The sequence below is a fragment of the Anoplopoma fimbria genome, chromosome 18, assembly GCF_027596085.1.
Source record: "Anoplopoma fimbria isolate UVic2021 breed Golden Eagle Sablefish chromosome 18, Afim_UVic_2022, whole genome shotgun sequence".
Classification (NCBI taxonomy): Eukaryota; Metazoa; Chordata; class Actinopteri; order Perciformes; family Anoplopomatidae; genus Anoplopoma; species Anoplopoma fimbria.
Window position 1 is genome coordinate 14244910 of NC_072466.1, and position 61165 is coordinate 14306074.

Below are 61165 nucleotides of genomic sequence, written 5' to 3' on the forward strand. Positions count from 1 at the left end.
AAGAGGCATTATGGAGACAGTGTGCTCTTAAAATAGACAGAATTTGATGCGCTTGTTTTTCGTAAGTGGAGACCGCGGTGCCTTGATTGGAGTGTGTGTGCAATTAGTGTTTTGTTGTACATCGTTATTGTGAGAATAAACTGGCAGGCTTTATTCGCTAGGCTGAGGGATTGGTAGACATTTTAGGATGGACAGGAGAACAGCAACTGATGTTCAGTCAAATCACTATAAAGTAAATGCTCAGAGATGGACAACTTTTGCATCCTGTTAAAGACTTTTTAGCAAAGGGGATACTCTATGCACCACGCATGCCTAAAAGATATCATCAAATGCTATATGCTAAATTTCCTATATCTTAGCATAGTGTGTTTTTATGCTAACAATTGTTAATTAGCACTACAAATAAAGGAAACGTCATTATTCTTTCAGGTTTTTCATCATAAACGTATTGGACGAGATTCAGATTTGACCTGATGATAGCACAAGATGAAACGATGGACGGATGATTGGTTGAAGGTGACTCATTATCATAACAACTATAGATGTTTTTTTTCTTACCCGTCTAATTGATTGGTCAGACGTACTCGGTTTGAAGCACTTAGAGCTCGACAAATAGACCACTTCATTGAACATGTCAGCCAAGATGAATGCAAGTTGCTAAAACAAACATAGCAAAGACAAGACTAAGGAACTGTAACTCATCAATTATTTACTATGTGTTTAGTTTATGGGTGCAGCTTCAACTGTATGCAAGAAGCCTATTGAATCTGTTGAATAGAATTCAGCAATTCATCAATAGAGAGGCAGACTTGTACCTTTATCCACAGTTGTTTTTTGTTTTTTATTTTTATTTTTTGTTAATGAAATGTAGCTGGTATATTTCCTATGCAGCTAAAGCAACTTTGTGGAAGTCTTTCTCCACAGTTCACATTTCCAGTTTTTCTTTGGCAACGACGACAGACAGGCCTGTCTCATGGGAATGTGAGTTATGTGCATGCTCCATGCAAACTCCATTACCATATATGTATTACTTATTAGGAGACTTATATATTAAAGAAAGTGCACTGCTAGAGATGACTATGTATATATATAGATACATTTCTATATACATTGTTATCCATCTCTGAATTTGGAAAAGACACAGGTGGTTTCTCAGAGGACTAACATCCAAGCTGCCTGTCAAAAGCTGCGCTGCACTATGATCCTCGCGATCCCAGGCTCCCTTTGTAGAGTGCAGGAACTCTTTTAAGATATGTTTGAAAAGGCAGAAGCATAGACAGAATTCAAATTCAAAATACCCCCCATTTGGCACTGTATGCGCACACACGCACACACACACACCTCCCCACGAAGAGCTCTGGAGCAATGTGACTCACGCTGGTGTGAAAACACAGCGGCGAGGTGGGTGGATGACATCACAGCACCCAGCACTGGAGTTGGACCCCGTTCAAGCATGCACATAAGGGCACGTACACACACACCTATCCGTATACATATATATATATATGTACACACACTCCTCATCTGCCGCCTCCCAATCGCACCATCCGCCCCCACTACACGTGGACACAAACGTTGAACATTTCTTCACCAGAAATAACGTTGGTTGTCCTGAGGAGACATTGGAGTTGTTATGTTTTTGATTGCAGACTTCATATGATAGAGTTGGGGGTGGAGGGTCGTGGGAAGGGCCTAGCCAATGGTTGGCCAGGATACGGACACGCTCTGATTGGATTTGGGGGCGTTTTTGAACAAAATAGATATTAGAAAGGAGAAGGTACCGTTCAACCCAGATTGCATAAATCTCCACCAATCTCTTCTTGTCTGTGTGTACGTGTGTGCATTCAGTATATGTTCACCCCCTGATGCTCGGGCCCGGCTCCAGCTTCAGTGATGATAGCACAAGTAGAAAGGAAGTGTGATTAATTGTCACACAGAAAACCCCCCTCATAAATACTGCATGCAAACGCACATGCTCAGTGTTTCTAACGCAATTGAAAGGAAGGAGGCAGGTTTCAAGCTTGATCTGTGAGACAACTTGCTGATGCAGTGATTCACCAACAAAACCACATTTCACCATGCTTCCGACGAGCTCTCTGTCTTCCTTGGCTGATTAAAAATAGATGAAAACACGCTGGAGTCATGCAAACATGGTCACTTTAGACCAGACAATCTCAGCTCAAGTCAATTTCGTAGCCGTTCTGAAGCTTTTGATCATATAGGACATGGTCCTCATAAGCTGATAGAAATTGCTATGTTATCATGGAATGTAGATATTCAAAATCCCATAAAACCAAAAACATTTATATAGAGGTTGCTCAAAAGCTCTTTGAAGAAAAGGGGAATCTCAAAGCTGACAGGGGTCTATTGCTCCTTGGAATCCCCTGATTCTTAGTTTGTAAATCTACATTGAAGTGCACAAATAATAAATAATAACGGGCATAAATAATAACTTCATGGACCCTGGGGATTTTTTCACTAGTTGTGTAGGTATCAATATCAAACAGAAAAGATTGATTTGGGGCTGCAGTAGAAAAATCAAAAGGAGGAAAATGTATCATGTGATTTCTATTTACAGCAATATCAATTAACGACTTGGCACCTTTGTGCACTGGCATATTATCACCATGTAAAGTTGATATGTCAAAATCTTGTCAAAACAGTCTCATCGGCTGTGGCGTAGTGGAGAGCAAGGTAGTTCTCCAATCAGAGGGTCGGTGGTTCGATACCCGGCTTCGGCAGTCGATGTGTCCTTGGACAAGACACTTAACCCCAAGTTGCTCCCGAAGGCTTGCCATCGGTGTGGACTGGATGTTGCATGAATGTTAGTTAGAGTCTGATGGGCAGGTGGCACCTTGCATGGTAGCCTGTCATCAGTGTGTGAATGGGTGAATGATATGTAATATACTACTGATTGTAAGTCGCTTTGGATAAAAGCGTCTGCTAAATGACTGTAATCTAATCTAATCTAATCATCCAGGAGACGGAGCATCATTGCATTGACTTCTTTCTCTGATTTGGTCTCCACCAACTCCTAAGAAAAATATCTGTCTATTCGGCTACTATATGCTCAACTATGTTCATCAGTTTGTCGCTAACATTGTGTGTCCAATACTTTGTCCTGGACAGGTAGTGTACAGTGGGGTACAGAGCTTTTTGTCTGATGAAAACAGCTGCCTGCTGAGTCTGGAAACAAGAATGACATAAAAACCAAAACAATTACTAATGGGACAGAAAGATGAAAGATGATAGATGATTTCCTAAAATGAGGAAATATAGAATGGTGTGATGATTGTTGGTACTTGACCATGTGCTTGAAAAAAAGAAAGAGGCTGCTCCAGGCATCAAAATCTCACCTATGTGTGAGATTTGGTTCAAACCACAACACTGGTGCCTCATTGGATGAGGTCCATGGGGAACCCAGGGAGTCCCTGTGACACGGCAATGATGTCACCAAGGCTAAATGAACCGGCGCTACCTTCACACTTCATCTTCCCATGTGACTTGTCTCGTATGTAAGGAGGCAGAAACAATGTTGGCGCCTTTAAAGAGAAACCCTAGGGGATATTCTTAACTTCACTGGACGAACATCAGACTCTTTTTGGCTCACAAAGGAGAGAAAGGTCATAGTGTGTTTTTAACCTTGTTGGTTTTTAAGTTTAATTGTACTGTTAACGTGTGAGCACTGGATATGAACTATGAATATGATGACAACAAGAAAGTCGGGCAGATGTCTGTTGATTTTGGAGGGAGATGTTTTTTAAGCAGACAACCCCTTCCTACTCCTTTTGTTTTTTAGATATAAAAAGGAGGATAGATGGAGGTGGTTCTCAAGAGCACAAGTAGCTTTAAAAAGCACAGTGCAACCACAGGTGGCATGAGAAGATGGAGAACAAAATGATTCAATGTAAGATCTGGCAGTACAAGAAACCTTCCACCTACACTGCTACATCTGAATGTGTGATTTAGAGTCTATTTTTCTCCACAGATTTTCTGGCTCGCTATGAACATAAAGCTACAGCTCCATTTGGAATGGAGGCATTGGCCAGGATACTGGGAAGTGGAGGGGGGGTGTCTGGGTCTAGCTTGGCAGGGTGATACAGCAGTTAATTAAAGCTGCCAGGCAGGTATTTCAAGATCAGGAGTGGGAGTGTAGAGAGGGCCTGGTGGCTTTCGCATGAAGTCGTCATCTTGTGTGAACACTTTATTGTGCTGATTGTGACTCGGAATGTACTCTGTTGTAGGCTCGATGGAAATAATTTAATGATTTGTTACAATCGGACACTGAGCATTGACAATGTGATCTCAAGAAGTACTACACTGTACTTTTGCTCTGGTTTATGCTCTTAGATGCTTGTTTAAGAAAGGAGATGCACTTATGACTTCTAGTTATCTTGAATACTTATGTTGAATACACTTATTGTAAGTTGCTTTGGATAAAAGCGTCTGCTAAATAACTGTAATGTAATGTAATGTCATCTTGCTGCCCAGCAAATCATAGCCTAAATATTCAGCTAACCATTACACTATACTAATGTGTGATTATTTTTCATGTTTCGTTTTTCCTGTGGTCACAGATAATGTTATTATTTAGACACAGCAGGATTATTAATTATCACAACAGAATTATTTCATGATCAAATATACATTTCATGAGCAAAATGTCTTGTCATTATTTTTCAAACAATTGTGATGACGGAATGATTTGTCATGTCATTACAAGATAACCATGAAGCCAAGAAAGCAACCTTATGAAAATAGAGGAAACAGATTTATCAGATCTTTAAAGCTGCACCAATCAACATGTTTATATTAACAATTAAATTATGTTTTTTAGTATCTTTTAGCTAATGCACTTATTGAATTCATATTCGTTTACTGCACTTATCCTATTCGTAGTGGTTTGTAGCACTTGTTATATTCGTATTAGTCTGTTGCAATTATTGTTTTCGTAGTAATTTGCCTCTGCACTATACTTTTGCTCTGGTTTATGCCTTAAGATGCTTGTTTAAGAAAGGAGATGCACTTATGACTTCTGGTGACTAGTAGTTCTCTTGAATACCTATGTTGAATACACTTCCTGTAAGTCGCTTTGGATAAAAGCGTCTGCTAAATGACTGTAATGTAATGTAATGTAATGTAATTATTTGGGCCTGCTGATTCCACTCTCATTAATTCTGCCTCCACTAGTTTTCAGCTGTTCTCGGCAGAGAAACAAACGGAAAACAGACTGTACACTCTGCCTGTCCCCCAGAGAAAATGTGTAACTTGCCATTGACGAAAGACAAGCATCTTGCAGCTATCCAGATGCAAACCTTATGGAGACCAAATGCTAAAAAGGGCAGCAGGAATTGGACGAAATGTTAGTCAGTTTACCTGAAACACAACTCCAAATGAGTGCTAAAGTTGCTCCATGTCTGCCTAGCTAGTGATTGCTAACCGGGCGAGTACCTCCGGTTCTGAAAATTGAAGCTGATGCAATGTGCCTTTAACTTTCATTCTTTCTACTTTAATGGATAGTAGTAGTTGATAATGGAGAAACAACTGCTTCAATTATGTTACTTTATTTAAATGATGAACGGTTACAATCCTGATACCAAGTGCAAGATTCATTCTTTCATTGGAAAGAAGCCTGGAGGCGATGTCTGAACTTGAAAGTTGCATTAAATGATCCTTACACAGGTATGTCTGATTAGTGTTGGTGCCAGCTGGCCAGTGGACCTCCTTGTTGACAGAACTGTACAAATTTAAGCTTGTATGGCGTTGAGGTCAAGGTTATCAAACTTGCTCTGTTGTGTGTACATAATTGAACGCTCCTCACTGTAGTGTGTACCTGTCCTTATCAGTAACTTGTCTGTCTTTCATCTTCTTTCCCACTTTCCCACACACAGACACTTATAACCCTGACTCCCGAACAAACATTCCCGTATACTCACATACACTGACACACACAAACACACACACCATATGGCCGAATGTCAGACAGCTGCAAAACCTGGAGTAATGTGGTGGGGGATTGTGTTGCAGAAAATGATGGTGATGATGATGATGATGATGTGTGTGGGTGCTACGTGTCAGTGTGCGTGTTGACTTGTTATTCTGTACGTGTGTCCGTGTGTCACTCAGCCGTGTGACAGATACTGAGCTGTCATATCTGACAACCAGACAACAGTTCAGCATGCATATTCATCATTATGGTAATTTCACCCAGAGAGATTTTAATGAGTTCACATCGTTAACAACTCAGCTGAGGTGATGAACAAAAGCTTGGCAGCTTTTTTTTCTGTAATTCTCACTGAGAAAACCCCAACACTGACGACTAATAACAAATGAATATAATGAAGTTTCTGTGTAAACATCATTATGTGTAGTGTACTAAAACACTCAGGTTTTAAAAGGGTTTAGGAATAGAGTGGACCTTAGTTTTACCTAAAGTATTGAAGTTATTTTAATAAAAGTGACCACCAGATGGCAATAGCATGATCTTGTGATAACTAGTGGTTATTGTTGTAACTGTTTACTTTGTAACACTATAAGTGACTAATAACTCTCTCACTATGCCACATTTTAGGTGCCATACACTCTAAAAGCAGGCTTTGACAAACAAAAAAGATAACTGATTGAATCTGTCATCTAGTGGTAAAATAAGAAAGTAACATTAAAGTTTCTGAAAAGCCCCTTTCTGTTTGTGAAGATGCAAATGTTACGGGTCCCAGGATTGGTACCACAGCAACAAAGTATGTCTGTAAAATACAGCATGAATGCAGCAGCAATAAAGACACGGAGCATTCAGTTCATCATCCAGACTGCATCTGGCATGTGGGCGGAAGTTACCCCCAAAGAGACAGTACGGGGTGCAACTGCTCCCGTGCCAACCGTTCCACCTGAGTGCTGCTGTCATTTACTGATCTCTCCATAATGCATATGAAACATTCACCCACGTGACTATCACGTATATTACAGTTGCAAAAATTACTATTAAAGTAATTAAATCAAATATTTTGGAGCATACCACACAAACATTCACAATATGATGATATTCATCCATAGATTGGGTGATATGACGAGAAATAGCCTAATGTTGGGTGATAAAAAAGGAATGTTAATATAATCAATTTAGGAGGTGTGTCTGTTGCAAATGCAGATTTCTGTCATCTATCACTTTCTACAGGAACAGACAGAAATGGAAAAAGAGGCCTGGCTATACACATTTCTCCAAAAGACTGGAAACCATGTTTGAGAAACATCAATACATGGGCACTAGGTTTATCCAACCTAAAATAATACACAGATGGCATCAGACAAAAGCACTTGGAATCAACACCATAAGACTGATGTACATATAATTTACCTCTCAGCACTCAAAGATTGTAGGAATAATATCCAACAAATTTTTAAAGGAGTAGTGTGTTGGATTTGGGATGATCTATTGGAAGACATAGATGTGATATTCAAAACTATATAGGGAGCAGGTCGTCTTCCATGGAGTGAACTATGTATGTTACACTTCCATGTTCCTACAGTGGCCTAGAAGGGACAAACCAAACACTCTCTCCAGTAGAGACGGTTCCGAAAGGAGGCGGTCCCCTTTAAGAGACCAGCAGCAGGTCCTCACTCTATTAACTCAAATGAGAGAGGTGAACATAGACACATATTTGACCAATTATTTCGCTCCGTAGTCATCAAAGTAAATATAGGACCCATTTTTCACAAGCCACGTCTTCCGAACACTCCGACATTAAAATGGCATTTTTTAGACCGATGAGGGCTTTCTGTTTCAGCAACACACTGGACTCAACGACCAAGATAACACATTTTCATAGTGCTAAATATTTCTGTTAGTTGTTTAAATATCTAATTATGCAAAATATATATATATATAAAGACATAATGCAAATAACGCATTCTGCTTCCATCCATCCACACAACGTTCGCAACACTTCCAAATAGGTGGAGGGATGGATGGTAGAGGTGCACACGCAATGACCACACTCACTTAGGAAACAGGAAGTGTATACCAATTAAAACCACTGGCAGAATTTCTAATATGTCATATTCATTATAGAGCATCTTTGACTCTAGAAAGGGCCTTTCCCGTTTTAAGGTCACCCTAAGGCCACCGCAGGATCTCTACACCCTTGAAAAATGGGGGGAGAGTGGAGGGGTACTCAACTGGTTGCAACCTGCAACCTCACTACAAGAGGCCACTGCATCTTATACATTAAGTTCCAAGAGTCGGTTTTGTAAGCATATGGATTATTTTGTCTTTTACAGCAGCTAAACGGATACTGCTGAGTCACTGGAGGTGAAAGCATCCCGCCAACCCCTGGTGAAGAATGGACTACAACAATGGCTCAGCTGGCTGCTTATATATACACACACACACACGAGAGAGTCACATGCTCTCCACTGAACAACCTCAATGAATACATGTTACATAACTTAAGAGATCACATCAGTAGTTTAGTCATCCAGTATATCAGTGTATATTCAGATATTGATTTCAGCCATACCACCCATTCCTACATTTTCTCTATTTTTTTTTAACTGCGTTATTATTGCTTCTTGTCCCTCCTTTTAGGGGATGAGTGAAGAATACGTTATATGCAGGACAAACACGCATGTGCTCTTACCTGCCTGGTTTTGCATCTCAATTATATAATTCCCTTTTGACTTGCAATCACATCTTATTACTTATTGCCTTCATTCTGCAAGGATCGATGTGCTCAACACACTTTACTTTCCTCAACAGCTGCAGTCAGAGTATAACATGATGTTCAAACACGTGTTCAATGTTAATGCGTTAATGTGGAGGATATGCACAGTCTACAGTCTTAGTATAATAGATCATGTGCTCATGTTACACAAGGACATTCAGTACTCATTATTTCCTACACATTGCAACAGTATGTACGGCATCTCCGTCTCATATCAAAGGGAGGCCTGGGTCTAGACATAACCATGACAACGAGTCGTAAATCTGCAAGTATTTACTCATAAACATCTGACATCTTTTCTCCAAGAATAACATGTTGCATTTTACATGTTGCATGTAATATATTTCCACAAATACAAGTTGAAGTAGTCTAAAAGAAAGAAAAATAGTTCTTCAAAACAACAGATACATTGTGTATCTATAGCTTAGTCCAGAACATCATACTGCAATTTCACACTGTGCACAGACTAACAACTGTTTTGAGTAGCATTTAGTATCACTAAGTTGCAAAAAAAAAAAAGAAAAAAAGAAAAAAAGAAAAGGAGCCAAATTTCTTCCAGTGATGGTCATTCTGTTTAAGTCTCAAACAGGCAACTCTGGTCAAATGCTATGCTTTTATGGTCAGTTGATGATTAACTTCATTGAAGTTGCAATAAAAGACAGGAAAGAAGGGTGGATCGCATGCAAAACCCTAACTTGTCCCTTTTTAAGTCTGAGGGGGGGTAAATGGCATCTCTACTGGACTGTACAAAACAGCGAGAAAAGGACAGAATGACCAAGACATTATTATCTTCACAGAGGGAATATTTCGGACCAGAATATCACTGTGGACTTTTTTACATTATACAGCCCTCTAATAATACATTAAATAAATGTTGTACCCTCATAAGTCCACCAATCTACAATGCTTTGAAAAACCTGGTATGTACAATGCAATGGGCAGTTATCAAACTATCTGTGTTATATGATATTTTCCGTAATAAACAAAGACTATAAAATGAAAAATATCTTCAATTTTGCTACAGGGAAATTGAATCATTCTGCTCTTAAAGTTTCCCTCAGTTAACGACTTGTACTGGTATCATTATCAGATGTGTATGTGGGGTCTTACATGGATGATATTGCAAGCTGCAAAACGTATTTACTCAGCCAATATTTGCATAAAAACAATAAAAGGAAATAATAAAACTGCTGCATATATTTAGAATCCTTTCATCGCTTTAAAAGGTAGTCATTGCACGTGCAATTACAACCAAAACAAACACGTAAGAAAAAAGGGGCAAAATAGCATAATTTAACATAGGCCAACTCTCCAGTGTTTGTGCCGTTTTCACAATGCACATAGCACCCTCTTGTGGTCAAATTCTCACACTACCTCTAATGCATTCAACAGTAGAAAGGCTATGAGTGCAGGGGGGTAGATTCCAACATAAAAAGGAAAACACTGAAGGGGTGGACGAAGGCCAAACGGAATCGATCACATTGTTGATTGGCGAGGCAACCGGCCCTGTGATCAATACAAGAGACAGCGCTTGGAAAACAATGCGAAATACAACATTGTGAAAAGTTTCAAGTCAGTGGTGGACAATTCCAAGTCATTCCCCATTTTCTACATCTGAACACTGTACAAATTCTGTAAGAAACGATGAATCAATCTTATATTTGTGTTAAGTCCTTTCAACTGTATGTCAATTGCAGAATTTGTAGAGGACATGGATGTGTAGTTGGTTACATCCAAGACACACTGAACTGAGCAGGAATTAGTTCTTTAGACAATGAACATTCTGTCCCACTGAGGGAAACCTTGACATTTGGACCTTCAGTTGGTTAATCCACCACACACTTGGCACTGTGAGGCAAAAATGTTTCCATCTTTGTCCTTGAAACTGCTTTCAAATGGCTCGTTAGCATTTCTGGCACGTGAAACAGAGGAACATAGTTAGGTTTTTAAAATTGCAGCTCAATGTTCCTCTTTGTTTCAACTAACGACAAAAAGAAACACATTTTGCCTAGAGGGTGCAAAGTGTCTGGTGATAACAGAGTATCTGATTTTAATTGTTTCTTTAACACCAGCAGCCTTTGCCTTGATCGCCCGCCGCACTGTCACAGAGTCCTTCCTCTTCCTCCAGAGCAGCGAGATTAATCTCGTCATTTCCAGACATCCGGAGAAGATCCAGGTCCTTTTTGTTGGCTGCCAGCACCTGTTCAGCCAATCGTGTGAAAGTCTTGGGAGGGAAACACAGACGCAGGTTGAGAGAGTTAAGATGCAGACGTTGTTGTTGTGTTTATTTCTGTTATGTCATCTCTCTGCCTTGTTTAGACCTTTTAAAGCGCTATACAAATAAAATGTATTATTATTATTATTATTATTATTATTATTCAAGGTAAGGCCTTATAGCTCAGTGGTTAGAACACTGACACAACGGTTGTGGGTTAAATTCTCACTGGGGTCTCTGTCCTTCAATTTCATTGTCTCTGTGCAATGACATTTAATTTATTTTAATCTGATCAAGTAATTTCCTCCTATTCTATAACCATGACTGCATGCACTGCATTGATCGTGTTACTACTCTACATGGACATAACATGTCATGAGTTCAGATCACCTCACCTCTGTGATATTTTGGTTGGTGAAGGCACTTGTCTCAAAGAAGTCCATTCCGTAAGCCTTGGCCAGCTGCAAGATAGACAACAGTGACATATTTCTGTTTTGGTCTTTTTTAATTAGAAGCAAAGACAACTGACACATTATTTCCTTCCGCACAGGTGCAGTGAGATCTGCTGGCTGTCAGCTTTGAATTGCCTTTACATCTTGTTTATGGAATAGACACAGACCTGATGACGTTGACAAATGATTACAAGCTTTTGGGGAACCCAGGATAAGTACCCTTTTAAAGAGAGAGTTCAACATTTTGGTAAATAAGCTTGTTTACTTTCCTCGATCGATACCACTCTCAGGTGCAATAATGATAGAGTTAGAGTCAGGAAGCAATCAGGCTAGCTTAGTTTAAGACTTGAATCAGGATGAGACAGATCTCCTGGCTCTGTCCGAAGTAGGCCCCGACAATACCGCTGCTCGTATTTTGAACAGCCAGGCGCAGTGATTTGCCAGAGTTTTGTGGTAACAGTAAGGTTACACAGAAGTGCTGGGATCTAACTAAAAGGGAAGAAGTCTCTGTGTGTCCTTCAATTTTCTCGACAAGCATTCATCCGAACGACTTCACATGTTCCGAGTGTACTTCTGAGGACCCAGGGAAGAGCACTGCAGAGTGTGAAGTTGTTTGGATGAGCGGTTCTTGAGAAAGCTGCAAGTTGCAATACCGGAGGCCAAGCAATCAGCCTGTTCCAAACAGGCAGGTTTGGATCGGGCACTGCACTAGCATGGATAAACTGTCCTTTGTAACAGCACATTGTCATTTTTTTCCATTTGCAGATTAAACAAACAAGCTGTAATATGTTAATTAGTGAGCTTTAGAGGTGCTGGAGGGCATCATTTTGAACTTTGGAGAGAGCTAAAGAAGCTGCTTCCAGTCTTTATGGTAAGCGTTCTGCCTCCAGCTCCATAATCAATGCGGACATCAAAACAACCTTTTTTTATTTTTTTTACCTAATTTCTTACAGAACCCAAACGGAGCCTAATGGCTACAAGCTTTTGGTGAACTAATTTAACTCAATGAAAACCAGCATCATATAAATGTAGTTTAAAACATTATTTTTCAAACCATGCCAAGGATCTAATAATCCATTATCTAACAGAGCCAGTGATGGACCCACCTTGATACCTTGCTCTGTGGCCACCTGCCTCTTGTCCACCTCATCTGACTTGTTCCCTACGAGGATCTTACGGACCTTCTCAGGAGCGTACTGCCGGGGTTTGTCATGAGAATATGAAGGAATAAAGAAAACAAAATTAGGGGATAGGGAAAGACATTTCAAATGTCAAGAGAATGCAGAGGGGAGAAAACACAGCGCTCAGGAAATGAGATCTAGATTAAAAGTAAGCTGGAAGTGTGCCTAGATCGACAGAGTGTATATTCGGACGGACCCATAGAGGAAATTAGGTCAATCATGACTAAATTAATAGAATGAAATCATCTGGGAAATGGCATAGGGAAGCAGGGAAGACAAGATCGTTTCCTGAAGGCTTTGAAGCTGATAGAAATATGTGACCGCGATAGGGGAAAAAAAATTCTCCTTCCAATATCTGACTTCACTTTAAAAAATATGACAACAGATATTTGAAAATGAATGGATGGAACATAATAAACACTGCAAAGCATCATCTGTCAGGCCAAAGCATTTGGTTTTTATCACACCGCGTCAGGCAGCTGTTCTTTGTCAACCTGAGGCCTCTGCACAGTAAGTAGTCGTGTCAGGCTTTAGCCTTTTCTGTTGCCTGTTGATCGTAAATCCCAAATCTCTGTGACTCACCTCATCCACATCACTGGCCCACTTCATGATGTGTTGGAAGGATCGCTCACTCGTGATATCATACACCAGGAAGATTCCCTGAAGAGAGATTTTCAGGGATTAAAAAAAAAAAAAAAAAAAAAAGGTTCTTGGGTTTCTTGATGCTTAAAAGCAGCATTTTAAAATCAATACATGTGGGAAAAAAAACTATTCTACTGTATAGAAACCAGACCACCACTTAAAAGGTTGGTATCTTCTACCAGCAATTTATTTAGTATTGTAAGCCACTGGCAGGGTGGGCATTTTTATAACACAAAACAGGAACCGGATATAATTTCATTACCAGTTTCTGGTAAATAGACAATTCGATTTCAGTCAGTTTGACCTATTTAATAGCCAAAAGCAAATGCGACATTCATACAACAATGTCAGAGTGCTGGTGGTTGTGTTTGGCCTTGAGAGATACTCCCAACACCACATTTTAAAGCTGCTACATGTAGCAACTCTGATCCACAAGAGATCCCTTTACAGGCATCTAAATGGTTCATTAAAGCTCCTGAAGTGATGCCAGGTATGAAGCATATATCAACATCTTGTAGCTCTAACAAATTTAATTTCAGAAATTAATTTGATTTCAATTTGTTTTGCTACCCTGTAGTAACAATGTTTCATTAAGGTCAGAGTAAATGGAGGAGAGTTGAGGTCAATTACCTGTGCTCGCCTGTAGTACTGCTTAGTGATGGTCTGGTATCTTTCTTGGCCTGCAGTGTCCCTGGAAAGACAACGAGCATATATGAACATGAAAATACACAGATATGTTTTATGAGATTTTAATGTCACAACATGATCAGGGAGGTAGGCAGGCTTATAAAGAAATCCCATCCCTAAAATTAACCTGCCACCTAAAATGTTTAATTATTTACATTTTATATTTTAGGCATTGTTGTAATCTTTGGTCCGCGCTGAAATATCTTGACAGTTAATGAATGGATTGCAGTGAAAGATGCCAGATATATTCAAGATCTCTCTGAATAAAGTCTCATAACTTTGATGACCACCTCAATTTTCATCTAGCAATTACTCAAACTTTACATATGTCCAATACTTTAGTTAATGACCAAATACCTGCAAAACTAATGACGTTCCCATCGGCCTCAGTACTGCGTTTTGGTTTTGATTAGCAAATGTTAGCACGCCAACAGGCTAAATTAAATGGTGAACCTGGTTAAGCTCTTCTGCTAAACATCAAAATGTAAGCATTGTCAGCGTGAGCATTTACCAAATCACCTCTTTGCCTATGTACAACCTCAGAGCGCCAGACCAATGCTATACAACAAAGGTTCTGAAAAAGGTATTTTTTTTTTATATTCTTTCATTGTATATTATTAGTGCATGGCAACTACATTATAATAAAATTTAGGAAAAGATAGAAGTTTATAAAAGCTAACACTAGCCACAGGTCTGTGACGGGACACAAACTCCAGTCTCCTGCACAAATGTACAATTATTGAATTGACCTTAAAAGTAGTTAACTGTAAACATACACAGTCTTAAACTACTGTAATCAGTTTACAAAATACTATTAATATGGATGTTTGTCATTTTAGAATTAAAAATTCCTCCAGGTAGCAAAAACCTCAGGAAAAATACAGAGGACCTGACCTCAGTGTTGGTAATGGTAGCTACAGCCATGAACATGATCCTGATAGTGATAGCATATTTACAAATGAATAATATCCCCTCTGTCAGAACTACCGGTGTGTAATATCTAACAACATTTTTGTTAATCTCCTTCCAGCGAGGCCTCCTGTGCCACTATCTTACCATATCTGTATCCGTACTTTGATACCATCTATTACTAGTGTCTTCATTTTGAAGTCGACTCCTGTAAGAGAGGAAAGATACGGTAAGGAAACATAACATTCACAGAGGAGCTCTAAATGTATTCACACTAAATGTTCTGGATCTTCTCAAAGACCTTTCGCTCAATAGTTGACTGAATCAATTAACCCGGCGCGTCTTCTTACAGACAGAGGTTCACCAGTATCTGCAGCAGCTTTGGAACATCATAGAGAGCGTTACCGTCACGCCTGTATAATCAGCCTGTTAGGAGACTGGGCTAATGATCCAGCGAGCAGAGTCCTCGTTTAGTTCAGCTCTCTGCATCGATCACACAGGAGTTGAAATAAGGGAGAAGGGCAAGACGAAGAGATGAGAGAGAAGAAGCAGAGCTGAGACGGGGGAAGGGGTCACGCACGCTTCAGAGATCTTTGATCTATTTCAGAAGGCTGAGTGTGATATTGTGTATAGACAGAAAATCACAGGCAGCAGCGCCAATTCTTTAGTTCCATCAAGACTCATCCTGTGTTCATTTTTGATGGCCAGAAGAGATATTTATGTATTTGGAGAAGTTGCTGATACTTATTATTATTATGTTAATGCTAAGTATTTTAATGCTTTTACAACAAAAAGTAAATCATGTATTATTACCCTAGAAACATATTTTTTAAAAGAAGATTGAACATGGTCTCTATCCGGTATAAAACATAATCCTACGATTATTATTAACCCTCCTTTTTCTCAGGATTTTAGAAATACAGAAGCTACTACAGTGCAGCACATCCCCACTTCTGAGAAATCTTCCTCGACACACAAACCAAATTGTGCATACATTTTTTATTTAAAAATGATAATTAAGTTTTAAACTGTATGCTTGGTAAATGTAATTGCCTTGTTGTGTCAAGTCTTCTCTCACTGCCAGGTTTGTAATTCTGGTTAATAACTCTTAATTCCCTTTAGTCACCTCTAAACAGTCAAATTTCAAGATTTTAGTCAGCATAATCAGAATATAATATCAGAATCAGCTTTAAAAACCTCATCATGTATAAAGCATATGCAATGTTAGAATGTAAACTCTGTCTTCTGTGAAATTTCTAGGAGTAAAGAAAATAGCTGGATTACTGCAGGGTTTAGACAGCTGATCTTTATCTACAAAATGAAAGAAATACAGAAGTTCAGGTGTAGTTTTCAACCAACAGCAGCACTTTCAACTCTAAAGTTATTTTCTTTTAAGCAACATTTTCCTGAAAAGTTAAGACTTCCGACCTGTAAGGTGCCATTGAAACGATGGAATAACGACACTGCTCTGTGTGTGGCATGGGGATTTGCTATCAGGCGGGAAGGGGGCCTTTTACATTTCTTTGCCTAACAGGGGTCCATTTTATTATAATCATTACCGATGACATGACCTCGTTGTCCTCAACAGTGTTTAACAACAATAATAATAAACAGTAGCAATAATAAACATATTCATCTTGACGTGAGACATTGAAATCTAAATTGAAATCCATCAGTTTGACCATAAACTCTGCCTCTACTGAATTCTTTATATCCTGTCTTTTCTCCATGACTGTCTCCTCAGACTAATGCATCCGAGTCGTTAAAAAGCAAACCCACAGGCTTCTATAGACCAGACTAATCCCTGAGAAATCAATTATCAGTTCATCCCAATTAACCTGACACTCAGCACCCATGTGTCACAGCCGGCATCGCACTCAGAGAAAGAGCTACTGAGTCCAATCGATTCACATCAGAACTGATGTTTGTGTTATTTTTTATAGCTGTGTTTCTGCAGAAACAGCAGACAGATGAGCTATAGGCTGGCCTGGCTGCTTTTAGTGTCGTCTAAAAAACAAGCTGGAGTCAAGGGGAGACTCCGCAGAGGCTGGAGCTGCACCGACCCGACAGTGTGAGGCCTCATTTAAGTAGTGAGGCGGCCTTTGCCTTTGACTAGAGAGCATTCAGACTAAGTGAAAGGTCAGCATAACAATCAGTGGCTTGCTTTGCCCGAGGCTTGAGAGGAGATCATGAAAAAAAAAAAAAAAAAAAAAAAAAAAAAAAAAAAAAAAAAAAGGCTGTGCCTGCGTCACTGTCCAGCTGTATTAGCAGTGTATAAAGCTCCAGTCTGAACTCATCCATGCAAACCGCCTGATTTAAATAGCAACTGCAATAATGGACTAATGGATTCTTCAGATAGTACAGTGGGTGTCTACAACAAGGGGGTGGACCATATCTGGCGAGAATCTGACGAGTCTAAAGTCTGACGAGAATAAATAAACATAGCAAATGCTCAAAATGAGAATCTTTTCAGGTATATTAACAAAAAAATAAACGATGCTCCAGCCCACATTGTCTGAGGTTTGATATTTAAGTTGTTCTGGGTGTTCCCATGATGAGAGCAGAAGTCCCACCTGCTGCACAATTTCTCAATCTGTACGAGAAGTTGAGTAGAAAGTCTTAAATGTTACGGTTACAGGAAAGTTAGTTTGTGTATGTGTGTGCGTGTGTGTACTCTGCAGCCAAAAATGTTTCATTCAAAAGCAGCTTTGAGTGTTTTTGTGCAACCATCTGGAAACAGATGGGTCTGCAAGGTAACAAACTCCTTTTTACGATTTGAAATGTAAACGGAAACTAAACCGTAAACAACATGTTTGACTTAACTGTATTTTCACTGCACACCCTAACCCTACACCTTACTCTGGCAGAAGATCCAAGTGCCAAGTTAAAGAAATATGTCAGTCGTTGTGGCTTTAAATAATGTTCAATCGCAAAGGCTTTCTTGAAAACAAAAAAATAATTCTTCCCTCTCCTCTTCAGGAGGGAACTGTGACAACAGAGACAAGCACAATGGGCAAGAAGAGACAGCAGTTAATTTAACATGGCAGCCTTTCACAATCAGCAGTGTGAAAGCCATGTAGAAACTAATGGCTACACACACAAAATTGACTCGACAAATTAGCAGGATGACTGTGATCGACTTTGCGAGACGGATTAGGCGGTGACACATGTCAGTGTGCTGTAGGTGATGGCGACAGGCTCGCTAATGGACGGACGGATGGATGCTCTGACACCGACGCAAATACACTGGGGAATGGGGCTGTCATCCACGACTATCATTACTAGCAGGGGAAAGCCAACATATGACGTCTTTAGGGCACAGCAGGACAAGGGACAAACTTGTTTTTCAAATGAAAAACTTTTGATCAATCCGGACTGAAGAGTTAGGCTTTGTATTGACCACCTGTATGAAATAAAACATGAATATAGACTCATAGTGTTGGTTTCATTCCAGACCGCTGTTACACAGCACTCTGGCCATATACTGTATATAAGTGGATGGAGTCAGAGTGGCGTCACCGTGACATCACCCTTTGGTTTGTGGACTGCTATTTGGAGCCTTGAGTTCAGTATTTTGGGCGTTGCCATCATGGTTTTTGGCCGTTTCCATCTTGGCTTCTTTTTTTTTTGCAACCAGTATTGACACGAGGGGGTGAATTTTAGTATGAGCAAATGCAATTGCAATTATCTTTCATGAACTGAAATCACTCTGTGAAAGGGTTTAAGTTCTAAGACAAACTCCTAGTACGGACAACGCTGTGGTAGAGAGCTGTCAATCACAAGGTAGCCGTAAATCCCTAAAAGCACACCCTTCTTTATAGTCTATTCTACTCTAAATGGGAGCACCTTTTACTAAATGAGCATTATGCTGTAGCTGTACATAGTGAACTCGTCAAGCATACGGGCTGAGTGTTTGACCAGGCGGAGACCATAACACCACTGGGATCACCACCAGGAGGACGGCTGCTTATTGAGCTATGATATAGGGCAGGGGCTGGGCTCATACTTTATAGTTGATGTGACAGCCAGGAGCTCCGAGGGGTCCGGTGACGGGACCGCCGAGGTAACGGTGAGGAAGATTAAACTCGGCGGTGTGACTGAATAGCATTAATAAATCATCTCTACAGCTGCTCTTCGCCAGAGAAATGTTCACTCTCCGGCCCAGATGGAAGTCTTAGGAACAGAGTGACCTGTTAAAATAAAATAAAGTGCGATACCTGGATGAGTGAAGGTGTAATATCAGAACACCTGCTGCCAAAGATTCTGGACTAGTTTGATTTTTCTGATATCGAAGGGGAGTAAAAGTTGGAGTTATTTTATGGTGAGCTGTAACTAGGGAAGAAGTCACATCCTTAGTTGATTCTACTTAATAGCCAGGTGTGCTATTTATTGTTATCTATATTGCTGAGTATACCATGTATTGTCAAAAAGCCTTGGCGGATCTAATATGGTGTGTTTGTATGTGGTTTCGACTCCTTTCGTTTTGGAAATTCTTTGATAGTCTGAATACAAGCCGAACTGTCTCAAACTTCTTGAAGGATTACATAAATAATGTACAAGACTTCAAGGTTAAAATATAAAACATATCGGCTATATTTCATGTAGCCTGTAAAAACGTTTTAATGTATCAATTTAAAAGTTTCCCATTGATCCGTCAGAAAACTGTGTTTTACATGTATGCAAAAGAACATAAAATTCCCCAAATGCCAGTTTATAGCCCAGGACACAAACAACTCTGGAAACAGTGGTCATCCCAATCATTTTACAGTTTGAGCCAAGCCCCTTAGTTTAAAATTAAGAAAAATCTTGATGCTAGGGCATCCAATAATATTTTAGATGATATTATGCTTCGATCTTTGTGGCAGCAGTTTGGGGAAGATCCTTTCTTTTCACTTTCCATAGAATTTATTTTTTTCCGGAGTTTGGTGTGGAAGACCTTGACTGGCCTCCCTCTGGTATGATCAGAAATGACGTTCTTGTGGCTGATAGGGAGCCACATACTGCATCTATTCATCATCACACCGTCTGCTCAGCGTATGAAGCTTTTGGGTTTATTTTCATGCAGAACTGCAGGAGGTGCTTAATAAGACTATTTTCATCCTCTAATGTTTATGGATAAACTTTGTTGAATCAATCCTCTCTGGGTGAGAGGTCCCAGCAGATTTTGAGATAATTAAGAGCAAAAACTGAGCAAGTGGACTGGAACAGAAACTGATGAATTATGGAGCTACCCTTGAGAGGGACGTGGGAGAGAATTTATATCCCTCTGTGAGCATGAAGGTTAGGAAATTATTTATTGATCCTCCGCAGGAGAGCACTGATGGGGGTCACTCTTGATCTCTGTTTCTTTGGACCTTGTTGGGCTTGTTAAGTCTGAGAGAAAGAGTTTGAACTTTTGGACGTCCGTTACAGTCTGCTGCCCACAACTATTCAGCCGAATGCAAACTCCATTGCTTTGTGAACACTTACGCTGCAACTGAAGCACAAACAGATTACCACATGCAGACAGGCTTTAAATTAAATGAACATGACTCTACTGGGAGGAAGTGTCCTGTAGAGCGCTATATAGGTGCACAACTTTAAATAGCAGTCTGCAGTCTTAGTAAGCTTTATGAGCATAAATCATTAGTGGTTGGAGCAGACAAAAAGCCTTTAATGTGCAGTGTGATGAGCAGAAGAGTCTAAAACTTGAGTTGATGTTTACAAAAGTTCACTGAAAGCTTGAACATCAAAAAGGCTTTGAATAAACCATAAAAGCATCCATGCAAACACATCAGTGGTTCAAAATTGTTAATGAATTATGTTAAAATTAACAATGAATAATCACAGCCTTTTCTCACAGACTTTTTGGGGCAACATCTGTCTACAAATCCCAGCCCGACAGCTAGCTTCATGATTTGTTGTCTTGACCTTATTCAGACAACATATCTTTCCAACAAAAAGTCATCTGTCCATCAAAACCAGGAAGAACATTTCCAGACTTCAACTTCTCACTTTACCCACATGGATATCTGTATTGCATCTTTCATCCAATAACATCAATGTCAGAAAGTAGTTGCGACCACAAAGAAGAGGAGCTTACTGGGAGAAACTTCTCTATTAACTGAACACACCCACAAACGTACACGCAGATACCCAGTTGCCAAAGAATAAAAGATAAGAGACACAAAAAAAACTACAGCTTACTGTACATCCTTATTTCCCCTCACCTCAAAGTGAAGCCCGGTAATGCGCCTGTCATGCTAACTCTGAAAGTAGACAGACTGCACAGCCCATAATAACAGTGAGGAAAGAGGCTGGTTCAGCTCTGCTGAGTCAATAGTCATCTTTTGCTATGTGGCAAATCCAGAACCAGAGGTAGGAAGAGGTACTGTTGGTTTTGCTCTATTTATTCTGAATTAAAAATAAAAAATATCAGAAAACATCCAATGTTTTTCTTGAAAGTGAATTCTATCGATTATCCAGTTATCAACATTTAGTTGCCGATTTATTTTCTGACGAATCCACTCTAGTCATATTTGTTTCATAATGGTTTGGCAGGAAGGAATTGAGACTGGGTCAGGGGTTCCTCAAAAATGTTTTTAACAAACATCACACCAAAGTATTTGATAAGACTTTGCTTTTTTATTTGTATAATGAGTACAGTGAACCTGGCCATGACAGGCATCCATGTAGAGATTCTGCTTACAACAACGTACTGAAATAAAACGGTCAATCTTTTTGATCAGGAGCCACCTAACAGACCCAGAGCCCAGTTTGGTCATAGCCTGACGCAAAACACAACTTATTCCCAAAGATGAAAAGTGTGCCTCTGCTGTCATTTTCTATGGCACATGGTTGCTCTGGCAGTGCCAAGTGCTGATAGTTGGTAAACTCATCTGCATGGCTGCCAAGTGTTGGACCCTCCCCCCCCCTGAGCTTCCCCAACCAATGCAATCACGCTGATTTTATAGTTAACACTCTCTTTATTCCGGGTGAATACGCTGCTCTTTTTAAATCTAGACAGTAACTCTTTAAATACTGCATCAAATCTATTTAGTGGAATTGAAATAGAAAATGCAACCAGCACAAACAAAGGGTGATGCGCATATGACATCAACAGAAAACGCTAATAAGACCGTGCAAACGAATGGGGTTGTTTAATTAACGCAAATGATTCAGAGAATTAAAATAATAACTCTTGGTGGTGGCGCAGAGTCTTACCGATTGTGGAGATGTGAGACGGGTGAAATTCGTTGTCCGTGAATCTGCATAACAAGCATGTTTTCCCAACCCCAGAATCTCCGAGGAGCAGGAGTCGGAAGAGCACATCGTACTGCTTAGCCATAGTGTTGGATGTAGGGTTGAATTTATAAAAAATAAATTTAAAAAAAAAAAGCCCCAGTCAGCTAACTCAGCGATGGATGACCGATCCCTGCCCGTCTGCATCCCATGTCTGCTCAAACGGTCAACATGAGGCTTTGGCGACGCTTCTTTCTGTTCACTGACGCTGGGTCTGTGGGCGACAAAACAGGGATGCTCCGGCTCCCATGCAGCTTCCAGCTCTCAGTGGGTGCGGTGGACCATCGTCAAGTTGGAGAAGATGAGAAAAGGAGACTTACATTGGTGCTTTTCAACATAAAAGCCTGAGGTTCTTGTGAACATGTTGATTCTGTGGTTTAAAAAAAAAAAAAAAAAATTTGATGAATGATTTGATGAATGTGTTTCTGAATTTGGTAGCAAATTCAGAAACGACTTTTTTTTTCCCCCCTCGAGACATCCTTATGAAGATATAACTTCCTGATGGTTGTGATAATAATAAACATGGGAACGTTTTACCTTATTTAGAGGTTTTAATAGTGGGATAAATATCTAAATTAGGTAAAACCACATATTTTTGTGTGGCAATATGTTACTTGCATCTGTGAATTAAATGTATGCTTATTTGGTAATTAACATGTCAACCAGTTTAGAGTTATACTTGACTTTATTGATTCATATGATAACACGACTATGTCCCATTTCTCATCTGTATTATCGTTTATAAAGCTCACAGCATATTCTTGTTACATCTACTTATTGTACAAATCATCCGCTTTTTACAGAATGTTTAATTGCAGTATCTGTACTTTGCATCCAACTGATCAAACTACTAGTGCAAAATGTATTTATAAATTGCACAATGCATGCATAATATACAGTAGCATAATAAAGCCTTAGAACTACATTTTAACTCAGGGCCCCTCCACAATATAGGGACCTTGAGATTTGGTAGGCTAATGGGGCAGGTGTTGCAGATCCCAAGGGAACAACATGCTTTAGAGGCCATTACAACCAGTGCACATGTGTATTACTGTCCAGTACACGCTCTCTCCAACATCAGACAGGGTTCTAGCTGTACTTTAGCTTACAGCCTATTAGATTCCCCAGCGAAAACACAGTCCTGCACTTCGTTGTGAGTTTGTGTCCTTTGAATCAATCCACATCTCAAACATCAACTCGGTGTGTGCAAACTGTGATAGTTATGGTGCCAAACGTCATGTGATGTTATTTATTTTATTGTTTTAATTAAAGCATATCCAATTTTTTATCCCTATTAGACATATTTGTTTCTGAAGCATTAGAATTATGTCCGATAGCTTTGTTTTGACTTTGCAAAACAAGATGCATTAGCTTTTTAATGGTGTGTTGCGTTTGCAAACGACACTGTGTTTTTTAGTGAATCGCAGGGCATTTGTTAAAACATATTTTGTTTATTTTGCTAAGTTTTTATCAGGAAATTTGCTCCACAGTTGTTTTTTGTTTGTAAGGCAAGATCACACCACTTCCGGTATTGGTTTGTTGATGCAGAACAGATCAACAGTGGTATTGCTTCTTTCGCATTCGTTGACATGAAACCAATTGAATAAAACGTGTAGCAGTCACTAACTTATTCCTTAACCCACATGTTATTATAAACCTCACGTCGAGCACTTCACAGGAGGCTGTCTGTATCAGCGAACGAGATGAGGTTTGTTCCCTTGGAGACGCCGTAGCTGATGTGCGCGCAGCCCCGCCCCCTCCGACCCGAGCAGGAAGTGAGCAGAGTCCACGGACACTGAGCGAACTATCAAACTACAAACTAGTGGCATCGTTACACAACATCTGTGCAACCCCTGCAGCTAACGGGTCCCACCACCATCATCATCATCATCATGGACGGGTTTCCAACGCCTCTGCGGTGCTTCAATGAGTGCCATTCCGCAGAAAAGTTCGTGGATGACGGGGTGAAATCGGTGACTTCAGTGGAGCAGGTGAGCGGAGGCGCAGATTAGCTGCTTTAAATCAGGTGGCTAATGCTAACAGCGCTGCTAACGGAGCTGCAGCTCTGCAGTCTGGATGGGAAGTGTGACAGCAATTAAACAGTCACATACTTTGTATTAGCTGCCTTTAATAAGGCCATGAAGTGGAACAATGATCGATACTCGTTAGCGTCCATTAGCTAGCTAGTTAGCAAACAAGAGCTTTGAGTTAACTAGCATTGTGATGTTACCTTAATGAGATTAAGTATTAATTAAATTAACTGCTGGCTAAGCCTGAGACGCCAAACCATGTACATTAACAAGACTCAGAGGGAAAAGCTCCAAATCCATTAGATATGTTATGGTCTTGAGTTATAGTAGGTGTGTGGTTGAATTAAATCAGGGTCCACTTAGTTAAGAGACTGCTGAGAGGATAGTGCACCCTGTCCTCATGTGTGTTGGCCCTCTCCAGCTACAGGCCTCCAAGTCATCCAATTGAGAGCCTTACTTATATTGTCGGTTTATATTACCTAATCACATATGTAAATAAATTGTAATCGGAATACATTTTTATTTATAGAGATTGACATTTGGAATTTATGTTCAAGTGCTGAGGTTCACATACAGTACCAGTCAAAAGTCTGGACACACCTTCTCATTCAACTACTTTGGAGAATCTAAAATATAAAACATATTCTGGTTTGTTGAGCATTTGTTTGTTTACCACATAATTCCATATGTGTTCCTTCATAGTTTGGATGTCTTCAATATTAATATACAATGTAGAGTTTTTTGTTTTTTTAAATAAAGAAAACCCAGAAGGTGTGTCCAAACTTTTGACTGGTACTGTAACTGTTAATTTGCATCCATCATGTTGCATGTTCATATAACGCTGAGCTGCAATTATCCAGTATGCAGGTCTTACTTAAGCAGTTAATCCTGCACCCGCCAACTTTGTATCAGGCCTGATTCCACTAACTGTAGTTAAAAAAAAAAAAAAATGTCATCAATGCCACCAACTCACCTCTCCTCTGGACTGCTCTGCGGACATCCACATGGCCGGATGCATCCCCTCCTGTGGCTGCTGTCTCTGCACACCTGGCTCTAATTAACCTGCGCCACCCACCCGGTCTCCTACAGCGACAGTTTTTAAACCTCTTCTGGGAACGCAGTTACTCAGAGGCAGTGGCATACACCCAAAATGTTTGGCAGCACAACTACTTTCAGCCAACATTTTGTTCCCTGTCACCCAACCAAATCACTCCGCGTCGTCGTCCGCTCCGTGGTCCCCTTGCTCGGACCAGTCCTACTTCTGTTTACGTCCCCCGGGATATCAGCATAATTGGTTCCCCGTTCTTCCGTTCCGATGTTCAGGGAGGAGCCAGGACCTTCTACCAACTCTGCAAATTCTCCCACCACAGCCGGTCCTAAACTACAGTACCAGTCAAAAGTTTGGACACACCTTCTCATTCAATGGTTTTTCTTTATTTTTATTTTTATTTATTTTTTCTACATCGTAGGTTAATATTGAAGACCTCCAAACTATGAAGGAACACATATGGAATTATGTGGTAAACAAACAAATGCTCAACAAACCAGAATATGTTTTATATTTTAGATTCTTCAAAGTAGTTGAATGAGAAGGTGTGTCCAAACTTTTGACTGGTACTGTATGTTCGGTCAATTGTACACACCTTTCCCACTATTCATGATTTATCAGTTTGGCATAGAAGTCGATCAAAGTGTGTCTCTTTCAAAAATCAAATTGAACTTCCTGTGTACACCGTGTCCACTCTCCCCCCTTTTAGACTCTCCGTGTTGCACTTGAAACACCTCAAGACTTTTTAACTACATCATGGGCTCAATCTGTTACATTTAAGCATTAGAGGCCCCAAAATATTGACTATAGCCAAGTTTTGTTATATAAAACATCCACAGCTGTTTCCCCCAAGACCCCAAGACTGACTCTCTGTCCACAAATCATCTTTTGCTAAGTGCTCAAGAACTATGAACATGTTGTGGTCATATATCTTAGTAGGGATATGTGACACATTGATGCTTCGGAGGACATTGCAAACCTCTGCACACTGCACACCTCCTCTGAGTTATTGATAATGGGGATCTTAACTTGGACTGGCTCTCTGATAGCTCTAACATATTAAAAGCACAGTGCATGAAACTTGAATCTTTTTCAGCTCATAGACAAACCCACTGGACAGTTTTTCCCCAAAAAATCTTATCTATTCCCAATTTTTTTATGTTTCCACTGACTGACATTCCCGTCATAAATAAAAACAATTACAGTCCTTGGTTCTCCCAACAACTCTCCAAATGCCATCCACAACAACAGACACAAAGCCTGGCCCCAAGGCTAGACCCAGTGGCACCTCTTAGGACTGGTTAATTCAACATATAAAAATCTGCACCAGCATGATAAGGAAGGTTGAATCAAATTCATTATCAGTGAGCTCCCTCGGCTTTCGACAGTTCCACTAAATTTCGGCACACTATTTGTTGTTGGTATTCTTTAGCTCACAACAACCTTCGTAATGACTGCTAACACTCTCCTCTTTTCTGCCCTTTCTTTTTCACTAGAAAAAAGTGGAACGCAGCATTGAAGAAGTCATCAGTGTTTACAAGCAAATACACAGCTTACCACAGTAAGTGTCCAGAGAGAAAATCATTTGTGCTGCTGATTCTAACAAAAGGAAGCACAGACAGTGGTTTGGTTTGGAAGGTTTTTAGAGTTTTTTTCTGATTATTTCCCCATTGTTCCCCTTGTCCTTTACACAAAGCATTTTCTAAAAAGAAAAATCATGTTTCTTGCTTTTATAAAACTTCAGTCTTGAAAAGTGCCCAAGCTACATGATCATAGTGAATAATTTCAGTTCCCTTACGCCTAAGTTGTTCTCACATCAGTGGTTGCGAGGATGTAAGACACTGCTTAGTGCCCTACAAACATTGTTGTTACTCCCTTGACTTTTGTCCAGGCTGTCAAAATACAACATGTTAAAAAATAAAAAAATAAATGTATGCATTATAAAAAGATCTTAACCACTGTAGGACTGGCAAAATATTTGATGTCCAAATATTAAGCCTAAATTAATCAAATATTGCATTGTTTAAAAGGCAGTCTGAGGATATATCTGCTGCGTCCGTCTTGAAACTGTCCATCATGAGTTTGACAATCCTATAGGATCTGCATTATCTAAATGTATGAAAAAGAAAATTAAGTAGCCTTGCTTTTGCTTAAGAGATGTGACTCTGTTATGTCAGATATTAGTACAATTAAATTGGCCTGACCTTAACTTAAAAGCCCTCATCCAGTGTATAAAAAAACTGACTCTAGAAAAGAGTCCATTTTCAAACCCACGGAAACAAATTGGTCATATAATGTGTGGCTGTAGTAATGATGATCACCTATTCATAGGACTCATCACGTTGTTGAATATATTTACCTCCATTATGAGACATTTCCAGGAACACCGCTCATTGGCTGCGGCTGTTTTGCATTACAAACACCTGCTGTTCGCCCGTAGAGATGGCCGCGGGGAGATGTACGGTGGCTGTTATCTAAAGGGTGTGTTGATCAGCCCACATGCACTGCTCCTGCTATCAGCTGTCATCAGTCCCCTCTTAATGGGGTGACTCATCTCATTTCTATGACAACTGCATGGACCTGAATGTCACAGCTATAGCAGCCAACGGGGAAAATGTTCTGCAGGAACATGAACGTATTCATCAGTGGAGGTCGTGCATTTATTTATTTAGAAGTGATCATCTGTTTCACCTTTTTTAGCCTGAACTCTGAGTTCAACACAACATCTTTGGATCAAAGTTATAATGAAAGAGGTTTTTGTGGTAAATTGAAGTCGTCCAGGCGTAGTTTTTTTTCTGGCCTGGTTGCTCGCCATCATTTTAGCAGTTTAATCAGAAATGTACTGATGTGGTTTCTTTGGAGTTGATGCTGATTAGTAATATTTTTCAACCCACATCTACCAGATCAAATAGAGATTTCGGTTAAAATCTTACAATAACAAGCACTGGTGCAAAACAGGTTAGGCTTTGCTCACTTAATTCAAGTAGTTTTAAAACAAAGCACCTTGTAATTATTATTTTTTTGTAATATGGCAGTGGAATAAAGTAGACAGAAGTGATGGGTGAAGAATAACAGAGTCTTTTATGTGACCTTTATAGATAGGGCAATCACTTTAAATGTTTTATTCTTGCATTTAAAGTCATTTCAAAAGTCCCCTTCAACACACAAAATGTTCTGGCTCTGCCTTCCCACATGCTAACAATGCAGAACGTACATTTAAGTTTACTATTGCTATTAATAAAATAATAAGGAAAGAAGGAAAGATATACTTTTTTTGTGAATTTACTGTCTACAGAGTAGCCAGGAATTTTAGAAATATGTCTATGTTATACAAGACTTCTTCACACTGCCATGAATAACTTCAGATGAGAAAATCTCTCCTTTTTGTTTTATTTAAACGCTTTACTTAAACCTAAATTCAGCCCCCTGTTCCAGATACAGACTCATTTGTCAGAATCAGACTTTTAAAACACACTGTGGTTAATGTGTGTGTGATAGTAGAATGTAAACTTCTCCTGAGGTTGTTTAAACCCCCACACTACCAGAAACACAACTGAGGACACAGCCTTGCTTTTGCTTTGTCCCTCTGTATTATTCCCAAAAGTTATAAAATTGCCAGTTGCAAAATCTGCCAAATATGTCAATAAAACCAGTTTGAGACAGCCAAAACTATGTGGATAGAAGTTGAGATGGTTAGATGTATGTATTATTTAGCCTCAGACATCAGAGTATTTGCTCTCTCTCTCTCTCTCTCTCTCTCTCTCTCTCTCTCTCTCTGTCTCTCCTATTTTAGATGTAAGTTCTGCTGTTCTTGAGGTTTAAATTATGGGTTTAGTTTACTTGCTCCCCTGTACTTCCCTCCAACTTTTAAACAGCCGAGTTGAAGCCTTGTCTGACGAGCGTAACCGTGGTGGGCGAACTGGCTCTCAGATGCTTAGCGCCGGTCTCGTTCTTCCTTCTGACTGTTGTTGTGTTGCAGAATTGCAGCCATGAATCTTTGGGCAGCGATCTGTGACGAACCCCTTTTGTAGGTAGAGCGTAATTACAGTCGTCCCGGCAAACACTGCGTGAAAAGGGCAGGCAGTAAAGAGGACTGGGCGGGTTGTGAGAAGGGAGGGAGGGTCCGCTGTCTTTGACTCACTGACACACATACTGTCGTACACTGGTGGGTTCCTGTGGAGCACACTGACATTAAAAGGATGAAAGGGGGGCTTTCATGGTGGTGCTCTGACACCCAACTCTCCCCTGGGAATCAATAAAGTGATATTGTAGGGGCATTTTTTTATTATTTGAAAAAGAATAATTGTGGAATAGGCTGTTGAATTTCTGCACCAGTAGGTCACATAACTGAACGAATTGCAATAGCCTATTCCACAATTACTCCTTTTTAAATCAGCCTTAATGTCATGACAGGCGCTCAGCAGCTGAGATATTTTCCAGCTCTGACAAAAAATAAATGACCGACCTGTAAAGTCTGACATCAACAGTAAAAATGTTATTACAATATCAGTCAGGACAACTTATTACATCACTGGTGCATTATAAGTAAAGATTGTATAACATTTTTAGGCATCATCACATTTTCAGGAAATGTACATTTATTTATAACATTATTGGGTGCTACAATACTGTGCAATACAATACTGTTTATATCAAGTACTAATGCAACATGCCAGAGCATTAATAGCCAAAGGAATGCACAAAACTCGCCAAAAATACATACAACACAAACAATATACAAAACAATGTTTCAGTAATATAATATTCTGTATTATAGTATCTTTACATTTGTACAGACTAACCTTGATAGATAATTATTTTGATACCTGAAAGTAGTTTGCATGGATTTTATATTCCTTTTTCTTAATTGTTCTTATTGAGTACAGACCAGAATACTCTAATAGAAAGTAAAAAAGCTGAGGGGCCAAAGTACCTCAAAAGATATAAGTAAATAAATAAAAGAGATGCTGAAACCATTGACATGTGCTGAAAATGATTGTATTAATCTGTTTTCCCCAGATTTTATGGAATTGTTTGTAGAAAGAGTTTTTATTTTCAAAAATATGCTCCCATACATTCCTGTTTTTTTTTTTTTTAAAGAGTAAAAAGCCTTACATGTAATGTGAGAAGCGAGCAGAGACACTTGAGGATACTGAAATTTTTTCATTATGTGTTATGACTTGAGGTTACACAGTTTCAAGCTGCTGGTCTTCTTCTAATTGCGTCTTCTATCCTCTGTTTGGTCTTCAGGCCAACGTTGTTGCGGGAACAACACTACCAATATCTCAAGAAGGGCTTACGTCACTTATCAGATGCCTATGAGGTACAGTATCACAACCGTTTAAAACATTTTTCATGGCCATCTCAGTGCATGATAAACCCAATGACACACACAGTACGACATATTCCTCCCCCAACGTTCACTCAGTGGCTGCATTAGTTGATGTGCGTCACTAATATCCAGAACAGAAGGACAGACACACACACTGCCTCTGGATTGTGTCTTTCTGCTTTAAATTAACTGTTCTGTACTCTCGCCAGAGAAGAGTTGGAAAGGCATTTGTTGTCCGTCCAGCCTCCAGCTCAGTGACATTCTGATTTAACTTCAGACTTGATCATTTCAATGTTTCCTTTGATTAACAGCAAGTGTGTTTATTGTGCCGCTATGTGCAGTATTAACATGTCCAGTCCAAACATTGCAGCAATGACTGAGTCATCATATTATACAATAAAAACAGCACAAAATACATCAAACTACTGTGTTGTTTTGATCATAAACACTGAAAATAAGTGGTGTGATATTTTTCTATAGTTTTCCTCCTGAAGACTGGGCCTCTGCTGCTCTGTTTACTGTCCTCTCTGTCTCTGACTGACTGATCTCACTATCTCGTTTACTGCTATAATTGGTCATCTGATGCCCATCTGATCGTGTGTGTGTGTGTGTGTGTGTGTGTGTGTGTGTGTGTGTGTGTGTGTGTGTGTGTGTGTGTGTGTGTGTGTGTGTGTGTGTGTGTGTGTGTGTGTGTGTGTGTGTGTGTGTGTGTGTGTGTGTGTGTGTGTGTGTGTGTGTGTGTGTGTGTGTGTTGCTGTCTGTCTATCTATGTCCGGCTAGTGTCTGGATGCTAGCAGACCGTGGCTTTGCTTCTGGATTCTTCACAGTCTGGAGTTACTAGAGGAGCCCATTCCTGCTGCTGTGGCCTCAGAGTGAGTCAAACACACACACACAGAGCACTACACACTCTACAACTAGACTTCTACCGAGGGGCACTGCCGAAGCCTTTGTATTATTTATTACCGTTGCATAGTTCTCATAATTACTAGAGTAGAGCAAATGTTGCTCCATGAAAATTGCTGATAATAAACTGCATCAGCTACACATAAACTCTGATTGCAACAATAGCAGTAGGCTTATTGTGTCATACAATATAAGTATATATATATATATAACAAGGGATGTAATACGAATTTCCTACCCACATGGGCTTAAAGTCACAATATTTACACCAATCCAAGGAAATTTAAAGTGACAGTTATTTCCAACATGGCTCAAAGATGTGAAAAGACGTGAATCATATTGTTGTCAACTTCATGTTAAATGTAAGGCTGTTCTACATCACACAGCCAGTATAAAAAAAGAGCTTCATTATTTCTTGGAGGCTTCATACCGTGCATTAACACACACTGGTCAAACACCATCGCAGTGGTAAATTAGGATACGCCACTAGAGAACATAACATCTGACATCTTGTACTATAAAGAAAGAGTTTTGCCATCTCTCCAAGGCTCTACAAAATAAAATATGCATCTAAAATGGCAGTTTTTTTTATCATCATGCCCCCAGGAGAAATCATTATAAATGGAAAAATAAAACCCTTAAAGTCTCATATAATGAGCACAATCTATTTATTTTCCAGTCCATTTTTCCAGTACAACATTTATATTAGTCAGGGCTGGGCTGTTAATCATTTCTTGACTTTGTAGTTTCCATAAACAACTGCAACTATTCTCGTCTATAATCAAACTCCCACATAAATCTATAGTGGTGAGGATGTAAGAAGAATTTAATGTTTTTCAGTTTTGAGCAGAACAAACGGGTGTATTATTTAAGACAGGTCTATGCAGCTGTAACTTCAAACAGTGTTGCTTTTACTGCCACCATAACTGCCACTTGATTAAATAACTGCCCGTCCAGAGTAACACTCAGCAAACCCCGTAGTGAGTGGCGGTGCCAGGCTGCCAACCCACACTCTCATTATTACCGCGAGGCGTGCCAACCCACCGGCTGGCACTGCCCAGCGCCAATGTAACGCCCTCGTTCTCTCTCACACACAGACGCACAAACAAACGCACACAAGCACACAGGATTCAAAACAATGCAACCTACATCAGATTGCTTTCTCTGTCCCATGAAATGTTCACTGTTCTCAGGTCAGTATTGACACCGGACGGTGACTGGTTGGGCCAAGGTTAATGTAGGCTTTCCTTCCAACGCAGTTTTTTGTGTGTTCTCTCCATTGTGGAGAAAGAAGAGAGAGAAGCAGCTCGGTGCACAGAGGCTGGAAAGAAACAAAAGTGTTGTTGAGATGGACTGTGCTCTGTGCCACGTCAGCTAGAGAGAAAAGAATTATAGTTGGATATGTCGCGGATTGAAACTGTTATTGTGTTTTAATGTGTGTCAAAAGTGGCATCACCATCTTTTTGAGCATCCCCCAGCTTTATATGTAATTAAACCCCTTTGCACCAAAATCTGTCATGCACAACCTCTGATAGATACTCAGGCACTTTTGTATTAACGACACTCACAAAGACTGTGCATCAAAACACACATGAAAAAAAAATGCTAACACTCCAATGTTTTCATCTTCAGCCCATAAATCTCCATTGGTAATGCTTACATAATCAGTTCAGACACAGTAATCAAATATGCAAGAAGCACTTGAACATCCTCTGTTATCTTATATTTCAGTATTTGTACAGTGAAAATAACTACATTTAAACGACTCTTGGTCTTAACTTCTTGATCTTCTTCTCTCCAGCGTGTGTCAGTTTCTGTCTTGCTGTCAGAGCGTGACAGGCGGTTTCGCCGGAGGACCAGGACAACACGCCCACCTCGCACCCACCTACGCTGCCGTCAACGCCCTCTGTATCATCGGAACAGAGGAGGCCTATAATATTATAGACAGGTACAGTGTCCCCACTGCTACACCAAGGTGACATACAAACAACATTATAGAACAAAGAAAGGTTTCAAATAGACTTAGTGGTCAATGGTTAGCTGATTAAACTCCCTCATACTTAGGTGTCTTGATGCTTCCTATGTTTATATTTTAATGTGAAAATGCAGCTTAGTGTCAAGACAGTAGAAAAAAGTATAAACTGAGACTCCGACAAGCCCCTTTAGTCTATAAAAAGCTGAACTCAACACATTTCAAAGAGGACATGAACTGTTTTTCTGTTGTGTGCACGATTTATCGATATCCTTTTCGATGAATTCTGGCTGATTAAAATAACAGTAACACACTTTGATGTAGAGTTTAAAATACTCATTTACATTCTGAGTCTCACAAAAAAAAAATCACTTCACATGCCAAGATCAACAATTTGTCATGGTGACTTTGTTGGAGAGAGATAACCAGAAGAATATACAAAACACTGTATATATCAAGTCACCTCAAGGGTGTCAAATTGTTTTTATACTGAAGTCATATGCAGTCTGAATGAAAGGGCTCGAGATTATAATTAAAGATTAATTAAAGAATAATTAGTTTAGATGATTAGATCTAATGATATTCATAATTCTAAGTCTTTTAATCAGTGGCTGTATAATGATGTTTGCCTTTAAATACCATTCAGTATTGTTCTGACGTACTCACTATTAGATCTGTTATTACAGTATTACTCGTTGATGTTATTTAACCAATAGCTAATTATAAGAGTATGCAGAGGTAGTGTTTACATGACTTCCTATTCATTTTATTCATTCCTATGTGTGTAACTGACGGGTGAAGCTACTACTGCTTAACATTATGATTTCTGTGTTTTGACTTTTTTAAAGCGCTTTATTGAATTTGCAGTACTTACAATGTTCCTTCCCTCCCCTCCCCCCTTTGTTCTTTCTCTCGCCTTCACTCCATCTCCCCTCCTGCTCTTCTTGTCACCCTACATCTCCTCCTCTTTCTTCATCTTCTTCTTCTTTCTAATCACCCCCTCTCTCCTCCTGTGCTGACCCTCTCCAGGGAGAAGCTGTTAGATTTCCTAATGTCAGTGAAGCAGCCAGATGGCTCGTTCGTGATGCACGTTGGAGGAGAGGTGGATGTCAGGTGAGAGCCCGGAGGATAACGCTACCTCCTCCACCCTCTTTTCTCTTTTTTTGGTTTGTTTCCAGCACCGCACAGGAAGATCCATAAATCACAAAAAATCATCGTCACAATTAAGAGCACGTTTGGGATCCACAATTGTATTCATTATTGAGTTATTGCTGTGTGACAGTCAGCACATTCAGTGTTTTCACCAAAAAAGTAGGACATTTTTTTAAAGTATGTCTCCCTTTTTATCTCCATTTCCTTTGTTGTTGATAGAAAGGAGGAGAAATACCCACATCTCTCTTGCGTAAGAGTGGATTTATGTTATTTGAGTTACTGTGTGTGTGTGTGTGTGTGTGTGTGAGTGTGAGAATCTGCTTTGTGGATTTTTTAATAACAGCTTTGAGGTACCGTCTTCTGTTTCCACAAAGAAACTCAAAAGTCAAAGTTACTGCTTCACTCCCAGAGGAGGCTATTATCTGTTGCCAACCAATTAATGTTCTGCTGTCATTTTGCATTATTTAAAATCTTTTTTTCCTCTCTGACGGGTTTGCTTTTCTGTCGCTGTCCTGGAAAAACACCTATCGATCAAGAACTGTGAATAAACAGTCTGGTTTTAGTTTCCAGTGTGGTTTAAAAGGTTTTTTTGGCCTAAGGAGCAGCAGGATTTGCTCAAATCCTCTTAACATTTAAGGACAAGTCCAGTGATTTTAAATATTTTCTCTATTGTTAACAAATCCCATGAAAAGACCAAAACCAACAATGATTTAATCAGACTAACAAGTATTATCTGTGCATCAGAAGCGATATAAGATGACACAATTGTAAAAATAAAAAAATTATGACTATCTACAAACATTGAATCTGGAAGTTTTTGGATGATAATGTGTAAGTGTAAGAAGAGCAGACTCCCTCCTAAACCACATCTCTCTCTCTATATTGATCTATATCAGACTGTGTTTTTTTTTCCCCTTTTTATAGGAGTGCATATTGTGCAGCTTCTGTAGCATCGCTCACAAACATCATCATACCTAAACTGTTTGAGGACACGCCAAACTGGATCCTCAGGTACAGCCCACCACCACCACCACAGCGGTCTATTGTTGAATTATTAAAGACCCATTTGTACCTCTGTTCCTACACAAACCAGGGAGTGTTTCATCGTGTGTTTTCTTTTTTGTTTTTTTTTCCTCTGCCTCCAGTTGTCAGAACTGGGAGGGGGGTCTGAGTGGAGTGCCGGGTTTGGAGGCCCACGGTGGCTACACGTTCTGTGGCACGGCTGCACTCGTCATCCTGGGCAAAGAGCACATGCTGGACCTCAAAGCGTTGCTGGTAAGAAGCTCCCATCACTTTATTTGAGGCACATTTTCTTGCTTATTCAACAAAAACAAATAAGTATTAAAATAACATAAAACAGGATAACCTGAGGTGCTACTTGGCTCGAGTCCTTAACACACACAAAGTAGATGCCATCAGTTGAAGTCATAACAGACACTTTGTGCTGAAGCAATATCCCTTTTATAGGCTGCTCGTCGCTGTGAACCCCCAAGCAGACGACACGCAGCTGTGATTAAATAAGAATAAAATGTTATAACCCAGAGTAGGTTTCATTAAGTAAAAGGACTGATAATTCCTGCTGGAGACCCATTCTGTTATGACATATTACAGTGCTTTGGTATCTTTTGCTTATTGCTAAGAGTTTGTCCTGTATCTTGGATCTGTAATTTCTGCAGAACCATCTAGAGCTGTAAGCGTATTATTTTTTCATTTTAGTGTATGTCGCCGCCGGGCTCTTGGTATATTGGAGGTCAAAGTTTCCATCAGTTTTGTTACTGTAGCTTGTGATGTCACCATTGGGATTCTGTGTTTATCCCTTTAGGGAAATTCTCTTGTCATGTGCCAGCTTCCAGAGAAGTAAGAGGGCAGAGCTGCAGCCCTGGAGATTTAGTTTGGGTGGAGTGTTGTGCTCAGGGACTCTGCAGAAAGGCAAATGCTTAATGACACGGAGCTCAGGGTCATCCGGAAAAGAAAGAGAGTATTTTTTTTACATCTATTATTGAAAGGATGAAAACAGCTTGTGTTGGTTGCTTAAGTTTCTTTTAGTCATCGTTCACGAACACTTTGTAGGATTTAGGGGGATTTATGGCAGAAATGGAATATGCAATTTATTTTCTTCAGTGTATAATCACCTGAACTAAGAAATGTCACGTTTTCATGGCCTCAATATAAGCTGTTTATATCTACATATGGAGTGGGTCCTCTTCAGGGAATACCGTGTTGCACTGCCATGTTGCTACAGAAGCCCAGAATGGACAAAACAAACACTGGCTCTAAATCTGGTCTTTCACGGTTTACACCCTCGTTCTCCGGCACGCTTCAATAGGGAGGGGTGAACGGAGGGGTATTCAGATGGCTGCAATCTGCAACCTCACTGCTAGATGCCACTAAAATCTTCACATCGGTCCATTCAAATTTTAAATGTAAAGCCTCTAAAATGCGCTCACGCCGTCACTATTTACAGTATATGTTCAGAAGTCAGTGTGGTGGAAAAGTGAAATTTGCATTTGACCGGTCTGAACTAGTTCCCCTCATGCTAGTAGGCTAGTAACCCCTCCCCTCCTCGTTAAACAACCTCACAGCTGTATATCCGCTCGACACCCAGCCAAAGTCACCGGTTAACACAGCACACTCTCTAAAGTACCCTATGTCAGTGGAAATCCTGCAGTATTTAAGTGAGTGTGAACAAAAACAAAGAAGCTTTTCTGAAGTTGTCCTTTATCGAGTGAAGTACGATGAGTCACACTGCAGAAAACCGCTCCGGTTTCATCTCTGAGAGACAGAATTTCTGTTAAAAACCTGAAAATGACACAGTGTGAGGTAGAACGACGCAAATGCCCCACTTTATTAAACAATGCCCCGCTGCTTCATTTGAATAACAGAAATTTCACTGGCACTGCAGAGAACAAAAATCACATGTTGCTGTCAAGTATAGAGAAAAGGAGAAGCAGCATAATTCCCACAGTGCAGCCTGGCCAATGAGTGCTCGGCCTGTCTATTCTAATCAAATAAAGACGGCACTAAACTCTGCAGCAGCATGCATCAAACATTTATGGTGTAGATTACTGCTCGAACATCAAATGCCTTTTTTAAAGCAAGAACATTAGGATATTTGCATGTTACAGCTGAATAACTAGTGATGTTGAAAGTCTCTCTACTATTGTTACTCAATAGTTACCAAAGTTACTCAATCCAAGCTGAGCAAGACTGGATGTGCACCAATTAGTGGTTTCCATGTCAACAATATTGCAATTTTTTTTATTTTTTTTTAATAGATTAAGATGTTTTCCCTTCATCTCTATGTGGGCTCTCAGCTCTGGCAGTGTTCGATGTGATTACACTTAAAGTGACTAGAAGATCAGAGTTGAACGTCCTCTAAAGATTGTCTAAAGGGTGTGTTTGTCCCGTGTCCTCCTCAGCGGTGGGTGGTCAGCAGACAGATGCGATTCGAAGGAGGCTTCCAGGGCCGCTGTAATAAACTGGTGGACGGCTGCTACTCTTTCTGGCAGGCTGGACTCCTGCCTCTCCTCCACAGAGCCTTATTCAAAGAAGGTACTGTACCTCTGGTCATAGCCAAGTCTCTCTTTAAGAGAAGGAAAAACACATGGACCGGCCTCTAGAAATATTTTAAATATAAATGTAACATTTCCTTTTTTATCAGTAATTGCATTTGTATTACTTAATCTAATCTCTTGCTTATTAAAAAAAAAAAAAAAAAAATAAATAAATAAAGGACTTCATGACAAAACAAACAAATCATTTCTCTCTTGAGAGTCAACTCAATATCAATTGCGTTTTTCCCAACTAACATTAAGAGAAAAATATCTCGTCCCTATAGCAAAACACAAAATCAATGACAAAATGCTCACAATAAAACAAGAAAATCTCCTAGCGGGTATTAAGTGTAATTATTAAAATGTTCAAAGCTGCACTGGATGCACACAGAGGCCTTAAAACAAGGAGGAATCAGTTAGACTTCCAGGCTTTTGGTGTTGGGGGGATTAAGAGGGCTTTTCTCTTGGCCGACTTGTGTTAACTCTTGCTAAACTGAATGGATGTCGGCTGGGTAGTTTTTTCCACCCAAAAAACAGATGACATGGTCATTTTTGACATGTGGATTTTAAAGACACTGATCTTCACAATTTACTGTAAACAAGATCTTCTTGTAAGCAGGCGCTGCCCAGAAAATGCATCATACAATAGAAAATACAGAGGAAAATGGAGGCAAAATGATAAATAGGCTGCTGATAATGTGCCACGTTTGAGGCCAAAGTCACTCCAAAAAGAATAGTTTTTAGTCTGAACCTTTTGTGTTTGTCTGAATTGTGTTTGTGCAGGAGAATCGGAGCTGAGTCTGCAGCGGTGGATGTTCGAGCAGCAGGCCTTGCAGGAGTACATCCTCCTGTGCTGTCAGAACCCAACAGGGGGCCTTCTGGATAAGCCTGGCAAGTCAGTACCACACCATCTGGACACACACACACACACACACACACACACACACACACACACACACACACACACACACACACACACACACACACACACACACACACACACACGGTGGCAGCACATGCGCTCTCCACACAGTCGAATGTGATTCACATGTTTTTTACTCGTGCACATCATTTACACTGTCCTGCATTGTGTCTTCATGTGTCCAGATCCAGAGATTTCTACCACACGTGTTACTGCCTGAGCGGCCTCTCCATAGCACAACACTTTGGAAACGTGGACCTCCATCATGAGATGATCCTCGGCAAGGAGGAGAACAGATTGGTGAGACTGCAGCGGGGCTGGGAGGGAGAATCGGGTGAACCGGGATGGATTTATTCAGAAATGGATTATTAACTATCTGGAGTGGATTCGTTTTTTTAATAGAAACAAATTCAACCTCGGTAACTGCTGAAGATATTACCAGTATTATAATAACAACTTCTCACCAGTTCCTTAAGAAAATAAAAGCTCTGCTATATATATATATATATATATATATATATATATATATAATGGTTTCCAACCTTTACCTCTGCATCAGATGAGCTAAAGTACCTCTATTGTTTTTGTAAATGGACAGTGTGTAAGTTTAAGTGGCATCTAGTGATTTGTGTCAGGTTGCAACAAACAAAATACCCCTTTAGCTTAGCCCCTCCCTTTTCAAGCGTGTTGGAGAACTACGGTGGCCTACAGGTAGAGATAGGTATCTGTAGGATTTTAGTACAACTAAGGGCTACTCTTATCAATACGCAGTTCTTCTACATGACTGAATAATTGTTTTTCAAAAAAGATATATAAGATACAAATAAATAATAATAATTCAGAACAGAATAAGAAGTTATTTATAATTTAGATATGCTAAATATTGTTTCTAGAGCAGCAACCGTTTTGTTTACAACAGCAAAGTCACGATATAAAGTCATTAATATCTCACTGGAAACAAATGTAAAATGTTAATAAAATAAACAACATTTCTGAGTGAAGTTTACAAAGACTGAAGAACACAAACGTCCGTTTAGTATAAGCCATTCCATCTGTCTTCTGTCCATAAAAAATAAAAACAGTAACATCGGAGCTTATAAATACATTTAATACTTTCGTAACACATCCGTACCCTCAGTTAACGGTAAACGTGAAAAGGCTCTCACTAGAGCCAGTGTCCGTTCTGGGTCTTAGTTTTCGGGTTATCATACACTAATTAAAACATAGTTATGAATAATACATTCAATATTTTCCCATAAGCCCCCTAAATGATACACACTGTCCCTTTTTTAAATTACTTTTTTATTGTGGATTAGTTAGGCTGAGTTTCCTTTTGCAGTAGTTTTGTTCATGTTGGCATTTACATCAGTATCACTACACATCTCTCCATCAGTCTGTCCCGACTCCTCTGCTAGTTTGCATACTGGTTTTCATGCCCCGTCAGTCAATCGCAGCAGTTGGTGTTTAAAGGAATTGTTGGACATTTTGTTAAAGCTTATTCTCTGTCTTGCTGATAGACTACATACCAGCGACTTGTATCTCCTGGGGGTACTGGTGCCTCTAGTTGGAAATCACTGGTTTATCTCACTCTGTTGTAGGGGCCGTGAGAAAAGCTTCACGGCTGAGCAGAGAGCGCTGTGGTCTGTTGTGAAGAATGTTTTCAAATGTTAAACAGAGCATATCCAGCACAGATCTGTTAGATAGCTGATAGCCAAAGATGAGTTCTTCTTTAAAAAATGTATCGATAGTGGCTCAAAATACATCAGCATAATATATTCAAGCTCCTCATAGAATCATTTTTTTTCAATACCAAGCAGCTTGATGGGATCAGTTTTGAAGATGTAATGGCTATAATAACAGAGTCTAATCTGCAAATCCTTAAAATGAAAAAAGAAAATATACTAAATTGAATTAACTTAATGCCTTTTTAAAAAGTCTCAACTGCTCATTTTGCCTCTGATTATTTCAAAATAATTTAGTCGAGAGAGCATGACACTGTTCCTCATTATGCACCTCTGAATGTATGACATGCCTTTCCTTTTCAGTGTGATGGTCTGTGGGTGTACTTCCTGATCGGGGTACATTTTGTTGCAAATGTCAAAGGCGACGCACTGACGGTTGTGTTGATTATAAGATGGGATGTGGTTTTACTTCAAGATGTCAGTGGCTCTGACAGTGGTGTTGTTTTTTTCACATTTCCTGTTGTGTTCCTGCCGATTTACAGTCGGTTACAGTAACTCTGCCCCCTAGACAAACATGTAACATCTCTTTAGATTATAATTACAGAATTCAGTAGCCAATAAGTTACACAGCAGTGGGTTTGTTTTATCACATGTATTTAGTAAAAGTGGACTTTATGCTTTGAGTCAGCATTATGCTCTCCGTTTACTGACAAATGCAAAAAATCCTGCCTCTGTGTGCATTATTATCTACTTCTCTTCTTTAAAACCTCATCAAAGACGTGTTGATTCGACTCTGGAAGGTTTTGATGCTGCATTTGTGGCGACGTTGCATTAGACTTAATTTCAATGATGTGTCCCCTACCACAAACTCAGTACATCATTTTTTTTTAAAGAAATTGATTCTTTCTTTGGCAGACTAGTTTCATTCTGAAGAAGTCAATGAAAAGTCTCCATGGATAGTGGAGGTCATATTAAACTATACTGTAATGAAGACATACATTATAAGTGGGGATACTGAAACTGTAATTTTCACACAAACTAGATTAAATAAAGCTGCTGGAAAATTGGGCCACTTTTGAGCCTAAAAACAGATCAAGAATAGGAGCAAAGAGAGGCTTAGAATAAAACGTTATGGTACAGCATGAGTTTTATTTTCCTCTTTTCTGTCTCGTAGGCTCCAACTCATCCAGTTTACAACATTTGTCCGGAGAAAGTGGCCAAGGCCCTGCAGCACTTTCACCGGCTGCCTGTCCCCGATGATGTCAGAGGGTCGGACCCCGCCGCTGCCTCCAGATCAAGTGACCATCAGTCCTAGTTAAGTCATCGGTGGAGACGTCACTGTGTGTGAAGCAGCCAACTCTGTGGGAACGGACTCAAACCAGCAAACAGCAGCCGGGTCTGATGTAGACAAGGCCCGAGAACCTTCTGACGGTAGACTGTCGGTAGTCATGAGGGCCGGAGTTTAGGAGGAGTTTGCCTGAATTAAAGGTCAACGGTTGTGTGTGTGTGTGTGTGTGTGTGTGTGTGGGCAGTTTAGCACTCAGCTGGATTTTTTGCTTGCAATGCCTAATGTTTTCATTCTCTGAAATAAAAAAGGGAAACTTTCAGTTTGATTTAAGTTAATAAAACATTATAAAGCACTTTTCATAATGGTGTCATAAAATGCTTTACAACTTAACTACAACATAACCTGCACTGTTAAGACCTGCTAAATTAATCTAAATATCTTTTGAAAATACGTAACTGTGGCTCCAGAATTTTAAGCCTCGGTATATTTAAATGTGATTATTTTGAGGTCAACAAAATAAAAGACTAAGATATTTAGTATATCTCCACTAGATCCTTTTATTTCCCATAATTTACTTCAAAAAAAAAAAAAAAAAATAAACTTTCCTGCATTTAACCTTGGGAATGTTTGGTATTTTTGCTTGAAAAAGCAAAATACATTTTCTGTCACAACTTTCCAGTAATTTGTCTTATTGTTTCGAATCTAGTTTGGTTTACAAGCAGCTTCTTTGGGGGAGCTGCTCCATTTAAATCAAACGTGCAGAACACAATTGGCTCTCAGTAAATAAAACATGAAACATCCAAATATTTAAAACATTTGTTAGTCAGTGTTGACTGTTACAGGAAAACTTTGACGCATCCTGAAGAAACCAAGAAATGAAGGGAAACTCAAACAAGAATCTCTGAAATGACAGTTTGGCTGATGCTAACTGATTAAAACATCAACTGGCCAATTTCTTTTTCACTCCAGAAGGTAACAAAATGAAACCAGTGTAACGGGAGAATTGTTACATAACAAGACATAAAAAGATTATGCTGTTGGTCTTAATTCTAGTCAACTATCAGCATCAGTTGAACTAAAGAACCAAAAAGTTATGTTTGTTAGAGGGAGGAAAGGTGACTTGATTATGTTGTAAAACATTTTCGGACTTTGGTTCGATGGCTAAATAACCACGTGAAGCATGTTAAAGGATAAAATAGTTTATTTTATAGTCTCATAGTAAAGGTAGGCCTCAACTTGCAAGACAATTGTTGGCAGTATGTACAACATACTTGTAATTTCCATGGAATGGAATCGGACAAACAAACCTATTACACTAATTATATCCTCCTAAATGGAAAAAAAAAAGAATGGAAACAATATACAAACACACGGGTTTCCTAGACACGCAAAATGCTTCCTTTTGTCCTTGGGGGTGGGTGGGGGATTCAGCAACATTGATTTTTACTGTGTAAAGCACAACACATCGACAGGGAATTATTTCGCTTCCTTGTACTGCAAACGACGGGAGCTACCTTTTGACATTCAATACCTATTTCATACCCTTAAGGAAAACTACTATGTGACAAATTGGCATTTTTCTCATGACTCGTGAGATTACTACAAAATGCATAACGTACTTTAGAACTCGAAAACATCCAATCAATGCTTTTTATAATATATAAAACGAGATGCCTAACGTATTCAGCCACCTAAAGTCATTCACTACTCCAAGCTAAAGGACAAATACGATACAAGTTTAGGAATATTCTCCTTCAAAACATCAATTTCAACAAAAGAGTCATGTTTTCTCTTTTTTTTCTTTTTTTTTTATCTTGTGATCACAACAACGTGTCAGGCAGAAAACATCTGCAATCAAGTGGGCCTGAGGTGGGTATCATTTTAACATCTGCTTCGAAGCGTCTTCACATTCTTTAGTTGATTTCTTATTTTAAAAAAGGTAAACTTTTGGGACGATTTATCTAGGTGTGTGTGTGTAAATTCTAAACAGATTTCTTTTTTTTTTTCTTTTTTTTTTTTTTTAAATCAAGAATACCAAAATAAACAAAAACAACAAAATATATAATATAGCAGTGCTTGGAGTACGCCAGGAGCGCCCTTCCGCCCCAAAAAACAACCCGGGGAGGAGGAGGGGCTTTATTGAGGGTACAAAAAAAGCATCAAGTCCTTAAGTAGCCAAGCTGCCTTCTTTTTTGGGTTTTCGGATTGTAGATGTTGCCAGGGGGGAAAAACGAAGACGGAGAACCAAAGAAAAGAGAAGAGGATAGGGATGGGTAAAGGGGGATGGGGAGGGGGGGGGGGGAAACCTGAAGCTCTCTACGTGGGTCGAAGCTGTCATCTTACACCCTGCTGAATTCCTCCCTCCTGCTCTTGGAGATCGGGCGGGAAAAGAGACAATTGTGGTGGCGTTGTGAGGAGGTTAGCGGGGTCATGAGTCTCCGGTGCGAGCCCGCCCACGTATGGAGGAGAGAGAGCGAAGGAGGACGGCCTGAGGAGGGGGGGAGGGGTGGATGAGCCTCGAGAGCTTTGAAGGCTGCGTTTCCTCTCGACCTCCTTTTGTGCCCCCGCCTCCTCAAACCTTGACCAGGTGTTTGTTACCTGCGCTGCCCTCTAGCTGGCCTCCACACGCAGCTTCTTCCTGTTGGGCGGCTCCTCGGCCTCCGACTCGGAGCTCGAGTCAGAGCCGCCGTCGAACGCCGACACGGCGCTGCCCTTGGGGTTGGTGTAGAGGCTGCTGTCAGACGATGAGTAGCTGGCCTGGAGTTGGGCGGAGCCTTTCACCTTCTCCAGAGCGCGGACTGCATGAACACACAAGAACAAACATGGATGAAGGCAGACGGTGAGGATGATAGAAAGGAAGGATTTCAATTTTTTTTGTTAGATTTATTCAGGCGAGGGACTCATCACTTGACTTAACAGAATGGAAAATAAGGCATTGATTGGCTGTCCATTGACTCAGTCAAACCAAATCGGTGGTGCTCACCACAGTCCTCAGTGCTAACCTCTGAGGGAAATACAAATAATCTGGGAATCCAAAATGGATATCTGTTGTGTTGCACCATCTATTTGTATATAACCCTCTTCTGCTGAGAGTGAAGCAACCTCAATCTTCACGTTCACTTTGCCATGAACAACAACTCACCAAAATCAACATTACAATCTAATGCGTACAATTCAATTTAGCTTTTGAGTCCTGCACCATCTTCTATTTTTCCTCATAGTTGGTTTCTATTATTTTTTCTAAAAACCTTACACATGTTCCTCAGCTTAACGTACGTCTACTGATGTACTCGTTAAATTCAACAACGACATATCCTATTGAGGACACTGAGGTCATATTCAGTTCTTCCCTATGAATATGGGAGTTTTAGTGCCCTAAACAGCAACAGTTCCATTATGCCATTGGGCCATGAAATAAATATGTTGTCTGATATTATTTAACTGATTTAAAAAGTGGATATATACATATATATATATACATACATACATATTTTAAACAGTTTTTAAAAAGTAAAACATTTCAAATTAAATGAAAAAAAAAACAAAAAAACAATAGGCCAGGCTTGTTAGGCTTTAGTTCATTATTTTGATATCTTGGCTACAGTCCTGCATGCTTCTCAGCCCTCGGATGACTGTCAACATTTAAGAGAAAACTAACTGAGTTATAGAAGCTCTGCTGAGCTAAGGAGGGGTTAAACTTTAGCTTTCCATTGGTCACATGTTGTGGTGGTACAAACACCTGATGTTGAGATTGGGACTCATGTTCACAAACAATCCACCCACATGGTGTTTTATCACTACAATCACTAGAACAACTAAAACAAACATGGCAGTGAAGCTTTTTTTATTTGGCTGCATTTATTGAATCTTCACAACTGCCACAAACTAGCACAGTTATTCTGCAAGCTAAATCGGGGTATTATCGGTCTAAACCTCATGAGGAATCTCCCCAAACTGAAGGTCAGAGTGACTTTGTTACCTTGCTGCTCCAGCAGTGCGTTCTGCCTCTTCAGGTCGTCGATGTCTTGCTGGTGCGTGTGATTTTTTCGCCTCATGTATTGGATGTACTCTGTGGCTTTGTCTAGGATTTGAGCCCGAGACGCCTGTTTGGCAGACTGCTGTTAGTGACACATGCAGAAATGTAGCAGTGACGCATGTATACAGGGTTCTCATCCAAATATCTTACAGAAACATTCATACTCCTATCATAATACTGCAGACTGAAACAACTGTAGAATCTCACACATGTCAGGGTCAATTACATCACACAAACGTACTGTACTGCTGCAGACTGTTAGATGACTGTTAGCTGCAAATCAGAATCAAAATGTTCAAGGAAAACAGGCATATGACAAACAGTTTCTACATCTCTTATTAATGCTAATTTGCTATAAATCTTTTCTTGTGTCCATGAGCTATTTGGTGTGGACATTCGTTGATTAATATAAGCAGCATCATCAGTGAGATTTGTACTCATTATGACTGGGTACCATCTGCATCGATACTAAAACCCTGGTGTCCTTCAGCATTTTATCTTCTAAAGCAAAGTCCACCTCCTGCCATGTAATAAAAAAACTATATAAAAAAAAAATAAAAGAGCAGAGACGTTTATACTGCTCATATTTATCTGCCAATTATGTTTTCAATGAATTGCTCTATAAAATACCCCCAAAAAAGGTAAAAACTGTTTTTTACAGTTTCCCTAGGGCTACATTTACATCATTTAGTTGCTTGTGTTGTTTGACAAACAGTCCAAAACCCAAAGATATATTCAGTTTGATATCATTGAAGACAACCAGATACAGCATCACTAGATAGATGAATTTTAAAGCCTTTTCTTTTTTTTTTTTAAGTGGGTTAAATTATTAAATGTTAGTCAAAACAACGGATTGACAATTAGTTGATTGAACAACTACTTGTTAGTGGTTTCAGCTCTAGATATTATATTGTAACTTATCACAAGAGGAAAAAGTAATTGCCCAAATAAATTCTAACTAGGAAGAAATATCCCAAGAACCTTTGATCCAATCCATTTCACCCTTAGTGGGTGTATTGCTGGGGACCCAAGGGAGCGCCTTGTCAAATTATGTACAATTTGATAACGGGGCTGCTTCAAAATGAATAAACTTTTAATAAAAAAAACAAACATGGCTCCGTGCAGGAGAGGGGACAGAGCTTCTGGACTCAGTGGACTGGGGCGAGCATGTTGTCTGCAGCGGGCTTTTGCTGCTGGAAATACTGACATTACAACCAAACTCTTCTTCACTTCCCTGGAGTCAGGGAGGAATTAGCATTTCTCAACAATGCTGCATGCCGCACTCCCAGGGGGCCAAACAATTGGCCCTCTCTTCAGGGCCAAGAGCCTCAAACCGGCTCTACAGTAGCAGTGTGAAATTGGCTAAATTAAAGAAAAAGAGAGGAGATTACAAGTCTGACCAGACATCGAACTCTGTTCTTTTTTTTTTTTTTTTTTAAACTCACAGCTACGGACACATTTCAGTCTGTCAGAGTATTGAGGTTTTGGTACCCAGCCCTAATATTATCTCCTTATTCTGTTTAGTCTCACAAGGAGGGGGGGGGGGGCTAAACCAGGGTGTAATAGCAGTATGGTCCTGGGAGAGAGGTGGGGCAGCCGTAACCCAACACTTACTACAAATGATCAGCAAACATCCCTCACATCATCTCATAAGCCCCCCGCCCGCCCTTCACGCTGTGTTAGAGTCATGAACTGGTCTTTAAGGGGAAAATGACACACTGTGTACCCAGTGACTGCACCAGCTCTCCAAATGCTCTCAATGGCATAGATGTCCAAACAGGAAGAGGAACAAAATGTCCTCATAATAACTTCCTGACGCTGGTCCAAGTATTTACACTGCATCACTGGGTTGCTGCTGCCAATCTGCTCTCGTCCACCATCTTTACTCCTCCCAGTCCATTTATCTCCACTGATACACACACACATAGACATTATTAAGCAAGTAAAGACATCTGCATCTCTGTAGTAATCTAACAAGAAGAAATCATTAAAATAACATGCACTCATCCCTACATAACATTTGCAGTCAAATTCACACAACATTTATACTTCACCTTTCAGAAAAACACATTTCAAAAGTTAAAAGATTCCTTACATGAGAGCCTGAACATCGTGTGCCTGGAGGACTTGCAGGCTGAGCTTTACCAACCTTTTCTCCCTGCAGGGCAGGTACAGAGTCCCGGAGGCTGTGAAAGCTGTCTTTGATGTGGTCCCTACGTTTGCGCTCCAGGGCATTGTGGTGTGCCCGTTTGTCTGCCTGCAATGACAAAAGAGTCACACGGCCTTTAGCCCGACAGCAGAGCAGTGTGGGTAGAGGACAGCGGGCGTCCATGGCCCGCCTACACAAACGGCTCTGCTGCCTTCACAACGACGCCACTGTCACTGTCGTTTTTACTCAGTGTCAGAGGCGAACATCAGAAAAATGACATCAGTGATCCAGCTAAGGAACATTTTTCATTATTGATTAATCTGCCAATTATATTCTTGATAAATTGCTAAATGCAACAAAATACTGAAGAATGCCTATGACAAATAATCCAACAATTTCACATCTGGAACTCAGTCAAAATACATGTAATGACAAACAATTGTGAAATTAATGTGCAACCATTTTCTTATTCAAGTTCAGTGCAATAGTTCACATGAAAAAAAAAAAAAAAAAAAAAAAAAAAAATTCCACAAACTAATCACATGCTCCTGACTGTATGTGAACCAATTTTCCTTTAAACCTGTCACTTTGGGATACTGCTCATAGATAAACAACCAAAATTGTCAAAAATGGCAGACATTATGACAGATAATCAATCTGAAATGTCACCGATTCATTTTCTGTCCCCTGACTGATTGACTGTCAGCAGTCAATCGCCCTCATGGTAAAAAAATATATATTTTAAAACTCAACCTTCATCACTATTTGCTGAATTCTTTTTGACTTTTGGCCCCATCCTGAGCCTCCATCCCCCTCCTTCAATTTAACCCAAGCCAAACCCCCCCCCCGCATTTCTGTCCCTCCTTCTCTGCAGGAGCACACAGGAGTGGCCGTTCAAATTCATGTGCAGGCCAGAGTCAAGAAACTCAAGTCATTCAGATAGGGTGAGAAAGTGGGCGGACGAGAACAGCAGATCCTGAATGATTACATCGTATGAATTAAACAGCTATAGTTTGTAGTTTAAGGTTTATATGAAAAAGATTTGAATTGATGTTCAGGACTGCCTTCTCCACAGTAGTCTCTACATTACCAAACTTTAATCATATATTTTCAGGCTGTTGTTTCACATCAAACCACATTTTTGTTATGTCTTTTGCCAAGTTAAACAACAACCCAACCCTCATTCTAGACATCCCCAATCAACACGCAAAGGCTCATATAACAGCGTCTAACAGGCTATACATTTCAACCACACACACACATTTGTATTGTAATTAGACTATAAAAAGGCATAAGATGGCTGCCTTAATCACATGACCAAAGGAAACCAGGAGATCAGTTTCCTGCCTGTCGTTCGACCTGTTTTTAGGCCAAACCATCACAGCCTCCAATCACATCTGATTCTGTCCTAATCCACGCTGTCACCAGGCCGAGGCACATTAAGTCCAACGCCCAATCAAAGCCAGCACAAGCTCGACCGATCATCTCGCTTCATACACCTCCGACAAAGCAAGGCCCCGATTTTAATATAAGCAATAAAACAGCACGCTGTTGTGGTCACCTCACTGCCTCGTTGCAGAAGGGAGACAAAGTAGAAGTCACGTGACCTGGTGTCATCTGACTCATTTAGTCAGAGGATCACAACCAGAAAAACAAAGTGGCCACAAGCGAGACAACACACAGGTTGGGACAAGCCTAAAGCGCGTCATATGTTTGGTGGGAAGGCCGGCGTGTTACGTGTGACTCAGTTACCAACATCTGTAATAAATGCATCAAAAACTGTAACAAAAACAAGAAATTACCAAGTCCTTCAAGGTTAACTATCAGACTAGATGACGTGCAACTGAAACTGAAACCGTAATAAAAACCACGTTATCAAAAGTCCCTGCATATAACTCACAACACTGGCCTTGTGATTAGTCTGGCTGGCATGGTGACGGCTGCTCCTGTGGCCTGTTGCACAAGAGCAGAAAACCATCCAGGAGAGAAACGTTCCCTAGAACCCTGTGCCTCCTTCTCCTCCTTCTCCTCCTCATGTCATACATAAAGCAGGACCGGGCTCCACTCCCTACATTAACCCTGGCACAAACAAACACATGACGGGTATTGATGGCATGTGCAATTACAAGTCCAGCTGCCATTGTGATTTGCATAGTTTCAGTTTTAGGCCGAGTAAGAAGACGTGGCTGTTTTCTGTATCTGAAGTATGACTGAAGACACTAAATTATAATATAACACAGAATACACTTCTATTGTTAACATCTCAAGTTTTTGTTTTTTTAATGTATGTATGTATGTATGTATATATATATATATTTTTTTTATATATATTCTTTGTGCTTTTTGCCATCTAGTTTGTTTTACTGCATTTCAGATCCAATGTTTGATTCCATTTTTATATAATTTCCAATTTCTTGTTAGTTTATGCTTTTAGCACATTTTCAAGTAGTGTTAAGCACAATTCTGTGACACACACTAAACACCTAAAGACGCATTTGAGTATGTGATCAGCTGAAAACTAACACTTGTTTTAACTCTTTTTTCATCGAGCACTGTATTATACATCAGTAATCTTTGTAATTATGATCGCAGAATGTATTTAAGCACTATTCTCTGGAGCTGCTCTGTGTGTAATTACTTTGTAATTATGGACATTAAGTGCCCTGGGTGATTTAATATGAACACGAAATACACCTTTTTCTAGGTGATATCAGCCAATAATCTTTAATAAAAATATTCTACAAAGATAAAGCAACTTGCCATTTTACATTTTTTTACAGATTTAAACTATTCTTTACACTGAGTTTTTATACTTTTGTGAAAATATATACATTTTCATGGGTGAGGGCAGGTTTGTTTCACACAGCATATGACACATATGTTTGTGTAATAGGTGTGGCTGTTATGTAGGCCGTCATATACGACTGAATGGATCACAGGACTAGATGCGTCAGGATCTGGGCGGCTTAGCACCTCTACTTAAAAAATTGGGTGATAGGAATAAAATGTTTAAGCATGGTATATTTATAACACAATATCAACACGTGGTGTGATAAAGTGGGCAACATTTTCTGAATGACTAATATACTAATCAGACAGTAACGTCAATTCATTGATGAAAACTATAAGAGAAATAAACGTTAGAGCAATAGATGAACAGCATAAATGGTATAGCAACCGTTTATATACTCATTTCACCTAATTCTAGACTGCCGTACCTACTATATCATTGAATGTGAGTTTTGAGGGCATTTCACTTTGGGATTTAGAACAAACAGGTTCACTGATATCAAATTACCTGTATGAATATAGGTAGAGTACTACATGTTCTGGTGCCTCCTTAGCTACGTGCTATTAGCTATCAGAGTTGTTAAGCTCATCAGGCACCACGAAAAAACAGGTGTCCAATTACCTAAGTGCAACCATTATCAGTTCATCATACAACCGATAGCGTCTGCCGGCTGCCTAAGAGGACACGCCAGCTCAGCTGCTCCCTTCATTCTATTCATACCTGACCACGACATTTTACATAACTGCTCCAGGTGCCGGGTGGAAGAGCTGGTAGCCTCCGCTTCCTGGGTTCTGATGGCCGTCTCACACTTTCTGCACGAAAGCCTACACTTCTGTCGGGCGGCTGGAGTAGGTGGAAAACCTTTTCTTCACTAATAACCGTGGAAACACCAATAAACCAGAAGCTGCAGCAGGCGAATGACACCACTGTTGCAAAGATAAAATAGATAGCATAAAATCAACAAAATGTTCTTCCCTACTGTGAAGCTAGATTCCAAATAGACCTGCAACATCGACTGGTTTCATTTTTGATTTGATTATTTCCGCGGTGAATTTTTTGGTCGATAAAATGGCGGCTAATGGCGTAAAATGTCCATAACAAGTTCTGAGAATCCACTGAGGCGTATTTAAATATTGTTCTGTTCCAACCGTTAGAAAGCCAAAGGATATTCAACTTTCAACAATATAAAATCTCACATTTGAATATCTAAAGCGGTTTATTGTAAAAGATCCACTATGTAGGAAACATATTCAATGTCTTCCTTACAGTAAGTGCTTACAGATTGTTATGCTTGGTTGAATGACGTGTCATTTTTTAATCAAAGTTGCAAATTGAAAAAAGTGCCATTTTGAAATTTCAAGAGCTGCAATTTAAATTATACCGTATATGGCCTACTTGACAGTGTTTTAACACGCTGTAGCAAGTGGAAGCTTTAAGCTGGCTGCCTTTTGCAATTGAATATTTCCCAGGATCATTCAGCTCCATTTGTATACGTGCAGATTTTAAAGCTCCTTACACAATCATTTAGGCCAAGATATGCAGAGATTGGAGCAGCTGTGTAAGCCGAGTGACACCAACAGCCATCAGGTCATATATATTTTATGCTTATAGCTTCTGTAATCGAATTAAAATGATACTAAGTGAACTGAAATCAGGTTTTGAGTCTCTCAAGTGGCTCTGTGATCGAAGCAAAGGCAACCATGATTAAAAACAGAAAGGGCCTGAGCTCTGTTGGCAGAATAAACAACTCTTTCTTTTTGATGTTATTAATGTATATTCTCAAATGTAATCCTATTGATCCCTGAATGCCTCCAATTCTGGTTTATCTGGACTGGAGGCAAGTCGTCGTGTTGTGCATCAGCAGAGTCGTGCAGGTTGTTTTTTTTGTTTGTTTGTTTTTCTCGCGGTATGCGATGCAGCTATACGTCATTCATTTAGGCTGCCAGCCCTTTAGTGGCCTGTAGAGAGAAGATGGCTCTAATCACTGGCTGCAACACAGGAAAAACATCCCTGCAGCAGCCCTTCCTGACACGAAGGCTCGCCGAGATGCAGGCGCGGCTCCGGCTCCACCACACACGCAACAAGCCCGCTCTATACACCTTCTTTTTTTCTTTCTTTTTTTTCTCCGACGCATCACCGCCGTGAACGCAGCACGGATGCAAACTGTCTCTCTTTACGGAGATGACCTAGATGTGTAATTTACACACACAAAAAAAAAAAAACACTGATCACGAGCGGAACCCCCGTGGTGGGGGTGAACCGCCGGGGAGGGGGGACGACGGACGACTCGGAGGAGACCAACCGACTGCCACCGTGCACAGAAAGCTTTGTATTAAAAAAAAAAAATAATAAACATGCAACAATAAAAGCCTTTGGATGAAGCTTTGGTCTAAATATAGATGTCGTGTCACCGTCTCCCTATGGCCGCGCACATACACAGGATGGGGGATACCCTGCAATGCACTGCTAATGCCGATGCTCCACTTATATAAATGCACTATGGTTTAATGGCACAGAAAGAAAAAAGGAAAAAAAAGGTGCACAAATATTAATTAAAAATGCAAATGGAGTTTGTGACTTTTGAGCAACATCAACCACCTCACCAGTCGATTCAATTAAATACCAAAAAAATAATAAGCAGAATGTGATAAATAAAACTTTACAACAGTGAAACATTTCTCGACATTAAGAAAAAAAAAAAATCCCCCCAGTATTACGCACCACACAGTGATATCTCGGTGAGTCTTCCTGCAAAGAAACAGAACAAAAAGTACAATTGTAGCCATAATTGTTCAGCAAATCTCCCTGCCTCGCTGAAGTCACTAGAAAGTCTAATTTAGCAGGTTCATAATGCTCTGGAGCGAGAAAGGCTAGCAAGCGAATCAATTAATAGGAATCCCGAGGAAAAAAACACACATTTATGAAGACAGAGAAGCTAGCAGGCTTATTGGTAGCTAGCGTTAGCTGAGCGGCTAGTTCAGCTAAACCGTCTGCTGGCAAAATAACATCCGTAGAAAAACAAAAGTGGCCATACTCACGTCACTATCGACTTCGATATCATCGTTATCACTCATTCTTCGATAAAATAGTCTAGTTTAGAGGGACGGGTGGCTAGAAAAACAACATGAATCAGTTTAGCACCGATCGGCGCACCGACAGACAGACTGCTAAGCGCTCACGTTGTGTTTGGACGGAGCAGAGCTGGACGATCTCCTCCACGTGACTGCGCTCCACACACACAGATGCCACTGCGCAGCCCGGACGCGCACCTTCCCCGGGGCGCTTGGGAAATGTAGTTTCTTGGGGGAAATATTTGGTCTGTCGTTTAAAAAGCGTGGCATTACTTATGGATTTTTTTTAAAGTAAACTCATTTTAAAAGAGAGATTCGTTGAGCGGTGATTGGTGTTGACGTTAGTAAGTGATTTGATATTGTCAAAAAGGAGAGTAATGTTTATTCTTAAACTACAATATCCAGGAGTCATTTTGCTCGCGTGTGACGTCACAGCGTCCTTTGCCTTCAAGGGGCATTATGGGAGTTGTCGTTGGAGTCATATTTGTATGTCAGAGGAGCTAAATAAGGCCATGGCTGAGACACGTGGATATTAAGAATGCACTCAGGAAACACAAACTCAGACACATACTCTCATCCTGCAAATATGCACTGATCATGTGTTTTCTCTCTCTTATCACCTTTAAATCAGGTCTATCTACTGATATTTCTTTTTTAATTCATAATTTTCCTTCTTTTTTAATAACAGTCCAAATCCAAATAACTCTACTGCTACAATAAAATGTGTTGATCTGAAAAAAGACTCAATTAATTGATAAACTCAGCAAAAGAAAACAAATTTGTAAATATTTTGATAATTGATCAATTATTTAAGTAATTTTTGTGGGGGTTGGACCTTTGTGTAGAAAAAAACAACTCTTGGATACTTGATGTATATATTTTTGTTTTATTATACTATTTACTATTTTTTTTACTGATGTTTCACTGACCAAACAATTAATGAAAAATTATCACATACTTATTGTTGGTTCTTGCCTCAAAGATAGGACCTTTAGGCTCACGATGGACAACTTTTACACAAAACATACCTTTAAGCTGATTTTATATCCATGTAATGATGGAGAAAAAGTCTTATTTAGTTCAGGAAACGGTCTCAGGACACATTGCTAGTAATCTGCTCTGGTGCTTCCTTTTTCACAAAATTGTGCTGTAGATAAGGAGCTTACACTGTGGATTATTTTGCACAGCAACAGTGGACCAGTAAATGTGAAAAAACAAAACAAACTGGGAGCAGCCTCATCTATTCCCCCAGCAGGTCAAGAGGCCACAGCAGCTGCAGGCGACACCCTGCCCTGACTAACGTTGATCCTACCATCTCTTCTTCCACCTTCTAGGAACCCCCCTTTCTGTCTTCCCTCTATATCTACTCCCCCTGCCAATTTTTCACCCCATCTACCATTTTATAGAATCATACTGTATGTCCTGCAGAGGCAGAGTCAAACGGGGTCACCCAGAAACATGTCCTGTAACAGTATAGTCTATGTAAAGGATGACAACACAATAAGGCCAGGCTTTTATCAATACATCCGCTGCAGTGAAGCCTCTACATCGTCATGGATGACAGCGAGAAAGCATCTAGCTATATTTGTGCTCTACAATCGCATTTGGAATTTCCTCTAGGGAAGGGTAATGTAACAGAAAAAAATATGATAATGAGGCGAAGCAAAACAGAAACCAAGATTTCTCATATCGGCCTTCTTGCCACACCCATAATGCTATTCCCCCTCAGGGGCCTGAGCTGAGTTATGAAGTGTTTTAGCTCCATTTCAGTCCATAATATTCGAGCTGCAGGGAGCTCAGACGATGATTAGCTGTGGCCGGGGAAGGACGGGGGAAAAAGTAGTAAAAAATCCAGGTATGTTAAGCATTGGTCTGCAATTATGGATAGAGGCAGAGCCTCCCTCCCTCCCCTCCCCCTATGTCCTCACAGGGACGGTTTGTTTAACCATTAAAATGCCCTCCTTTTGTCCCCTTCCAGCATATTGCAGACTACACTGGAAGGGCCCCAGTGTGCAGTCACCATTTTTTTGTCCTTGCCATTGTTGTTGGGGCATGACTTATGAAAGGGAGGGAAGGGGATCGGAGGGGGTGCACTGTCAGATATACCATCAAATTAAAGTTAAACAATACTTTCTCTCTGCATATAAAGTGCCACGGGTGAGCATAAAATCCAGTTTCACATGCAGTTCCGTCAATTACAACACATGCAAACAAATTTACAAGAATTGGACATCTTTAATCTGTATGGTGTATCGCTTGCATATAAAAAATACAAACCGATGCATTTAAGTGCTGTCACTATCATCGTCTTATCTTGTATGACTGAAGGATTTGATGATGTGTAAACTACAATACATCATCCATATATTTGCAGTAATAGAGTATAATCTTAGGAAATAAAAGAGAGTTTTGATACATTATTTCAAAAACTTACCTGTATGTAAGTTATACCTCTTTTTTTATTGATATTTGTATGATCTTTGAGAGAAACGGCTGTTTGAGAATGACCACTTTATTTTAAAACACAGCAATGGTTAAATTCAATGCTGAACAATTTGAATGAACAATGTTGTGACAATGTGATGTGGTGATGAACTTGATATTGATGTAATGTTGTATGTATAGGAGATCCTCAGCCCAAAAGCAATTGAAATGGATCTCTTTGGGTTTGGTGTTTTGAGATTTGAAGAACACTACTGTTTATGTGTTAGTGAAACAATGCTGGAGCTACTATTCGTATTAGTTTGTTGCACTTATTTTATTCGTATTAGTTTGTTTCTGCACTGTACTTTTGCTCTGGTTTATGCTCTTAGATGCTTGTTTAAGAAAAGAGATGCACTTATGACTTCTGGTGACTAGTAGTTCTGAGCCTTCCTCGTAGCATTTATTGTATTCGTATTAGTTTGTTGCACTTATTGTATTCGTATTAGTTTGTTGCACTTATTGTATTCGTATTAGTTTGTTGCACTTATGTCGTATTAGTTTGTTGCACTTATGTCTTCGTAGTAATTTGCTTCTGCACTATACTTTTGCTCTGGTTTATGCTCTTAGATGCTTGTTTAAGAAAGGAGATGCACTTATGACTTCTGGTGACTAGTAGTTCTCTTGAATACCTATGTTGAATACACTTATTGTAAGTCGCTTTGGATAAAAGCGTCTGCTAAATGACTGTAATGTAATGTAATGTAACAGTTTACTCCAACCAATCTTTATTTTATTGTTGCATCAAAGGATGAAAAAACAGGGTTTATTTGTCACTAGGGTGGAGCCTTTTTACCCCTCCATTTCTTTAGAACTTTATGACTCATCATGATTATTTACCAACAAGTCTAACAGAATGCAGTCCGTGCAGTATTTCCACCACACTGTAGATCCCTTTCAGAGATTTACTACATGTGGTGGTGATATTTTAGTCACGGTCAATTACTGCTCTACCTCCCTTCCTCACAACACCTTCCCTATATACTGGCAATCTCATTGCATGAAGGTGCACTCTCTTTTCCTAACCATCATTTCCTTTTTTTGTCTGATGCACCAGAGGCCCAGGTACCCTTTTAAAGGAAGGAGGATAATGTGTCACAGCTGTGATGACCACTCCTGAGCATGTGCTCTGCTCGCCCCGCCTGTGTTTTCTCTGTGCAGGTCGTTACTGAGCTGGCTCACCTGTGCTGATGAGCCGTCAAGTGCTGACTCGTTCATTCTCACCCCCCTTGGTTGCTTTGTTTTGTCTTTTCTTTTAGCATGCAGTGTCTTCCTACCCTCTGACCCCGGCACTCGCATACATATCAGTGATGTCACTGATGGTTCGCATCTCATTAATATGTTTTGTAAATGACTTCATTTGATAAATTGTTTCACACCCTTTTGTGCGTTGTCTCTCTTTTGACTGAACAGTTAGCAGTTCCCGACACAGCTGATTCAGGTTGATGGGAAATGTACAGGGTTAGGCTTTTTTTTGTAGCTGATTGGTTGCTATGACAATAGATACACTTATAATCAATCTCATGCCAATTTATAACCTTATTTTACTTTCTTCTTCTGAAAATAATCTACTCTTCAATCTTTTTTCAAGTGGTGTAACTAAGTAGACTTGCTCAAGTAATATATTTAAGTACAACATATACTTTACTTGAGTATTTCCATTGTATGCAACTTATGTACACTTTGTACTTTTACTCAACCACATTTGTCTGAATGCTTTTACTAACTTCTCAGATTATTATTTTATCAAAACATTCCTCTCCAGTGATAACTATGCATCTTCAAATTTTGTGATTTTAAAATAGATACATTTTCCTGATAAACTGAAGGATGAAGTGTTTCTTTATTGTTGAATTATCTTGCTTCTTAAGTTAATTAAACAATTAAAAAAAACTAATTGGATCAGATGGAGCTGTTTTTCTGAGCTCATGAAAAGTTGACTTTCATAAATACGTGTTACTCACAGGATAGCAACACATTAATGCTCCTGTAATATAAAATATACCTAACTATGTTGAAGGCATTAAGTAATGAAGGAGCTTCTCTGCGTGACGAGTTTCCTCTTTCATCCATTCTCTACTGCCGAAGGGTTTCGCAGCCTGTTTAGCAACATTAGAATTACCCAGCAAACGAAAGCGATCAAGAAATTTGGCATGAGCTTTAGAGAAACAATCTGTGGACTGTACATAATTTGTGATCATGTGCAGAGTTTGTACTTGGCAAAAGCTCATCTGCTGGCTAGCCAGAATTCTGTTGCCAATGAGCCTGATGATAATCATCCATTTGTGTTCCTAATGCTCTCCTCTTGACAAATTCTGAGGCCAATTTTGGCCGCCACTCTGAGTGCATCATTTCTTAACTCAGAGCTGAGGATATTTCTGTAAATAGTAACCCAAAGACTAGCATTTATGCCTCTCTATTGGTCAGACACCAGTAAAAGCATGTTTGTTATATCCCACAGTTTTCTAATGGACGTGTGATGAAACTTGCGGCCTCTTGGGGTCGCTAGCAGGTCTTGTAGACATAAATGTTGACGCTGCTCGAGAGTTTTGGTAAACGTTCACAGGATTTCCTCAGAGATTTCCACAATGCAGACTTCTTACAAAGAAAATTTCACCAGAGAGAATTATGTGAAGTCGACATTTATAAAAATATTTCAGATATTAATGTGATTAATTCTCTGAAACAAACAAATACATTTTGTGACAAGCTAAACAATATATTGAATATATAAAAAAACATTACGTTGTTTGTAATTGCGTCACATTGTGTCCTACAACACAAGACACCTTTTGTTTTCCTAGAAGCAAACATATTTGTCAAGTTCTATGTTTTTTGCTTTTATACAATTCAGCTACATCAGATCTGAGGAGTGAATCCTGTAAACCTCCCTCATGTAATGATCAGGCTGCAGAAGTCAACAGCTGCACTAGATGGCACCTCTGTACAACCGGTAGCCTCCATGTGTCATTTGTGACTGAAAGAAAAGAAAGTGCAAACACAGAATGAGTAGATTTTGTTTCAGAGAGAGCAGTAGAGAAGAGTAGAGGAACATCTGGCCCAACAGGTAACAACACAATATATGAAATCTAAATCTGTCAGTTTTACACTTCAGTCAGGGGATAAGTGTTTGTTTCTTTTGAATCCTCTTGGATATGTTTTTTTCTATTTTGTTCAAACTGACCTCCAAGACCAGGTGTGCAATTTTCACTTTCAGTACAGCTGAGAAGACAGTGAGCAGTCTACACATTTATGAAGCTGTGGGGTTATTTTTTCATATGTGTGTGTGTGTGTGTGTGTTTTTTAATGGGTGCAAAATTGTTGTGAGAAATCCTGTGAAGGCAATTTTTCTGCACACAGCGTGTGAGCATGGCAGGGAGGATGTGGTTGTAAAAACTCTGGAGATGGAGGTTAAGTTGGCATCGAAGCAAAACGGAGAATGAGGTTTGAAGAAAGGAAACGTGTGCTTTTTGTGAACAGATTACCCAGATTTAAGTGACTTGCTGCAGAAATATGTAATTTTGGTTGGAAAGTATACACAAAAAACAAGAATATGGAAAAAGACAAATTGGGAAATGTTTGTGTCTCTTATTCAATTGGAAATGACCCACAGATATTTGAAAATGGCTTATTGTGATAAGACACCTAAAGCAGGACACACATTGTTTATGTCTCTCATGTCTTATAATTACTGATAAAATTGTGTAACTTTTTATTTAAAATGCTTGAAAACTTTTAATATTGTTAGCCTCAGTTTGTTTTACTATTTCTCTGTCTTGCATTCCAATAATTATCAATAATTTCACAGCAACATATCTGTATATAAACTTTAAGTAAATGGTTTATAACACATTAAAATGTAGTTGTAGTTGTATGCATTTAATAATTATTTGTTCACAAACATAACTCCTTTCTGTGGAGAAAAACACGGTTGCAATACTATATAATATGTCTTTATAGGAGAAGTTATAATTGCTGACAAATACTTTCCTTAAAAGGACACTTATATCTGTGTGAAACTAGATCATAGTGTGTTATAGGCGGTTTGTTAAATGTTTGTTAACTGCTTATAGAGGATAAAGTAAAGTGCTGCTTTTTCTTTGCATGTTTGGAAGCTGGTGAGTGCAGGCGAAGTCAGTATGTGCTGAAAAAGAATAAATTGTATGAACAAACATACGTTGTGTTTTCTGCTACAGCTGCTTTATTAAAGTGATAGTGAATTAAATATATTTCTAATAATTTAAAGATCACATATATCTATCAAGTTACGTTTCTTTACGACGTATAGGGTATTGTATTTGTCTTAATTTATTGATATTCAACCAAAATATGAATACATTTTTACAGCTGGAGCTAATGTGTTCCTGACTGTACAGCTGAATGACATAATAGGTCCTCAGGATCATATAATGTGTACTATGAACTGAAAGATTATACTCACACTGATGAAAAGCACTGCTTATCAACACAGCAGTGACCTTTCTGCTCATTCAGACACAATGAGCCCACAGAGAAAAAGGATTTACTGAATCAATCAAAGTATCACACCTCAGGATCTCAATTTTTATGTGGAGGACAGTGAGCATGTTGCTTTGCTGCTTATCTAAATGGCCATATAATGGTTGTAAGTTTAAGAAAAATGGTTTAAGACATTTAGCTGCACTTTTACA

General features: G+C 39.6%; 3 protein-coding genes across 10 annotated transcripts; 1 reads left to right on the forward strand and 2 right to left on the reverse strand.

Annotated features, from left to right (window-relative positions):
* Window positions 1-9318: 9318 nt before the first annotated feature.
* On the reverse strand, window positions 9319-25175 carry rab15 (RAB15, member RAS oncogene family). 2 transcript variants are annotated; one of them, XM_054619143.1, is made up of 7 exons: window positions 25088-25175; window positions 14951-15011; window positions 13838-13898; window positions 13148-13225; window positions 12491-12580; window positions 11328-11393; window positions 9319-10941 (listed from the first exon to the last, which is right to left on the reverse strand). In XM_054619143.1, the coding sequence occupies exons 2-7, from the start codon at window positions 14995-14997 to the stop codon at window positions 10780-10782; spliced, it is 504 nt and encodes a 167-aa protein (XP_054475118.1). In that variant the 5' UTR covers window positions 14998-15011; window positions 25088-25175; the 3' UTR covers window positions 9319-10779. The 2 variants fall into 2 exon arrangements, with proteins under 2 accessions (XP_054475118.1, XP_054475117.1); XM_054619142.1 differs by lacking the exon at window positions 25088-25175 and adding an exon at window positions 22007-22130.
* On the forward strand, window positions 23837-42460 carry fntb (farnesyltransferase, CAAX box, beta). Its single transcript, XM_054619141.1, has 12 exons — window positions 23837-24075; window positions 26659-26723; window positions 30413-30485; window positions 31275-31366; window positions 33199-33345; window positions 34399-34482; window positions 35446-35532; window positions 35667-35796; window positions 37941-38073; window positions 38859-38970; window positions 39183-39297; window positions 41854-42460. The coding sequence occupies exons 1-12, from the start codon at window positions 23977-23979 to the stop codon at window positions 41992-41994; spliced, it is 1278 nt and encodes a 425-aa protein (XP_054475116.1). The 5' UTR covers window positions 23837-23976; the 3' UTR covers window positions 41995-42460.
* A 682-nt stretch (window positions 42461-43142) lies between these two features.
* max (myc associated factor X) lies at window positions 43143-54170 on the reverse strand. Of its 7 annotated transcripts, none has more exons than XM_054619149.1 (5): window positions 53982-54170; window positions 53665-53691; window positions 48153-48260; window positions 45947-46070; window positions 43143-44765 (listed from the first exon to the last, which is right to left on the reverse strand). In XM_054619149.1, exons 1-5 carry the CDS (start codon window positions 54015-54017, stop codon window positions 44578-44580), a joined length of 483 nt encoding a protein of 160 aa, XP_054475124.1. In that variant the 5' UTR covers window positions 54018-54170; the 3' UTR covers window positions 43143-44577. The 7 variants fall into 7 exon arrangements, with proteins under 7 accessions (XP_054475124.1, XP_054475122.1, XP_054475119.1 ...); XM_054619147.1 differs by having other exon boundaries at window positions 45947-46085; XM_054619144.1 differs by having other exon boundaries at window positions 45947-46085; window positions 48099-48260.
* Window positions 54171-61165: the final 6995 nt, after the last annotated feature.

Excerpts from the sequence above, each read along its gene's own strand:
- rab15 (XM_054619142.1), bottom strand. The coding sequence starts at position 22,130 with ATGGCTAAGCAGTACGATGTGCTCTTCCGACTCCTGCTCCTCGGAGAT. Across the intron at positions 12,581-13,147 it reads GGGCCAGTGATGTGGATGAG|TACGCTCCTGAGAAGGTCCG; the intron begins GTGAGTCACAGA and ends AAACCCCGGCAG. Across the intron at positions 11,394-12,490 it reads CCACAGAGCAAGGTATCAAG|CTGGCCAAGGCTTACGGAAT; the intron begins GTGGGTCCATCA and ends TCTATCTTGCAG.
- fntb (XM_054619141.1), top strand. The coding sequence starts at position 23,977 with ATGGACGGGTTTCCAACGCCTCTGCGGTGCTTCAATGAGTGCCATTCC. Across the intron at positions 34,483-35,445 it reads GGAGGAGAGGTGGATGTCAG|GAGTGCATATTGTGCAGCTT; the intron begins GTGAGAGCCCGG and ends CCCTTTTTATAG. Across the intron at positions 38,971-39,182 it reads CTTCTGGATAAGCCTGGCAA|ATCCAGAGATTTCTACCACA; the intron begins GTCAGTACCACA and ends TCATGTGTCCAG.
- max (XM_054619144.1), bottom strand. The coding sequence starts at position 54,017 with ATGAGTGATAACGATGATATCGAAGTCGATAGTGAC. Across the intron at positions 53,692-53,981 it reads ATATCGAAGTCGATAGTGAC|GAAGACTCACCGAGATATCA; the intron begins GTGAGTATGGCC and ends GTTTCTTTGCAG. Across the intron at positions 46,086-48,098 it reads CACGATGTTCAGGCTCTCAT|CAGTCTGCCAAACAGGCGTC; the intron begins GTAAGGAATCTT and ends TGTCACTAACAG.